We start from the raw sequence: 72,089 nt of genomic DNA, 5'->3' as shown, positions 1-72,089 counted from the left end.
TGCAAGGAAGAGTTAATTTTGATGAAAAAGGCAATTGAAAAGTCTTTGTGTTTGTGGATATAATTAGGCCATATGCTGGTGGGGTGGGGTTTTTTGTGTGTTTTTTTTTTCCAGCAGACTGGCCTTATTTGACCCTTGCCAATCCCGTTCACAGGGCAAAATACAACTCCTTTATGCCCTTGAACTCTGAGATAAAGGCTCCTGCTTGGACTAGTGTCTTTCTTCAAGATTCTTAATGCACATTTAGGCTTTTTCCTCTTTCAAGAACAGTGGTACCTTGGCCCACACCACCCTTCATACTGGGCTCCAAAGTGGACTACAGTTAAAGGACTCTGCCCACTTATACCTGGTGAGACATGTGGTGTCAATGTAGGTAGCAGAAAATATAATATATCTGTGCTCTGACAGTAATTGTTCCTGAGTAATGAAGTGAGGTTCTGGTCTTGTTACTTAAAACCTTGTATGGTGATTCTTTACCATCTTCCAATGTTGGCTTTCATCCTGTGTCATTCAAAATAACTTTAGACTGGCAAAAAGCTCATGGGGGGTGAATCATTTTGTATTATGTTTATGACTTGAGACTTACATTATTATCTGGCCTTCTAGAGTATTTTAACAAGAAAGCATATGGCAAGGTTTGACCTTTATTTTCTTTATAAGATATATTGGTAAAATTGTATCTCATTATAATGGTGTAGTAACTACTTTTCAAGGGGATTTTGCATGCTCTTTTGTTTTTATTGTCTTTATAAATTAGGATATGACTTTGCTTTAATTATATGTTTTTAATTTATGCAGTTTATCTAGGTATCAAATAAAAATGTAACTAATAATATAATTAGGGGTCATCAAATGCTTAGCTACAGCCTTGTGCAGATTATGCTTTTGTAATTTAATTAAAATGTTAGTGCTACACATTCCTCATAGTATCATTTGCTGGAGTATATAATTTCAAGATTTGATCCAGTAATATAAGAAGGCAGGATACTCTGAAGTAAAAAAACATCATAACAATGATGATGTTGGTATTTTATATAGATTTTTTCAAACCCAGAGACTATCCTGAATTCCTTCACCCAATAAGTATTTACTTAGATGATTTGCATCTAATATTCTTTTTAAAGACTTTGGAGTGAAAAACTAGCAATGTAATTAGCAGTAAACACAAAAGCAGCAAACATACTATTGGAAACCATTTTTTAATTTAAAAGAAAGATGTTATATTTTTAAACTCACTGTTGACTCAAATGAGTTAATGTTTTACTTCTAACTATTAAGTTTGAAAATCAGAGAAAGCTTATAATTTTTTCAGAGATGAAGTTATTCAAGTTCATTCTATGTATGTATCTTTCACATTAAAAAAAATGTCAAATATTGGGCATCTTATAATCCATTTAAAAGTTGAAAATATAATTTTTTATTTTGTAAATTGGTTAATTTGTTCATTTCTCTTAAGCTTTTATTAAATAAAAATATAATGTTCTTATATACGTATTATATGTTGTATTAATTTTATTAATTAATAGTAATATTCTTAGTATTTTAGTAATTAATCATAGATATAGAAAAATGGCAGTGTAAATCATAAGAAATAAAGTTTCTTGGAATACTTCAAAACTGAATTCAAAACAATTAAATAGATCTCCAAACGTTAGATGAAAACAAAATATGGAAGGTAGAGACATTCACATTTTTAGAACAAATCAATAAAAGCACTATTACTAATCGTGAAAATCATTGTCTTTAAAAAATGCTCCCTGTAAAAAATAGCCCAATCACTTAGCTAAGGTATTTGTTAGGAAATGAGAAAACATAGATTATTAGGTTTAACTTCATCTTTAATGTTGGAACATTGAGCAAATAATTTTAATCTTTCATACTTAAATTTAGTTGGTACTATATATGTATAGAATTCTCAAGATTATTATAAGACTAATATAATGGTTTTTTAAAAATACTGAGTAACAAATTATTATATAAAGCTATTGGGTTTCTATTATTAATTATTGAATGTTGCTTAAAAATTTCCAAACTAAAATATATCAAATAATAATCACTCTCATTTAACAAATACTAAGAATCTAACTTCTGTTTCGTCCTTTTAGTTTTTGATGAGAATATTTAAAATAACATCAAAAAAGACATATTGTTGTACTTTCTAATACTTTAAATAGACATGCTAATTTTATTCTTAGTGTATTTTATATTCGTAATGTACCAAAGAGATAGAAGGAAAAATAGATAATTTTATAGATGGCATAACTGTCATAGAAAAAAGTTCAAGACTTGTTTAAGTTGGTAAGTTACTATGTCGTATGTGGATTCCTCTGGTATAAAATATAATTTATATTATAATAGCATTAAAGGTTTTATTATAAATTATTTTGTTAGATCTCATTTTGCATAGTTTTAAACCATAATATCTCCACATTTTTAATATGAACAAATTCTATGTATATATATATTCAGAAATATAAACATATATTAATAACTTTTCAAGATTTTTGTTATCTTAGTTAAACTACTCTGAGGGCTACTTTGTGGTAATTTAAAGTCATTATGCAACAAATCAACACACATTGCCACAAGTTCTAGAAAATTAATCCTTAACAGAATCATGCCTTGCTGGTTACAGTCAAAGTTAGAAAAACATACTACAATTTGGTAAGAGTAAATCTATAAGGAAATCTTTGCAGATTAACATTACCTGTTGTTTATTTAAGCAGTCCAAAGCTATTGGCAAAAGTCACTGACATATATATGACAGTAATCTCCAACCATTTCTCAAGAAACTTTTCTTCAACTTAACACAGAAAAGCTCTCCATTATAAAGTCTGAGTAAAATGTCATTGATAACTTAGAATTAACTTAAAAATAGATATACTCAAGGTGCACATAGTCACAAACACACATTTACTCCATTTCAGTCATATTTAAACATTAAAACCTACCTGGTATTCCTGGGACCACCTTAATTTGTCCCCTCTAACAAGTCAAAATCACCTCTGAGTGAGAATACAGTCTTAAAGGGAAGCTATGTGCGTGACTGAGAGTAGACTACTACTCCAGGGTCACAACATAATTTTTAAATAGATGAAGAAATGCACAGTATGATGGTAAGATGAGTGAAATAAATCTTCCTTTATGATTCATTTTGACTCCTCAAATCATTCTCTATTTCTTCTCTTAGCAATCTCAGAGGTGAGAAATGACTCGTCAAATGTGTGTCACAGAGAAGTAAGCCTCATCTTACTTGCAGAACTCATTCACAAAAGTCAAGCAATATTAAAAGAATTACAAATTTATTTTAAACATGCCACTGGTATAGCCCGCCAGGAAGATGATGCCTCTAGCACCATGAGAGAGAGAAGCACCATCTGGAAAAAAAGCAGGACAATTCTACCAGAATATTTGTAAATGCTTATTGGATTTTGCCTTCCACAGAGGTTGGTGTGGATTGGATTGTCCCTTGCAAATGCCTGTTCTTATTTTAAGTCCTTTTCTTGGCATCTACCTCCTTTATTTTTGTCAATTCTATGAGTAAACAATTATGACTAGATGTTACATATATGTGTACAGGGAAAAAAATAGTACTAATGACCTGATTTCATACTGTGGATGTAAAAATCCACCTTTGAATGAATTACTCTTGTCTCTTGCTTTCTTTGCCAATTCTTTAATAGAGCTGTATTTCCTAACTGTATTTAATAAATGGGAATTGTATCCTAAGATTAACCTACAGCTTTGCAAAAAAAAATACTTATTTAAAATATCCAATGTGTCAAATTAATAAAGGTTTGCCAGCCAGTGTGGTTCAGTGGTTAAGCATCAACCCATGAACCAGGAGGTCAAGATTCAATTCTTGGTCAGGGCACAGGCTCATCCCAAGTGGGGAGCGTGTAAAAGGTAGTCAATTAATGAGTCTCTCTTGTCATTGATGTTTCTATCTCTCCCTCTCTCCCTCTCCCATTCTCTCAAAAATAAAAAAATACATTTTTTTAAAAAAGTGAAGGTTTTTTTTTTTTTTTTTTGCTTTTAAACAATTTTATTTGTCCTAAGTTTTGTCACTTTAATTTCCCATAGCACCTTGGCAATGTTGAAAACAAAAATACAAATACAGGATGTACTCATTTTAACATAAATGCATGAGCATGTGTCACATCATTTTTTTAGGGGGTGGGAGGGACAGTTTTGACAACAGGAACAAAATTAATGGACAAAATAGAAGACAGATAACTGGTTCTGACCTCCCCACCTCCCCCCAAAAAGTGAAGGTTTTTAATTAATCCTCACCCGAGGATATTTTCTCCATTGATTTCCAGAGAGTGGAAGGGATGGGGAGAGACAGGAGAAACACCTATGTGAGAGAGACACATCGATTGGCTGGATTGGCTGGGGATAAGCCTGCAACCAAGGTACTGCCCTGCACCAGAATCAAACCCATGACCCTTCAGTCACCAGCTGATGCTCTAACCACTGAACAACTGGCTAGGGCAAAGTGAAGGTTTTTTTGACAAGTTAAATCACAGTGAAATATAAATTCACATAAAATGCCCATTTATTTATCTAAAGATGTTTTGGGGGGAGGAAATAAAAGTGGTGGGAAGTATTCTATTAGTTGGCAGACATTATTAAACTAAAAATTCTTGGTTGAAGTATATAAGTAAACTAGAGGCTTGGTGCACAAAATCTGTGCATGGGTAGGGTCCCTAGGCCTGGCTGGTAATCAGGGAAAATCAGCTGCTGGCCAGGGCCAGGGCCTTCCTTCATCCCCCTGGTGGTCAGCGTACATCATAGTGAATGATTGAACTCCTGGTCAAACTCCCGAGGGGACACTTTGCATAATATAGATACCAAATTTCTAAGATACTCATGAAATGCAAAAACACAGTGTACAAATAAAGCTGATAAGCACCTGATGAATCTTTTTGCTAGTATTCAGACTAAAGTACTTGACAGAATACAAGAAAGGAGAAAATAAAGCAAAGAAAAATATAGTAAATAGAAAATGCAAAATAAAATAGCACAGATAAATATAAATATATCTATCAATAATTATAATAAAAACACAAATGAATTAAAATTCCCTATTAAAAGGTTGAACAAGAGCCTGTTCCACAATTATCTACTGTATAGGTGGGTCAAAAGTAGGTTGACAGTTGTTTGTATGGAAAATAGTAAAATAATCCTATCTAATAAAGAGAGAATATGCTAATTGGCTCTCACGCTGTCGCAAAGATGGTGGCACCCACAGCCAATAAGGAGGGAATATGCTAATTGGTGCCTTGCCCTGAAAGATGGCGGCGCCCACAGCCAATAAAGAGGGAATATGCTAATCGACGGCCCCATCCTCAAAGATGGCAGTGCCCACAGCCAATAAGGAGGGAATATACTAATTGACTGCCCCACCCTCAAAGATGGCAGTGCCCACAGCCAATAAGGAGGGAATATGCTAATTGACTGCCACGTCTTCAAAGTTGGTGGCACCACAGACACAAGATGACTGGCAGGGGAGGGCAGTTGTGGGTGATCAGGCCAGCAAGGTAGGGCAGTTAGGGGTGACCAGGACTATAGGGAAGGCAGTTGGGGGTGACCAAGCCTGCAGGGGAGGGTAGTTAGGGCGACCAGACTTGCAGGGGAGGGTACTTGGGGGCGATCGGGCCAGCAGGGGAGGGCAGTTGGAGGCAATTGGGCCTACAGGAGAGGGCATTAGGTGTCGATCAGGCTGGCAGGGGAGTGGTTAGAGGCAATCAGGCAGGCAGGCAAGCAAGTGGTTGGGAGCCAGCAGTCACAGATTGTGAGAGGGATGTCCGACTGCCGGATTAGGCCCAACCTGCAGTCGGACATCCCCCAAGGGGTCCCAGATTGGAGAGGGTGCAGGCTGGGCTGAGAGACATCCCCCAGTGCATGAATTTAGTGCACCAGGCCTCTAGTTAATAAATAATAAAACAAGAGTTAGCTATGTTTCCCATACTCACAACTGTAAACCTACTTTTACCCCACCCTATATGTATGGCACTATTAGACTTTGCAGGATTTTAAGAGATAGGTGTAGAACTTGTTTCTTCATCCAGTTTACAGTCACCATAGCTACTTATTGTTTGAATCAAACAATGAAATACTGACACCCAAGAAGAGCTTGACAGATAAAAAGAAAATTACAAGTCAAATCACTTTCTTTGATCTCTTCCAATGTTTAGGGAAAAGCCAATACTTAGTCCATATATAAGTCACTTCATATAACTGCCATTTTTGACATGGTTATTTCCTAAATATTGTCACATTTCCCTAAAGAAATGTTCATATTGGTATCTCCAAATGAAAATATTTTTGTTGCCTTTAAAAATTGTTAGGTGTAAAAGATTATGTTAAACACAAGAACACATCTTGCATAGTACTAGGTTTGAATTTATTTTTAAACGACAAACTAAAGAAGATATGTAAAGCAGATAACTCTGCTGGAACCTGGCCCAAAGACCGTGATTTAATGAGATGCCCTCTCGCTTACCCTGAGTTTAGACCAAAAGCAAAACTGACAACTCAGGTGGAGAAGTGGTAAATGAGAAATGAAACTTGGCCTGTGGTGTCATGTTTAAAGCAAAAAATAAAAAGATTCAGAAGAATGGAGGGTAGATGGAAATGGCTACTCTATTTTTTTTTTTAAACATATTTTATTGATTTTTTACAGAGAGGAAGGGAGAGAGATAGAGAGTTAGAAACATCGATGAGAGAGAAACATCGATCAGCTGCCTCCTGCACATCTCCCACTGGGTATGTGCCTGCAACCCAGGTACACGCCCTTGACCGGAATCGAACCTGGGACCCTTCAGTCCGCAGGCCAACGCTCTATCCACTGAGCCAAACCGGTTTTGGCGGCTACTCTATTTTTAATGAAAAAGATGCACATGTACTAACTTGGTATGCATTAATAAAAATAGTTTAAAGTTAGAAAATCAGTAAATAATTGAAAAAAAGTCAATGCAGCACTGCATAACAGATAGTCTTTATGATTTTGAATTGCAATAATTTCACTTCTATAACTCAAACAAAAAATACTGCTGCCCTGGCCAGTTTGGCTCTATGGATAGAGCGTCGGCCTGTGGACAGAGAGGTCCCAGGTTTGATTCCAGTCAGGGGCGCATTTCCAGGTTGCAGGCTGGATCCCCAGTGGGCAGTGTTGGGAAGGCAGCTGATCAGTGGTTCTCTTTCACCATTGACATTTCTATCTCTTTCTCCCCCTCCCTTCCTTTCTGAAAGCAATAAAAATATATATTAAAAAATACTGCCAATAAATAAGAAAATATTTACCATGATAAATAATCAAAGAGGCCAAATTAAAAGAACAAAATATATTTTTTACCTATTAAATTGGTAAAGTTTTAAATATTAAATACTAAGATTGCCCAGGATAGGGTGTGTGGAGTCTGGGGGAGAGCTCATGGACTATTGAGTATAATTTGATTAAGCTTTTTAGAGGGATTTAGAATATTTTATCATAAAATGTAATTATGGTTGAGGTGACAGATGATTTTAAATTTTTATTACTACCTATGTTTTCCAAAAAGAAGATGCATTGCCAAAACCGGTTTGGCTCAGTGGATAGAGCGTCGGCCTGCGGACTGAAAGGTCCCAGGTTCGATTCCGGTCAAGGGCATGTACCTGGGTTGCAGGCACATCCCCAGTAGGAGGTGTGCAGGAGGTGGCTGATCGATGTTTCTCTCTCATCGATGTTTCTAACTCTCTGTCTCTCTCCCTTCCTCTCTGTAAAAAATCAATAAAATATATTTTAAAAAAAGAAGATGCATTAATTTTGTAGTAAGAAAAAAGCTGTACTTTTAAATTAAGTACACAAAATAAAAATAAGAGCTAAAGTAAATTTGTTGTATAACATCAATTCTGAATCATAGGTCCTCTGGTTCTTCATTGTTCATTGTATTTCTGATTTCTGAGTGAGTATAACTCACTCAGAGTAAGGCCTTGAGCCCTTTCTGATTCTTTTGAAGTTGGCCTTCCTATTACCTGTACAGGTACCTGACTCCTTAAGAGTAACATTTTCAGAACTGTTATATATTTAAATTTTTTAAATGGTCATGAGGGGTTGATTACTCCAGCATTCAAACAAGAGCCCAGTCTCCCCATGCTCTCCTGTAGCACAGAAGCTAATGACCCTGCATATGGAGTCATCTGATGGACTAGGGAGAGAGCTCCCTGGCAGAGAGAGGGAGAACTGTGTCTTCGCTGCTGTATGTCTATATCCTTGTTTCAAATCAGGCACACATGGTTGTTGAACTAAACTGAATGTGCTAGAAATATCACACTACTGGCTAAAATGTATATGAAAAATATTTACAAATGTTAAATATTCAAGCCTTGTATTTTATCTTCCTTTGCTTTTACTATGTTGTAACTATGGGGGTCTAGAACCCTATACCATTTACACTTCATTTAGGAACAGTACTCTTGTCACTGTCCTTTAACTTTTTATAAAATTTAAGTATACTTGGTATGTAATATTATCTTAATTTCAGGTGTACAACATAGTGATGCAACACATATATCTTATGATGTGATCACCATAGTAAATCTGGTAATCATCTGTCACCATGCCATGTGAAGTTATCACACTACTAGGGGCCCAGTGCACGAATTCATGCACTAGTGGGGTCCCTCAGCTTGGTCTGTGGGATTGGGCTGAAACCGGCTCCCTGACATCCCCGAGGGGTTCCAGATTGCAAGAGGATGCAGGCCAGGCCAAGGGAACCCACCGGTGCACCATCAGGGCCGGGGAGGGACACAGGAGGTTGGCCAGCTGGGGAGAGACTGTGGGAAGGCTCCAGGGCATGTCCAGCCCATCTCGCTCAGTACTGATCAGCCTGATCCCAGCAGCAAGCTAACCTACCAGTCAGAGCGTCTGCCCCCTGGTAGTCAGTGCACGTCATAGCAACTGGTCAACTGGTTGACTGTCTGCCCCCTGATGGTCAGTGCACATCAGTAGCAAGTGGTTGAGTGGCCTTAGCATATCATTAGCATATTAGGCTTTGATTGGTTGAATGGCCAACCCGTCAACAGGACACTTAGCATATTAGGCTTTTATATTATAGGATATTCCTCTTTGCCTTTTTCACCCATATCCCCATACCTCGCCCCTCTGGCAACCATCAGTTTGATCTCTATTTCATGAGACTGTTTTTGTTTTGTTTTATTTGTTTGTTTTCTTTTGGGATTCTACATATAAGTGAAATTATATGTATTTGTCTTTCTCTGTCTGACTTATTTCACTTAGCATAATACCCTCTAAGTCCATTCTGTTGTAAAAAATGAATTCAGTAAAGTAGCAGGACAAAAAAATTAACATACAGAAATTCATTATGTTTCTATCACTAAAATGAATGATGAGAAGTAGAAATTAAGAAAGCAATCTTGTTTACATTAGCATCGAAAAGAATAAAATACCTAGGAACAAATTTTACCAAGGAGGTGAAAGATTTGTACTCTAAAAACTAAGACACTAAAGAAAGAAATTGAAGAGGATGCAAATAAGTGGAAGGATATGCAGTGCTCAAGGATTGGAAGGAATAATATTGTTTAAATGTCCATACTACCCAAAGCAATCTACAGGTTTAATGCAATGCCAATCCAAATACCAATGACATTCTTCTCAGAATCCTAAAAGTAATCCTAAAACTTACACAGAACCACAAAACATCCCGAATAGCCCCAGAAATCTTAAGAAAGGACAAAATTGGATGTAGCATATGCCTGGATTTCAAACTAGATTACAAAGCAATAGCAATCAAAACAGCATGGTACTGGGCATAAACACAGACACATAAATCAATGGAACAGAATAGAAAGCCCAGAAATAACCCTTGCTTACATGGACAATTAATCTATGACAGAGGATTAAAAAATATACAGTGTCTTCAATAAGTAGGGTTGGAAAAACTAGACAGATACATACTTTAACTTTTTAGGTAATTCTAGCTGTATTAGGATTAGAGAAATAAGTGAAGCAGTAACTTTTACTCGATTCCTATTCAGCTCTTTATCTCTGTGACATTAATTTCCTATTTAAATGGCAGACTTTTCTTAATGTAAATCCAATATGATTTGCATTTTAAAAAATAGTGATTCTCAATTATAAACGTGATAATCAAAACTCTTTCCAGTTATTACCAGACTATTATGTCTTTTCACAAACTGCCAGAAGTCATTTCATCCTTGCTGCTTGACACAGTCGCTGCAGGGAAGAAACATCTGCACAGCATATGTTCCAAGGGACCTGGGGTATATGGCATACTGTTCTTAGTATGTTTGCTCCCCTTCTTAGCGCTATGTGTTCTTACCAGGGCCACCTCCCCGGGAAAGGTTGTTTCCCCAGCTGGGAATGTTTCCCTAGAGTTAGAGATTAATGGGACTAGGGAAGGGAATAAATCAGTAAAACCCCCCAGTGTTACAGAAATACAGTGTACCACTTATGAGGAACTTAGACTAAGACTGTTAGTAATAAATTTAGGACTTGCTAGGCCCACATCCCCAGGGGTCTACCCACTAGAGAAAGTACCAAAGCCTATACCCCTAAACACCCGCCGACGACGCAGGGCAGTCCCAAGGAAGACCACCAGTAATGCTAAAAGGACAACTATCAAACAGTTAAAGAAATACCGCTGCAAACAATGCAGGCAGGCTCCTTATCTAAAAATCTTATGTGAGCTATGCAAGCAGAAAAGACTTAAACTAAATGCCAGGCAGGTAGTTAATCACCATAGCTAAGAACAATCACGCTTAAGCAACATAACCTTTACTTAGGCCATAGAATAGGAAAACCTCCTTCAGTTTTTTCCTTATAGCTTAATAGTAGAGCAATAAGATAGTAATCTTAGAATAGAAATAACAAACTAGCCCTTATAATGAAACACAGAGACTAACCTTTATAGAATGTAGAAACATAGACAATAGACAAGATTGAAATCAGCAGAGCTAAATAGAAATAAGATTTTTAGCAAAGGTCAGGTAAGAAACTGTAAACATAAAAAAGGAAACTGTAAAAGGTCAAAAGAGGACCCAAAACATATCATGATGTAAGTATAGAGGCATGCTTATAGAATCAAATAGTATAAATACAGTGGTAACAGGGCAATAAAGAAGAACCTGACTATGCTGATCATCTGAACGCTGTCTCCGTGTCTTTCATTCTTCGCCGACGCCGTCCACACCTTTGGGAACCGCTGGACCGCTGGGGCTGGACCCCAGCAACAAACTCCAAGCCTATATATTCTACACTTTTGAGAGGAAGTCCAAATAGTATTATGGGTCAAATAATTGATTGGAGATAAACTACATAAAGACTATGAAAAACACTACACCAGTTAAGAGTCTCTTTCTAGCACTGCCTGAGAAGAACACAGCTAACTTAAACACTATATATAAAATGTTTAAATCATTGGTTTGTAATTTTCATTATGATGTAGCTCTACCACTGGCTGGATAGTATAGCAATGTGGCTAAAAACCACAGACCTGAATATGCCATTATTGTCTATGGGGAGTGAAAAAGTTTCTTAACTCTCCTGAAACTATTTCTCTCTGTGAACTGGGGACAGTTATAGCCTAGACCAGTGATGGCGAACCTTTTGAGCTCGGCATGTCAGCATTTTGAAAAACCCTAACTTAATTCTGGTGCCGTGTCACATATAGAAATTTTTTGATATTTGCAACCATAGTAAAACAAAGACTTATATTTTTGATATTTATTTTATATATTTAAATGCCATTTAACAAAGAAAAATCAACCAAAAAAAATGAGTTCGTGTGTCATCTCTGACAAGCTTGTCATAGGTTCGCCATCACTGCCCTAGACAGTGGCAGCTCTATTTAATTGAAGTGGGAGTTTAAGAAATTTGTGCCACATATGAAGAGCTTGATGAATGATAGTTTGGTACATATGAAGAGCTTGATGAATGATAGTTGAGAAACAACTTCATTTTCTAGATGAAAACAATAAGATTCAAAGAAATGAGATTTCACATAATTCTAAATGAACTGAACTAAAGATGAAACTCTGATGCCAATTAAACCCTGGCCTATATAATTCCAAAACTTATGCTTTTTTTTTTTTTTTTTTTTTACTTCACCATATATTTTTTTCCTCTGATACCAAGATTCTTTAATAGCTTGTTAGCATCCTTGATTTACTTCTCTCTCATTTTCTCTCTCTCTCTCTTTCCCAATAATTTCTCAAATTCAAACTATATTTCTTATTTTTTTCCAATGAAAATTTCTCAATATTCAAACTCTTTGCCTATTCATGACTAACAGAAAGAAGATGTTGCTTGAGGGAGGGGAAAGTCCATTTTATTGAAAATACAATTTATTTTCTAAATACAAAATGTTTTCTTGTAACATGTTTTTTTATAACATGACCTCTTAATTGTGACTGTGGTCGGCAAATTACAGCTCGCGAGCCACATGCGGCTTTTGGCCCCTTGAATGTGGCTCTTCCTAAGCCTTAGGAGTACCCTAATTAAGTTAATAACAGTGTACCTACCTATATAGTTTAAGTTTAAAAAATTTGGCTCTCAAAAGAAATTTCAATGGTTGTACTGTTGATATTTGGCTCTGTTGACTAATGAGTTTGCCGACCACTGAATCAGAAATGGTATCTTCTGTATCTTCCTGTGGTCACTAAAAATATTTATCTAGAAAATCAAGTGTATGTTGCATGCAAGAAATTGATTGTTTTTTATTTCATTCCCCTCACACCCAATCCCACATTAAAGGATAGTAGCACCTGTGACAGTGGCCCTCACAGTAAACTTTCTTTTTAAAGAGCATATGTGTACTAAGTAAGAATTATAGTCTCACTTTCTTTGTCCCTCAAAATTTTTCTAGTCACAGATTTCTTAGAATGAACCTATAGCAAGAAGAAAAAGTACATCTAATGCCCAAGCTCACCCTACAGATTGTGTTGGTATTAGAAGGTTAAACTTCCACCACCTTTCTTATGAAATGCTACTTGTTATGACAAAAAGCTGTGCTGTCTGTGTGCAAAAGAGATTCATTAGATTACTTTCAGCCCAGGTGGGTTAGGCTCAGTGGATTGAGCATCGGCCTACAGACTGAAGGGTCCCGGGTTTGATTCCAGTCAGGAACATGTACCTAGGTTGCAGGCTGGATTCCTGGCCCTGGTCAGAAAGCATGCCCGAGGCAACCAATCAATGTGTCTCTCTCTCAGTGATATTTGTCTCTCTCCCTCCCTTCCACTCACTCTAAAAATCAATGGAAAATATCTTTGGGTTAGGATTAACAAACAAACAAACCAAAATAAACAATAAAAATAGATCACTTTTTTAACCATCACATGGGACAGTGTAATAGCCTGGGGTTGGTAACAACAAACCTTGTATTTATTTCCAAAAGGAAGAGGAGATGGAGCAGTTGCCAGCCCCCTAAACTGTCTCTAGAGAGGGCTGCCGGCCTAAAGCAACCCCACAGGGAGAGAGAGGGAATAAAAACGCTTGAAGCCGATACAAGGCATTTTGAAGTATTTCCTGAAGTAATTCTCTTAACGGACCCAATCTATTGAAAATGGATCCTCACTGAGGAGAAACCAGCCAAGGAAAATTACTTTACCACTCTCAAAGCAATGCAGTTTTTGGTGTGGTATAGGTTTAAGTATACAAATCTAAAATGATTCCTTAGTCCCTGAATATGCACTTCTTCCAGAGATTAAAAGGTTGCACCCCCTCCCCCCAAAAAAGGTTCTAAAAGTTTGATATTTGTTATTGTTTGTAATTAAATACACGAGAGGCTGGTTATTCTTTGGATACATTCAGTGTAAATATACTTAACCCATGAGCAAACTCCTACATTCAGAACTGGAGGGAAGTCACCCTACAGCCCTCTCGTAAACCCTCAGTATTGTTTCAGAAGTCCACTGGGGCCAAACTCAGGCAGTTGTAACATAGAGCTATTTCAACCTGAGAATATTATACTGTGTCCTGCTTTATCCGGTATATTTCTTCATTAAAACCTTGTAGTTAGAACTGTACTCTTAATTGAATTTCTACTCCAAAGAATAAGCCAAATTCTCTGCAGCATCTAACCTAGAGTAACAAATATATGGCAAAGTCTTCTAATAGTCACTCCTGCAATCACAGCAGATGTGACTAATCAATCCTTTCCAGTTCTTGGAAACTGCAAAATATGGTAGTGGATGTCTCTGTCAATAAATTCTCTGTTGGCTAAAGGAATTAGCCTTTGCTTTCTTCCTGCTTTAGCCCCTGCAGGCCTCTCAAAATGCTATTAATATATACTGTAAAAGCATTGTCAGGATCTATTGCAATAAATTATTACCACATAATAATAGCTCACTCCCCTGTAATTAACCTTCTGCCAGCTTTACTTGTAAATCATGCTTCTCTTTCTTATCTGCTTCTGTTAATCCTGTAACATCCGTGATGTTAAGAAGTAGTCATAAGTAATTAACATTTATCCTTCAAGTAGGCCAGGCTCTAAATACCCTGACAAACAGTTTGTTTACTTACGGGCTTGTTGTTTACAACCTAAGTCAGAATTCTTCCACTTCTGGGGTTCAGCTGAAGCAGAGAGTGTAACAACTAGGGGACATATCATTTCTTGTCTGCTTTATGCTTCAGGACTAATCAAATCCAATCCAACCCTGGAATAGCAGAGTTGGAAAAAACCAACAAGCCCATCTTTCTGAATGCTGAAGACGGGTGATTTTTAAGATAATGCAAGACACTTAAAACAAACAAACAAAAAACTTGTCATATACAGTTGGTAACACAAACTACGATTAGCTTCAAGGGAGTGTAAGTAATTATATGATGGTTGGCTCATCATTTATTCAACAAATATTAATCATTACCAAGCCAAATATTTGCCAGGCACAGTTATCAGCATTGTTTATAATCTTTCTAAACTTTAGAAGTTGTCTGGAGGGCAACCAGCAGGGCACGACAAATATTAGCCTTAATCAGTCTGAAACACGTAGGATTAGGGTGGGTGGGTCATAGATATGGACAAGTTTGGCATTTCTTATAATCTTATAACATTTTAATCAATGCTGTTGATTTACTCAAATACAGAAGCATGATGTTCTCTAATCCAAACCCTTTGATCTGAGTGATTGCGACAAATGTGAATACATAGACAAAAGTACACATTCTTACTGAAGTCCTACCTATTCCCTTAAACTCTACTTTGGCCAAATAGTTGACTTTTTCTATCCTGTGTATTGGGATAAATCAGTTTCTCTCTTATCAAAGTTTTCTTTTGCACCAACTTTAGCTCTTTTGCTCCCAAAGTCCTTATCTCCACAGCCTCACTTTACCCAGTGTGATGATAATACACCGAATTCTTGCAAACAAGAAAAAAATGTTCATGGAGTCAATGATTAGCGAATAAACAATTTCAAAATGTTATTGATTTGCTTTATTTCTAGAAGATACACATAAGGAAAAAATAATAAAACTTCAGAAGAACCCAAACCCTCCCCCCCCCCCAATAAATTACCACCTCCTTTATAAACAGGTGATTATTTACAAAACTGATTTTAAAAGTAGCTTAGATTTGGGTTTCATTCAGAATTTCTCGGTCACATATTTTGTTTTTCTCCTATTATTTAAGAATCATTTTATTGTACGTATTATTCCAAGTACTTAACACAAAAATAGTGATTTAAAAAAAATGCCATTAGGAAAACAACAGAGCAGAAAACACGGTACCAGTTATCAAAGCCATCACTGAAACACAATTTATCACAGGAACAAAAGGAAACCAGCAATGCAGCATAAGCAAAAAGATCTTTCTAATACTGTTGACTAGCAGGTGACAAATGATTAGGAGAATAGACACACCCTCCCTCTCCCATTATCCAAAATACCATTTATTTACACATAATTATGCAGAATCTTACCTGAAGGGGAAGATCACATGCTACTATACCACTGCTTTTTTTTTTTTTTAACTAAAAATCATACTTTGATTTTTTAAAAATTTAACTGAAATCTAGAAAGCCGAATAAGAGGCAAATTGAATAAAAAAGAAGGAAGCCAGCTGTGTGCCCGTATTGCTGGAAGAAGGGTTTCTAAGGGCTTTCTGTGAAATCTCTTTAGTTACAGATAAGACTGAGGTTAGCCTGAGCATCGCGTGCCATTCTTGAAGGGCCCTCAAAGCTGACTCATTTGCTTTACCATTTCTTGTGAAAATGAGAGGTGGCAGCCATCCCTGGAGCGCAAAGGGTGACTTGGTGACTGATCTCTTTACTAACCTGAGGAAAGCAATTACACGCGAGGTTCAGAACCTCCCTGCTCCCAGCGGCTTGGTAGAAGGAGGTTATTTCTGTCTAAGAAGATGGGTGGCAACTGAAAATGCAAACATGAAGAAAAGAAGAACAAACATCTTTTTCAGAAATATATCAACAGTAACCTACAATCAGGATTATTCTAGTTCTCACCTATGCTGATCCTCTTAACTATATACTGCAAGTTAAAATAGAATTGATTGCTGTTCTATGTTTTAAAAATTTGCTCCCTTTCTAAATCCATCACTTCACTTTTCACTGTCCAGAGAACACTTTATAAATTCAGTTCCTCTAAAACCAATATAATTTTAGTAAAAGGATGGGGTCAAAAGCCACATACTCACCCGAAGGGTTGAGGAATGAGCAATGGAAACCATGAGCAGAGGGATGTAGAAAGTGATAAATGCCCATGGGAAAGTCAGGGTTCCTTTTTTTCCTGGGACAGTGGGCCATGAGTTAGGATGGAGCTGACACTGTTGGGGTCAGACACTATTTATTGTCTTTTCTGTGGATTTGGAAAGGAAATAACTTTTCTTGACTACTTACTGGAGTGGGAGTGGAGAGCAACAGACACTTTTAAAAATATGTTACAAGCATATCTACTTTAATCCTTACAACAACCCAGAAAAATAAATACTGTTATCCCAATTTTAGAGATGAGAAAGTAGAGACACTTGGTTAATGGAGAAGGAGAGTAAACCTGATGGAATCCAGGGAGATTTGCTCCCACTGTCATTGTGGAGTCTAGATATGGCAAAAGCACATCTGTGTCCTTTGGGACAGTCAACATTTTAGTATTACTTCAGTTAATGAAGCATGTCCTCACGTACTATCTCAATTTATCTTCATAAGCACTGATAGAATGCTCTGTTTCAGACTTGTTGTTCAGGTGAGAAAAATTAGTTTCAGGGAGTTCTCAAGATCACTCAGCTGGGAAGTGACTGAGTCATGACCAGAACACAAATCTTGTGCCCTCAATTCTTCTGCTCTTTCGTTTTGGCTCTTGCCTTTCATTTCTGCTCCTCTCCTCTCCTTATGATTCATGGGAAGGCTGTGATGTCCATCAGCTCTCACATCCACCTGAGCCAGAACCACAGCTTTAGCTCATCAGCTTTATAGTCCTGTTAAAACACAAAGGCCCTTGGGAGAGGGAGCTTTAGCTCATCAGCTTTATACTCCTGTTAAAACACAAAGGCCCTTGGGAGAGGGAGCACCTATATCTTTCACTGGTCATATGCACATTAATATCACAAAGGTTCTGAGATTTTTATTTTTAAATAGACTTTATTTTTTAGAGCAGTTTAGGTTCACAGCAAAATTGAGTGGAAGGCACAGCGACTTCCCATATACTCCCCCACCCTACTCCCTCACACACCCTCCTCCATGTTCAACGTCCCCCATCACAGTGGTACATTCACAACAGAATTAATGCATCATTGTCCTCCAAAATCTATAGTTTACATTAGGGTTCACTTTTGGTGTTGTATATGTTATGGGTTGGAACAAATGTATAATGACATGTATCCACCATTATAATGTCATACAGAGCAGTTTCACTGCATTAAGAATCCTCTGTACTCTACCTATTCCTCTCCCCTTTTACCCAAACCCCTGACAACCACTTATCTTCATACTATGAGGTCAGTTTTTGATGGGGGAGTGGGGAAGGGAATGGAAACTAGAATAACAATCAATGTAAACTATAACTAAAAATGATAATAATTAAAAAATGCTAAGGCAAGGAAAAAAGCAAACCAAAAGCACAGAAGATGATGAAATTTAGCACTTGAGGTGGATGGGGTGTTGTTCATGGGGGAACTGAAGAACTAATGAGAAACTAACAACTTTTAAAATGTGTTAGAGAGGCACCTCTTTCTGCCGCACCCTTCCGCACACTTTTGTGAAAACTCAGCTCAGTAGATTTCAAACATTTTTAACAGTGGAAACCTATGTTGCAATAAAAGATTTCACTTATATACACAATACCTTAAGTAATTTATATACATTTATATTAGAAAATTTCGATATTTTAATGAAAGTTATCGTGTTATATACACCTTAGCATCTACCTCAACTGGCAGCATGCAATCTATTTTTATTTCGTTTAATGGATTGAGAAAAATTCAATTTGCAATAATAAATATTCACAAATGGTTCTTTAAAATAACGCACATTACAGTCTACTCCCATTAAAAGGAATGAGAAGTTTTGAAGGGCATGAACAACGTGCTTGCATTCTTTAGTACCAATATGAAAGTTCGACACACACCTAAAATGTACAGTCAGCATTAATATCATTTATATAAAAATATCAGCAAAATATGATGCAGTTCTATGTTCAATTGTTTTTATCCAACTGAGTATTGGTGCCTGAGGAAAGCATTCACCAAAAAGCATTCCTGAGTCTTGCCAGGAACATGACCACATAAGCATTAATAGAGTATGCTTTTAGTTGTGCACATTTATAGGCTTCAAGCTCTAAATCTTTCTCAATCAAGGGCACATCTGTACAAGCAATCTGTGAACAGAGCCAGGGAAAACTCTGGAAGAGAAGACTATTGGAGAGGATAGCCTTGTCAGATATTAAAAGTAATTGAAACTGTTTGTGTGCTGGCATAGATAGATAACCAATGAATGAGAATACAGGGTACAGAAATAGACCCAAATGCATTACAACATATGAATGTGATAAAGTTGAGTGCTTCAGTATTAAAAAAAAATGGATTTGCCATATCTGGGGGGAAAGCCATTTAAAAAGCTGCATCCCTCTCTCCCTACGTCAGAATACAGTGCTGGTGCATTGATGTGCTAGAACTGGTGCGGGCCAGCTGGCAAGAGCCAACTGTGCACATCCTTCCCTAGCTAGCTCTGTGTTTAGTGAAGCCACATTGGCAGCTTGCAACTGGACGTGGTGGGAGGGATTACACTTCAGAAATGGGCAAATGCCGCAAATCAGGGCTTTTGTTTCTGTTTTTGAGAGCCAATTTTCCAGTCACCACTGCTGGTCGGAAAAAATACATAAGAAATGAACCAGGAGATATTATGAGAGTTTTTCTTTTAATAATTTTAGAGGTGGTACAGAGAGCTTTTTATAGAATCCAACATAATCTTAAAATTCAGCTTTCTACAAAAGGTAAAAATTTTCTACTCTGAAAAAAATCATAAATAATATTAAAATAAAAATTTTTAAATGGTGAAACACATGTACATATTTTTCAGAGCTATTTTTCTTATATAAAAACTTCTAGCCGAAACCGGTTTGGCTCAGTGGATAGAGCGTCGGCCTGCGGACTGAAAGGTCCCAGGTTCGATTCCCGTCAAGGGCATGTACCTGGGTTGCGGGCACATCCCCAGCAGGAGATGTGCAGGAGGCAGCTGATCGATGTTTCTCTCACCATCGATGTTTCTAATTCTCTATCTCCCTTCCTCTCTGTAAAAAAAAAATCAATAAAATATATTTTAAAAAAACAAAACAAAAAAACAAAACAAAACAAACTTCTAACAAATTAAAAGGGAAAAGGGAAGCAATTTAGTGTAAAGTTGAGTAAAAGATGTTAATTGATAGAAATATACATATTACTGGCCAATAAATATATGGGGAAAAATGCTCAACCTCATGCATAAAGAAGAAATCCAAATTGAAAAAGAAATATTTTTAAACCTATAAAATAGCAAAAATTTGGAATGAGTTACAAAGTTGAGGTGGATGTAGGGAAGCTCATTCATTTACTGTGGGACATTGTTAAATTAAATTTGACATTATTAAGTGAAATTTAAAATTAATACTCTTTTCAATTCAGGAACTTGTTTTATAGACTTTTATAATCTCACAAAAGTGAGCAGACATGGGTGATTATTGTGGCATTATTTGTAGACGTTATTAATTGCTGCTTAAGAAATTACCCCAAAACTTAAAACTTTAAAGTCATAATAAAGCTTATTATTTCATGCAGTTTCTGTGTTTCAAGGAGTTAGAAAACAGCTTAGCTGAGTGGGTGTGTCCTGAAGCTGCAGTCAAGGTTGTTGGCAGAGGCTGCAGTTGTTTGAAGATCTGACTGGGGCTGAAGTTCCAGTTCCAATGTGACTCACTCAAGTGACAAGTTCCTTATTTCACAGACCTCTCACTCAAGTACACTGTTGTGATCCCATGACATGGTAATTGGCTTCCACCAGAGTGAGTGATCCCAGGGAGAGCAAGGCAGAGACCAATGGTTGTATGACCTAGTCCTGGAAGACATAAACCCATTGCCACAATATTGTCATTTACACAGGTCAGAGCAATGCACAGAGAGAAGGGAATACACAAGGGCATGAATGCCAGGAGAGGCGACTCACTGGAGGCCATCTTTTGAGGCTAGTTACCACAGTTCAGGATAACCACAACAAAAATATCAGTAATCATTGCTAAGGTACTGGTTAAATAAAAGTTTTAACTTACTGAAATGCTATAGAACCATTGAAAAGAAGGAAGCAACCTATATGTGCTGTTATGGGAAAATTCCCCAAATACACAATAAAATATGTGAAACACACATTTATATGTTTATAATAAGATTTCCTTGGTTTTCTTATAAATGTAGGTATAGATGCATAGTTATATATATATATATATATATATATATATATATATATATATATATGAAATTTCTGCAACAATGTATAAAAATCTATCAAATGGGCAATGGAATTGGGGTGATAGTGATTAGGCATATATAAATTATGTTCTATACCTATACTAGTAATGTTTGAAAAAATGTTAGTATGAACATATATTACATTTATAATTTTATAAACTAGTTTAAAATATGCTCCACAGATATTTACAGGACAGTCAGCCAAAGAGGGTATCATTTTAGCCAAGCTCAGACAGACTTTCTCCTCACTCTGCCTTCTGTTCAGGGGAACTGAGTGGTAAGCAGGAGAAACATAAGATAGTTTTCTGAATTGAGGACCGAGTGCTACCAGGTCTCTATAATCTCCAGGTCTCCAGCCTCAGCAAAGCTGGATTAACATAAAACAAGCATTACCCCCAAAGTAGAAATCTGTTGTGATGTGTTTCTTCCTATTCTGAGGCCATGGGATTCTTTGGAGAGTTTGGTAGCTGGGACTATGCAGGAATGGCAGGGTTTGCAGAGAGCAGCCGTCACACGGGGTCACAGAGCCATGGAAAGCCTCTCAGCACTGGTGTCAGTGGAGCTCCAGTGGCTCCCTGCACCAGGAGGGCTGCGGCGTGTGAACACCTGTCTTAGAAGATATTCAGGCACTGCGGCTGCTGGAGTTGAGTCATCAGTCTTGATGGATTGTCTTGAAGAAGATGTGGGTCCAGGAAAGCTCATGCTTAGTTTATCACAAGGCCAGATTTGGGGTTTAAACCCTTGGAAGAAGTCCTTCACTGGGTTAAGGAAGAAGATAGCTGAGAACTGTCTGCAGCAAGAACAAGATAGAATTACAGAGCTTTAAGGAAGCTTTATCAAAATGCCAATAATGCAATGATAATTTTAAAGAGGCAACCAATATTTACTGAGTGTGATTTATTCATTTACTAATTATCTATTTTAGAGATTAAAAAGCTGAGAATTAGAAAAGCTAAGCAATCTTCCCAAGGATATTACATCCTCTTTTTTTTTTTAATCTGTTTTCACAACTATCAGTAATTTAAAAATGTATTTAAAAAAATAAGATTTGAGCCAAAACTGGTTTTGCTCAGTGGATAGGTCGTCGGCCTGTGGACTGAAAGGTCTCAGGTTCGATTCTGGTCAAGGGCATGTACCTGGGTTGCGGGCACATCCCCAGTGGGAAATGTGCAGGAGGCAGCTGATCGATGTTTCTCTCTCATCGATGTTTCTAACTCTCTATCTCTCTCCCTTCCTCTCTGTAAAAAATCAATAAAGTATATATTTTTTAAAAAAATAATAAGATTTGAAACAAATGACAAGTGCTGGAGAGGATGCGGAGAAAAAGGAACCCTCCTTCACTGCTGGTGGGAATGCAGACTGGTGCAGTCATTGTGGAAAACAGTATGGTGTTTCCTCAAAAATTTAAAAATGGAACTGCCATTTGACCCAGTAATACTGCTTCTAAGAATATCTCCCAAGAAAACAGAAACACTAATCATAAAGTATATATGCACCTCTATGTTCATAGCAGCACAATTTACAATAGCTAAGATTTGGAAACAGCTTAAATGCCCATCAACAGATGAGTGGATTAGAAAACTGTGTGGTACATCTACACAATGGAATACTACACTGCTATAAAAAAGAAGGAATTCTTACCATTTGCAGCAGCATGGATGGAACTGGAGAGCATTATGCTAAATGAAATAAGCCAGGCAGTGAAAGAAAAACACCACATGATCCCACTTATTTATGGATAATAAAAAACATTACTACCTGATGAACAAAAAGATAGATACAGAGGCAGAGAAGCATTGGACAGACTGTCAAATTACAGTGGGAAGGGTGGGGAGTGTTGCGGGGGGTAAGATATCAATCATAGCACTTATATGCATGCATATAAGCATAACCAATGGATGCAAGATACTGCAGAGTGGGGGGAAGGGGGAGGGCATGTGCAGGGGGGTAGGGGAGGCCAGGGGAAGGTCAATGGGGGGGAAAAAAAGGAGAAATATGTACTACTATCTGTAATACTTTAAACAATAAAATAAAATTTAAAAAATAAAAAGTAAATTAAAAAATAAGATTTGAATCAAACATTTTAATGGCTCCTGAAGCACTTCTGCCTAGGAGTTCAGAAAAGCACTGCTTTACTGACCCACCACTAGCACCAATGTATGGAATTTACAGACGGGTAAATTTTCATTCCATACACAGCAGAAGCTATCTGATCCTGAAATGAATTTCCTGAGCGGTGGTAAGCTCCTCATCACTGGAAATGTTCAAACAGAATCACAATGACCACCTGTTAGGTATATTGCCATTGCTGCCTTGCTCTCTCTGGGATCACTCACTCTGGTGGAAGCCAGGGTCCGTGTCATGGGGACACAACAGTGTACTTGAGTAAGGGGTCTGTGAGGTAAGAAACTTGTCAGTCACTTGAGTGAGTCAAGTTGGAACTGGATCTTCAGCCCCAGTCAGATCTTCAAACAACTGCAGCCTCTGTCGACAATATATTGAGCAGCATACATTTGGGTTTCTTTCCAAATCTAAGTTCTTATGTTCTTATTAGAATAGAGGTTTCATTTTCTTATTCTTCAGGTTGAACTGAGTTGAAGCCTTTGAATGCAGAAGGCTGGACTAAGTATACTTGCCAACATTGTGGGGGTTTAAGAATAATAACAGTAATAAAAATAAACACTTTAAAAGCACTTAATATTTGCTTGGAACTTTTTTAAGTGCTTTACATATATTAATATAGGTAATCCTTTCTACCACCCTACTGAGGTGTTCTAATACAGGATTCTAACCTCTAAATCTGGTCAAGTCCATGATTTTCCATATCTGTGATATTTATGCTCCATGAAGTCCGACAGTTGCAATTATATGACACTGCAAGTGAAGAAAGGTTTAGCTAAAACACTGCAGATAAATAAATAAACAGACAACGGAAGTGGTTTGTTGCATAATAGGGAGTTTTTATCCATGTTTCTACAGTTAAGTCAGCAAACCACAGGATGATAAGTTAGAAAAAAATCAGTGCCAGAAAAGCCTTTTACATTAACACTCCTTGATTCTGAATTCATTACAAGTCAGCTTAACCTAAAATTTAAAATTTAATCTATAATAATAAAAATGTAATATGCTTATTAGACCAGACATCCTTCCCGATGTCCTTCCAGACGACCTTCCAGACAAAGCCCAGGCTATGAGGGAAGCCCAGGTCCCAGGTGCCAGAGGGAAACTAGAGCCGACAGCTGGGGGAAGGAAAGCCTATTCTTGCATAGATTTCATGCATCGGGCCTCTAGCATAGAAATAAAAGAGGCTCTGGGAGTCACAGTCTTTGGTGCAGATATGGCTGAGTCCAAGAACCACACCATGCACAACCAATCCTGAAAATGGCACAGAAACGGCATCAAGAAACCTCAATCACAAAGATATGAACCTCTTTTTTTTAAAAAGAAGAATTAACTTTTTAATATATTTTATTGATTTTTTACAGAGAGGAAGGGACAGGGATAGAGTTAGAAACATCGATGAGAGAGAAACATCAATCAGCTGCCTCCTGCACACTCCCTACTGGGGATGTGCCTGCAACCAAGGTACATGCCCGTGACCAGAATCGAACCTGGGACCCTTGAGTCCGCAGGCTGATGCTCTATCCACTGAGTCAAACCGATTAGGGCAGGAATTATTTTTTTTTAATATATTTTTTATTGATTTCAGAGAGGAAGGGAGAGAGAGAGATAGAAACATCAATGATGAGAGAGAAACATCCATTGGTTGCCTCTGCACACCCCCTACTGGGGATCTAGCACAACCTGAGCATGTGCCCTGACTGGCAATCCAACCATGACCTCATAGTTCATGTGTCAATGCTCAACCACTGAGCCACGCTGGCCAGGCAATATGAATCTCTTAAGGGGTAGATCCCACGGTCCTGAGGAGCATGTGCTTTGCCAAGAAGCACAAGAAAGGCCAGAAGAAGATGCAGGGCAACAACACCAAGGCCGTGAGTGCATGTGCTGAGGCTATCAAGGACCTCGGAAAGCCCAAGGAGGTCAAGACCAAGATCTCAAAGGGTGGCAGCCACAAGCTCAGTCAACTTGCTTACATCACTGACCCCAAGCGTGGGGTTAGCATTGCCGAGGGTCTCAGGCTCTGCCAGCCAAAGGCCAACGCCAAGGCTCAAACCAAGTTCTGGGTTGCAGCTGCAGCTCTGGCTCAGGCCTAGGCTCAGGCTCCCAAAGGTGCCCAGGCTCCCATGCAGGCTCTACATAAAGGCCTCTCTCTGCCGTGTGAGTGAAGACGGAAGGACTGGTGTGATTCCTGGGATGCTGCCTGCATGGGGCTGGTTTCCTTCTGTGCTATTTGTACAAATAAACCTGAGGCAGGATCTGAAAAAAAAAAAAAAAGAAAAGAAAAAGAAAGAAAAGATAAGGGGAAAAAAACCATTAAAAAATAGCTTTAGTAGAATCAAAGTGCCCCAGCCTTTTTTTTTTTTTTTTTTTTTTTTTTATTCCCCCCCATATCATTAGGATTTGTTTTCACAGAGCAATAAGCACAAGACATTTCCAGGTCCCTTATGGAATGCAAATCATGGTTAGGTGCTGGAGGTTCCTGAGCCGTGGGGCAGTGTTGATTCCTACCAAGCTTTCGAACTCAGTAGTTCAGGGTGCAGCCTTGGAGCCTAGATCCTTGGTTCTGTGGTGCTGAGCAAATGCTTCCTCCATCTACCACTCAGTTTTCCTCACATGTGCAATGGGGGTAATAGTAGCTCTCTTATGGGAGTCATTCAAATGTTGAATAAGTTAACTCATATAATTTTAGAACAGTGCCTGGTACATAGTAAAATTCTGACCAGCATTAGCGATTAATATTCGCTGGTATGAGGAAAATGGAGCATTTAAGTGGTAATCTAAATTTACAAAGAGATAAGTAATGTTATTGGGTGGTATATGAGAATCAGGTGAGAGCTACAGGTACTAAATACGCCCGAGTTCAAAGTGGGGTGAGATGGTTATGGTTGGGAGCGACTGGGGCAGACTCTCAAGGTGAGGAGACGAGCAGGGCCAGGAAACAGTCTTTGGCCCATGTTTGATGTGGGATCCTTTAAAATGCTGTCGCAAGTATGATGTTCTCAGCTACGCTAAGGGGGTCGATGATGTGCACTTGACTACACAGGAAAAAAAGAAGAGGTTTAAACCGTTAAACAATAGGTAGGAAATCAATGGTAAATAAAAGAATTAAAATGCACAGAGGGTAACATGTTATTTCCTTCCCCAATAAAACATATAATATTTTAACATATGGCTTAATACCTGTAACTCAATTGTTTTCCACTTTTCTAGTGAAATTCCTCCATCAGAATACTCAAATTTTCTTAGCTTAAAAAATATTATTGTTGCTGATGTTGATCAGAGAAAGTGAAAAGCAATTTACTGATGCACCTATCTACATAACAGAAACATACATTCACATTTATATTCTCCACAGGGAGGGGAGCAATCTCCACAATGTGCAAATGACTAAATTCTTCTTCCTGACCCGTCGTGTCTGTTCTTCGCCCCAATTTTACAATGAGGTAAGTGAAGAGTAGAGTGTATGTGTCTTTTCCTGGATCACACAGGTGCGACCGGTCTGAGATGTGGGCTCAGATCATGTAGGAACATTCCAAGTGGTTTCAGAACTGAATGGTATGCATTTTAGGGTTCTCCAGTGCCTGGTGAAATAAGGAAAAGGGATGGCAATACGGGCTCATATTTGAGTCTCTGTCTATAACATTTCTTGTGTTGTCACTTATTTGCCTTCTTTTTGTTTTGTTTTTGCTTTCCCTGTTGAAAGTAAGTTAGCGAGTTGCTCCTCACAAACTTCAGAACCCTGCCAGGAAGAGCAACGAATTCCCCAAGCCCCTGACTGTGGTCTGACTCTGTTCTTCAGAGGAGCTAAGAGGTGGAGAAATGGAACAAGATCCCCTCTAGTAGCAGAGACACACTGGACCTCTAGGGCCTGGGAAACTTTTCTCGGGTGTGTCCTATTGCTTCAGCCTCATTAGGGATTAAAGTAAATGGTTAAAGCCACAGCCCTGTGTGCTGGCTTCTTGAGCACCGAGAAAGTGTGAGCTAGGCTAGCAAAGCTACTGTGAACCCCTTTAGAAGAAGGGGTGGTTCATGGTAGACCTGTAACAATGTAAATAAAGGGCTGGAGGGTGGGGCAGGCCCATCTCCCCTGAGCAGGGTTGTTGGAGGAGGAGAGGTTAGAAAGAAACCCAAGATAACCCATGTGCCTATTCATTAGCAGTCATTGGCCTCCAAAAAGGTGAGACTTCCCCCCAATCTTAAAATATGAACTTGTGGCCTCATGGCCACTTTAGAATCTTCAGTGTGAGAAAAAAAGATTAAGAGAAGCTTTGTGGATTAGGGAAAAATGGTAAAGGGGTGTGTTGGGGGTGGGGAGGGAGGGTAAGCAAGTGGAGGGTTAAGGCAAAAAGCAGGTGTGATGGTTAATTGTATGTGTGGAGTTGGCTGTGTCTGGTGCCTAGACATGGAGTTAATAATTATTCTGGATGTTTCTATGAGCGTGGTTTTCAATGATATTAACATATTGCCTTCTCCAATCAGCTAACGGCCTGGTTAGAACAAAAGGCCCATCTCCCCTGAACAAGAGGAAACTCTGCAGCAGGTGGCCTTCACTCGAACTTCTACTGCCATGTGGGCTCTTCCCTAGGTCTCCAGCCTGTCTCAACCTTCGGACTTGAATTGCTGATTTTGGACTTGCCAGCCTCTGTAACTGTGTGAGCTAATTTCTTAATGTAAAGAAACAGACAAACAGAGAACCTATTTGTTCAGTTTCTCTGGAGAACTCTGACTAATACAAGTGAGTTGTAGTATTCAGGCTACAGGGAGGGGACTTGAAGCTGGCAAACAAAAATCAGAGGTAGGGCCCCAAACCAAACTGTGGCTTTATTTGGGAAGCATTTGAGTACTGACCTCACTCTTGATTTTGTCTTCATTTCCCGATATTAGTTTCCCTTTGCTAACTTTTCTTACTTTAATTGAATCATCCCAATATATTGTATGTGTTATTATAAATCACCTTAATTCCTTTTTTAGGATACTTTAAAAATACAAATAAAAAAATAAATAAATAGCATCTCATCATTTGAAGCAATTACATAAGGCTAAATTTAGATTTCCACGTATAAGGAAGGGACATATGAATTATCCAAAGCTAAGAAGAAAATGTTGGGAGGATATACATAATAAGTGACATGGAATTTAAAAAGATGTGTAATAGCCCTAGCTGGTTTGGCTCTATCAAGCATCAACCTGCAGACTGAAGGGTCCCGAGTTCGATTCTGGTCAAGGGCATGTACCTCAGTTGCAGTCTCCTGCCCAGCCTGGGTCCTGGTTGGGGCACGTGCAGGAGGCAACCAATTGATGTGTTTCTCTCACATCTGTATTTCTCTCTCTCTTTCCCTCTCTCTTCAACTCTCTCTTAAAAACAATGGAAAAATATCCTAGGGTGAGGATTTAAAAAATAAAATAAAAATAATGAAAAGATGTGCAATAAAAGTTCAAGTGTGTGTACTAAGAAAAGTATTTTAGCAACAGAACAGAAAATATTAAAGTGAATCCAGAGGATAAAACATCAAACTACAGAATGTAAGCAAGAACCAAAAACTGCACACTAAAAAAAAAAGGTGTTATATAAAAAGGGGAAAGCAGTTTTGTGTTAATATGGCCACATAAATTTTTATGATTATATAATTATATAATTTAAAATGTTTTCTGATAGGAAAAAAATAAGGGGTTCAAGGATAGGAAATATAAGTAATGAAAACATGATGTTATGTTGTCTTTCTACATACAAATGGGACAAAAGTAGGTTTATAGTTGTGAGTATGCGAAACACAGTTTATTGCATTACTATTTACTAGTATTAATGGCATTGTTTTCCATATGGACAACTGTAAACCTATTTTTGCCCTACACTGTATAATTTTCAAAATGTGTATACTTCTAACTCTAAATCTTTTTTTAATTAATAAAAATTCAGGTACAATTTCATGCTATGGTAATAAGAGGAATTAATCCATTTCTGACTTTATCTAAGATTATCACAAGGCACTAAAAAATTATGAGGAACAAACAACAGTGAACTCAGAAAGTTACACCACAAAAGTAGAGTAAGAATGAGAGGACTCCACCCTATCTGCTCACACTAGAGCCTGGCCAGGGTGAAAACCAAGCCATGTAACAACATTGAAGAAGCGTTCTTCAACGTGTAACTCATTTTCCCAGGAAGCGTCTTTCAGTCTTATCTCTCTGCTCACCTGGGTCGTACCTCCACCAATCTGCCCTTGAAACAAAGTCCTAGCAGTGGCAGCACATAGATTGTGTGATCGTCCAGGGAGGAGGCCAGATATCTTCTCCAAGGTTCAGGTTGGCTCATCCTTCCACCAAACTTCCTCTAATTTTGTGGGGACCAACGGGAAAAGTGAGGGGTTGTGGGGTTTTGTTCTTTAATTGTGTAACTTTCCTTTTACTTCCCTATTCTAGTGATGATCAAGCCACACTGAGGTTTTTCAGCCATCGGTAGCAAGTCCTTCAGATTATCACTAAAATATCATTTGAGGAAAACAAAGTAGAGCTATAAAACTGAATTTATTTTTTTTTAGGTTTCTTCACAAGCACAAATATGCTCAAGTTCCTCTACAGCTCATGAGATGCCTTTGTGGTTGCCTTTGTGGGCTGCTATGTTTAGAAGACATAACCCAAGAAACAGTGGTCAAGTCATTAGATGGTCATTGATCTCCATGTAACTTCTAAATTGCCAAACAAGAACTTTGAAGAGGTCACACACATGGGACATCATCCAGCACCCATTCTCTGGAATACCTTCCCCTTGTACTTGATGTGTATGAAGTCTGTGACTAAACAGTTTTAATTTTATGAACAATAATTTTACTTGTTAGCATAGGCAGAAAAAAATACTTGAGTGTCACACATGAAGTTCTATGGACCTTGAAGAATTATTAGAACCTGTTAAATAATTATTTTCTCTGAGCATATCTGATCTCTTCAAGGTAGACCTATTTAGAAGGTAACCTACATTTAATTAATCTTAACAATGAGGTTAAAAACAGGAAGAGGTTTTTAGAAACAGTGATAAAGTAATGGCAACTCATGATAAAAAAGTTAATGTGACAAAATGGAAAATTCTTTCTGATTAAAAAACAACCAATGTGATGGGAAAATGTGCATAATGAAAACAATATTTTGAGATCTTAAGAAAAAGCCCATGACCTTTTTTTTCCAATATTTTATTAATCTAATAAATGCCTACAGTCTTAAAAATTCAAAAAGTAGTAAAGGGTTATAACGAAAACCAGTAATATCTGTCCCATTTTTATCCACCCCCAGTTCTGAGCCCCAAAAACACCATTTAAAAATCTATTAGGTCTACCTTCTGTTTACCTCTGTGTTTCTAAAGAACAAGTTTAATCTATATCTATCTAAGGATATTAACTAGAGGTCTGTCTGTTCTCTCTCTCTCACTTTCTCTCTTTCCTATTTGGAGATTTTTCCTTCAAATATCTGATGATACATTTTTCTAAAGAGGCACTAATAATTGGATTGAAAGTTCTGGGGGCTGAAGTGGATGAGAGGGGAGCAAAGAAAAGAGCTATTCATTTCATGGTGCAGTGGTTCTCAGCCTGTGGGTCGCGACCCCTTTGGGGGTCGAATGACCCTTTCACAGGGGTCGCCTAAGACCATCAGAAAACACATATAATTACATATTGTTTTTGTGATCAATCACTACGCTTTAATTATGTTCAATTTGTAACAATGAAAATACATCCTGCATATCATATATTTACATTACAATTCATAACAGTAGCAAAATTATAGTTATGAAGTAGCAACGAAAATAATTTTATGGCTGGGGGTCACCACAACATGAGGAACTGTATTAAAGGGTCGCGGCATTAGGAAGGTTGAGAACCACTGTCATGATGAAAACACCAAAGCTCTTAACGGTGAAGAATTTGTTTTGTTTTGTTTTTGCCCCTTTTTTCTCTCTCTAGAACTATTCTGGAAAACAGTTTTCTAGAAAATAGTCCTTGCATCTCCTGACCATCCAGAGGACAAATTCCCTTGGAGGAAGGGGATGGGTGATGGTGTAGAGCCCCCATTAAGTAGCGCATTTTCAAGAAACCCCCTATTTTCAGTCCCATCCTGTGCTCTGCCTTTTGAGGTTTTAAACAACAGGGGAAATTCTTAAGATAGAAATTTATGGGGAGGGGATGTGATCAGCATACAAAATTATATATACAGTACATGCTTTCTCATGATTTCAGGCAACTAATTTGCAGTTCAGGAACTCCCTAGGAAGTCAGATGAAGACCCCTGCCTTAGACATTCAACATTATTGGGATTGTAAACATTGCCAACTTCAGAATCTCTCTGTAATAAAGAGAGAAATGAAACATGAGCCATTTGACATTTGACAAGATATAAACATCATATTAAAATTAACAGTGTGAACATTATGCTAAGTGAAATAAGCCACTCAGAGAAAGCACCATATGATTTCACTCATATGTGGAGTTTAATGAACAAACTGAACTATCAAGCAAAATAGAGAGAGACTCAGAGAGAGCAGGCAGACAGCTCTGGGTATGTGTGGAGGGATTGAGCAAAAAGAAACAAAGAGAGAGAGAGAGAACTACTGGTCATGGACAACATGTGGTGATTGGGGGTGGGTAGAGGTGGAAGAGGGCATAGAGTCAATAAATGGTGGTGGAAAAAATAACAGTGCTTGATTAAATATGTAATAACTCTTTCAGATAATCATCCAACAATACCATAATTCAGTGAAAGAGAGATGTCCAACAGTTCTCTTTCATCTTCTTTCCTACTCATTCTCCTTTTTTCTGTCCTTTTCTCTCTCACCCTCTCCGGCTCCTTCCTCCCCCTTTTTCCCGGTTCACTTCTCTTCACTGTTTCTTCCTCCACTCCCACCCTATCCCCCTAAAAAACAAAAACAGAAATCCAGAATTAGCCTTTCTCAAGTAAATGTGCTCCACCTGCCGGTTCTTTAAAGAATTTCACAATTTGAGAAACTTGAGACACCATGTATGCAGTGGAAATAATTTTATTACCTAAATTTTAGTACCAAAGAAGACCTTGCTAATTTAGAGACTAGGATCATTTCTAAAAATCTGAACTTAATGCCTGATTTATCGAATATATTATATATAGCATGTATTATTTCAATATCTTCTACATATAGAAGCACAGCTACTGTAATGTTTTAACCCTTATAATCACACCCAACTTGTCCCTTTTAATTTCCTTTGTTTCTATTCCATTTATTCAATGAGCTGCTTCTTGGCCTCCTTCCCTCACACCTTTTTCCAAGCTCATTTCTCTGGCCCCAGTTCAGTCTTCGACTCTCCTTTATTAACGTGCATGAACCTCATCAGACTACTTCTTCAATTAGCACCTTTTCACAAATAATTGGTAAATATATGTTTCTAGACCTAACTTCTCTCATGAGCCTCAGATTCACATCTCTAAATACTGGCAGCTAGCAGGCATATAAAGCTCGTCAAAACTGCTCTCCTCTTTTTTGTTAAGGGCCTTTAACCTGTTCCAATTATCTATTGCTGTTTAGCAAGCTGCCCCAGCTAGGTGACATAAAACAGCAGCCATTTTATTGTGTTCACAGATTCTGTGAGCTGGGATCTGGTCTCCGCTCCTCATTCTAGAGTGTCAGGGAGAAGACTTGCTGCTCTAGGGAAGATCCCATATCTCCCGCACATTAGCACATTACTGAAAGAGTGGGGGGGAGGAGGTAAAATGAAAAGTGGGTCCTTATTGCTTTCTAGAAATATTCACATTATTCTTGTTGAATAGTATATAAGATCAAATACACCTGAATTAAAACTTTCAGCAGAAGTTATTAAGTTTATATTGATGTAGATATTTAAAATTTTAAATAATTATTATTCTTTGAGGGTATCTACTGAATTATTTTTTCAGTTGAATTACAACTTGAACTATAAGAAACTGATAAGTGGGGTTGCAGTTTTGCATATGATTTCTACAGTTAGAAGGATGTCAAGCAGCAGGCTTGGAACATTCTAAAAGCTTCCGGCTGCCTCACCAAATCAGACAATGGGAACAACTTTGACCAGACCTGAGCATAATCGCTATTAAGACTTTTATTTATAAATGCACTAGAGGCCCAGTGCATGAAGTTTGTGCACTTGGAGAGGGGTGGTTCCTCAGCCCGGATTGCAAGAGGGTGCAGGCCAGGCCGCTGGAACCCACTGGTGTATGATCAGGGCCGGGAGGGACATGGGAGGTTGGTCAGCCAGGGAGGGACATGGGAGGTTGGCCAGCCAGGGAGGGTTCCAGGGCATGTCTGGCCCATCTTGTTCAGTCCTAATCAGCTGGATCCCAGCAGCAAGCTAACCTACCGGTAGAAAGGTCTGCCCCCTGGTGGTCAGTGCACGTCATAGCAAGCAGTTGAGCAGCCTTAGAATATCATTAGCATATTATGCTTTGATTGGTTGACTGGACGACTGGACACTTAGCATATTAGGCTTTTATTACATAGGACTAGAGGCCCAGTGCACAAAAATTTGTGCACTCGGGGCGGGGGGGTCCCTCAGCCCAGCCTGTGCCCTCTCGCAGTCTGGGACCCCTTAGGGGATGACCACCTGCTGGCTTAGGCCTGCTCCCCGGGGGATTGGGTCTAAGCTGGCAATCAGACATCCCTCTGGCAGCCCGGCAGCCCTCGGGGGATGTCCACTTGCCAGCAGGGAGCAGACCTAAGCTGCAGTCGGACATCCTTAGTGCTGCTGAGGAGGCAGGAGAGGCTCCCACCACCACCGCTGTACTGGCAGCCATCAGCCTGGCTTGTGGCTGAGCAGAGCTCCCCCATGTGGGAGCGCACTGACCACCAGGGGGCAGCTCCTGCATTGAGCGTCTGCCCCCTGGTGGTCAGTGTGTGTCATAGTGACCAGTCATTCCCAGTCTTTCTGCTGTTAGGGTCAGTTTGCATATTACCCTTTTATTATATAAGATAGAGGCATGGGTGGGGGCTGGCTGGTTTGCCCTGAATGGTGTCCCGGATCAGGGTGGGGGTCCCGCTTGGGTGCCTGGCCAGCCTGGATGAGGGGCTGAGGGCCGTTTTCAGGCTGGCCACACCCCCTTCAGGGTGGGGGTCCCCACTGGGGTGCCTGGCCAGTCTGGGTGAGGGGCTGAGGGCCATTTTCAGGCTGGCCTGCGACCGAAGCTCCCAGCCTCTCCTTATTTTTTTAATCTTTTTTATTCTGGGATTTATTTACCTTCTATAGTTGAAACTCTGTTGCCTTCACTGGCGCTCCCAGCTCTGAGGCCGCAGCTGGCTGAAAGCAGGTATCTGGAGTTTGTTTGGCTTCTATAATTGAAACTTTGTTGCCATCCTGCTCACTCCAACTCTGAGGCCGCGGCTGGCTGAAAGCAGGTATCTGGGGTTTGTTTAGCTTCCATAATTGAAACTTTGCTGCTTTTGGAGCTGTTGCTTTCAGAGCTCAGAGCCGGGCCACGGCAGGCGGGGAACCTTGGCTTCCTCCATCACTGGAGCAACCAAGCCTCATGTTCGCTTCAGCTGCGTGGCTGATGGCCGCCATCTTTGTTGGAAGTTAATTTGCATATCTCGCTGATTAGCCAATGGGAAGCGTAGCAGAGGTATGGTTAATTGCCCTTTTTGTCTTTTATTAGATAGGATTATTCACTTGCTGTTAATAGAGGCATTCAACTGGTACAATCTTATTTGTAAACTTTGATACCTCCCCAACCATTTCATAAGTAAATGAGTCCATGACAGAGCTAATGTTGCAACTGTAAATGACTACAAAGCCAAATGACTGTATTTGTGTCAACTCCCTGAAACTCATTAAACTCACTGAAACCATGATGCATTAGATTATGCCAAGTTTTATGTTCAAACCTGTTTTGATGAATGGGAATTAATTGGTGAAGGATTCTTTAAAATACTTATGAATGAGTTAACTTTTAGAATCAAAACAAAGAACATTGATTGGAAGATGGAATGCAATTCAATTATCTTGCTCTGCTAGCCTATGCTATTTTGTACCTGATATTAAACCACCTGTAGAAATAGGTCTATAAGGTTTTATATTGTATGACCTATGCTTTGGTTTCAGATAACAATACTAAATTCAGGATTTATTCAAGACATTTGTAAATGTTTATGCTTCACCAACTTAATTGTGACAATTTAGGTTTATTACGAAATTGAAACTTTGTTTCTTTGGGAAGGAGCAAATTTAATTAATACTTGTGGCAGGGATATACAATAGTGGTGGCAGTGAACAGAGGAAGGAAACCAAGAAGCATTTCAAAGGTAGAATCAACAGGATTTTATTGGGACAACGAGGGAGAGAAAGAGGCCAGTCGCTTCTGTGGTTTTGGGTGTGAAAGGCTTTGTGTTGGTTTCTAAGGTGACCACAAATTCCTTGACACTCCTGCCATTGAGTTAAGTAAGGCCTAGTCCCTTCCCCTTGAATGTGGAGCTGGCTTAGTGACTCACTTAACTAGTGGAATGTGGAGAGTGACACTACCTAACCTCTGGGGTTGGATCAGAAAGCAACCATGCATACCTCACCTGGTGAAATTTGAGTCTAAGCTGAGCCAGCCTTCGAGTGGTTTAGCCCGGGCACTGATGTGTGACTAAAAAACCTGCAGATGATTCCAGCCATTTTTTTTTTAATATGTATTTTATTGATTTTTCACAGAGAGGAAGGGAGAGGGATAGAGAGTTAGAAACATCGATGAGAGAGAAACATCGATCAGCTGCCTCCTGCACACTCCCTACTGGGTGTGTGCCCGCAACCCAGGTACATGCCCTTGGCCGGAATCGAACCCGGGACCCTTGAGTCCACAGGCTGACGCTCTATTTACTGAGCCAAACCGGTTAGGGCTCCAGCCTTGAATGTAACAACAAAAGACACATGGAAGGATAAGCAGTCATAAGAAAACACATTTCTTGACCTTCTAATCGGGTGCTCGTTAGCATGCAGTTTTCTAATTCAAACATTGAGTTCAATGGGTGGGAAGGCGGAGCATACTGATAGAAAGTAGTGATTAGAAATTTGTTCCAAAGCATGTACATCCTCCCCCAAAATTTCCATCCCTTCTGACCACTAACAGACATATGAAAGAGCAGCACTCAGGTGCTCAGGCCATTTGGGAGTACACCTGGGCCTCTAGTAGATTCAGGATAGACATCAATACAAACTTGAAAAAGAAATTTACTTTGAGTAACAGCAGAATGATCTTTTTTTCCAGTAGTTATGCAATTATGTTTCCCCCCCATCTCATCTGTAAGAGAAATACATCAAAGGGTATGGAAAACTGATATGCACAGAAAATTTTTGAAATTTTATCTTAGTCCAATGACGAGACACCAACAGTCCTCAACACAAGTAAAAATGCTAGCAGATCTATATGATAAAAGGACTTTTCATTGTAAAAGGTAAACTGAGGTTTATTTGAACATGCCTGTATTAGGGGTCTTTAAATTTAATCAGCTTTGTTGAAGTATAAATTATATACACAATAAAATTCTATGATTTTCAGTGTGAAGTTCAGTAAGTTTTGATAAGTGTATACAATTTGGTAACCACTGTCACAATCAATACATGGAACATTTCCATCACCTCAAAATATTCATTTGTTTCCTTTCACAATCCATTTCCCAGCTCCATCCCCAGCCCCAGCCCTTAGCAACCACTGATCTGCTTTCTGTTGTTAGAGTTTTGACTTTTTTAGTGATGGAGAATTAACAACCACAGGTAATCACTGAATTGTAACACGTAGAGATTAAGAAAATTTCAATGTTGTTATACAGTGAGTGCTCTTTGTGTCTGGCTTCTTTCACTTGGCATTATGCTTTTTAAATATTCATCCATGTTGTTGCATTTATCAAGCCATGCCTTCTCATTACTAAGTAGTATTTTAACATATGGCTATAACACACTTTCTTTATCCACTCACCTGCTGAAGAGCATTTGTGTTATTTCTATTCCTGGCTATTGTGAATAAAGCTGCTATGAGAATTTGAGTGCAAAAGTCATATTTAGGGAAGTTCAAATATTTAGGTGAGGAACTATGGTGTTAGAACTAAGAAATATTTGTCTTCCCTGTGTATATTATCCTGAAAAAAAAGTGAAAAATACAGACATTTGTAAACCATATTCCATATTAAAATTTAATCAGTAGATCCGTTGTAAGACAATTAAAGATTTCATACATTTCCCAGCCCTAAAGAGTCACACACAATCACATACATTCAACATGTTCCAAGATAATGCTTAATAGTGTGTAGGAAGATAATATTCCTTACAAACTTCAATATATTATGAATTAAAAAAACACATTCATATTATTATGTGAACAAAGAAGCCACTTTAAGAATTTTGTGAACTTATCTTAAAAGCAAATATGAGTTACAGAATCTCTCATTTAAAGAGAACAATTTCAACTAGTCCATCTTACAAGAAAAAATATTTATAAAATGCCTACATGCTTCTCACACTCATAACATTTATGCTTACTTTAATTAAAGAAGGAAAATGTTTCTCACTAAATGAGAAACATTTCCTATATTCATAACATCCCCAGGATTTTTTTTTAGTTTAAATTTCCATATAGAACTGTCTGGAATAGAAAATTCTAAATATCAGAATGTATGGTTATAAGCTTTCACATTCAAAAGTGCAGATAACAAATTCTAGTTCTACAAAAATAAAAATGACAACCTAGATGTCCCTTTTTGAAATAACAGTGATGGAGAGTTAACAACCACAGGTAATCACTGAATTGTAACACATGTAGAGATTAAGAAAATTTCAAGTGTTCCTAAATATCTATCATTATATAAAAATGAGCATTTTACAATATTACAATTTCTACAGCAAGATACAGACATACATATATTATGACTAAAGAAACTTCAGTAACGACAAAGCAAAACTTTTACCTTCATTTCAAGTTGCTTTCAAAAATTACTGATAAACTCAATCTCATTGAATTAATGAAAATAAATTTATCCCACAACAGATTTTTGTGGCAGAAACTACAATTTTAAAGAAATATAAGAAATAAAAATAACATGAGAAGTTCTCCTGATACAAACTATACTATTTAGATTCCCTTAACTCAATACAGGAAACCCAATGTCATATTTTGTAAACTAGTCTTATAAAATGATTCTAAAAGTATAAATGAGATTTATATCAACCAATGGACTTGTGGTCACCTTCTCTGAAGCATCCCATCACTGACAGCATCCAACGGAAACCTATGGGGCCAGGGAGGCAGGCTCCAGTGAAGACTGGGGCTCAAGACATAGGTGACTAACTGCCACAGGGTGGCAACGGTGCCGGCCAGCAGAGTGGGGGCACACGTGGGGCACATGCTCTGTGTCCCCAGACCCCAGGGCGGCTGCTTCGCCTCTGTCAATGCACCCAATCCCTTGGATGGCGAAGAACTTCCAGAATTTCTGCTTCTTTGGAGTTCGCTGAGGGTGAATGCATGTACTCCCATCTGTGTACACCCAAAACAGAAGCAAAAAATGTAATAATAAAAAAGTAATAAACAACACTTATACCTGTTTACTTAAGATAAATGAAAAATAAAGTTCTAAAACAGTAAAAAATGTCTTATACCTCTTTGTCTCCACTGTGCCTAATATGCCTTTCACCCACCAGGCTTTTTAAAAATACTTGTTGCTAAAGAAATAAAGTTTCTTAATTCCTGAGCACACTTTGGCTAATATCCCAGAAGGAAAATACACTTTTACTATAAATTAGGGTTTTGTAAAGTTCTAACCTGAGATGACCCATGGGCAAACTATTTTTAGCTTCATACTTAAACATTTATTTTGTGTTATTTTCTATTTATGGCAACAATATTGGCATGACTTTTTAAATAGATTCTCTCTCAGAAAAAACATGAGTATCAAATTAAAGTAAATAATACATCAGATAATATAAAGGGCCACATAATAAATACTTTAGGCTTTGTGGGGCCACATATGGTCTCTTTCATATTTTTTGCTTTTAATAAATCCTTTTAAAAATGTAAAATCCTTTCTTAGCTCAAGGTCTGTACAAAAGCACACCTTTTGGTGGACTTGGATTTATCCTGCAGTCTTAAGTTTACAGACCCCCTGCATAGATTATAAGAAGCTAAAAGTGACCTATTGTGTTAATGCTACTCAAGTGAGCAAGGCGGTGATTTCTAATCCGCCCACATCTGCTTGGAATATGCATTATACTTAGGGGCCAGAGCGATCAGGCTGACCACCAGGGGCCTAATGGTCATGTTTACTTTTCACTCACTTCTCATCTCTCCAGTGGCAGGAATACCTAACAGTGATGTGCGCGATCTTCTAACCAAGGACGGAAGATCCCTAAACAATAGTTAGACAAAGACAGAGCCAATGCCTTTGTGAAGGCATGACAACCACAGAGGGTACTGCTCTCACAAGGCTAGATCAGAACAGCAGAATGAGGCAAGGCAGATCAATGGCATACAGTAGTTCAATTCTTATTCAGACATTTAAATTCATGGAGAAAAAAGATTCTAACTCTTGTAAAACAAACAATGGTAACTGTTTTCTTTCTGATCTTTTCTATTTCAGTGTTGACACACATCATTCTCATTTTCTTAAAAGCAACAAAGTCGGTTGTAGATCTCTATTAACCTAATAGCACCAATGTGAATATATCCGTCTGTAAAATTCCCCACACAGGCTCAATTCACCTCTAAGAAGCTAGCTCACCACAGCAGCATGGAAAACACAGAGAGAATGCTGTGCACCTCGTACTTTCAAACAAGCTTAATACTTCCTATGGGAGAGTAAGACATTTCCTCACACGTGCAATCATTTTTAATAAAATTAAGTTTTAGAAGTTGATATGTTCTTCCTGGAAAACTACCCAGGCAAGGATAATCCGGCCCTTGGACATCATCACCCCCGTCCTCCTGCTCCCTCTCCTTTCCCTTCTCTCACACACAAAGCTGTATCACTCACCCTGATACCCCTTAAAATATCCAATTTGATTTTCCTTAATGATTTGACTCTGATTTTTTAATAAAAGCAGCAAAGTCAAAACCAGTGATGTCTCTGGGTAAGAGATCTGTAGTGTTAACGTTCATGTTTGGTGGGGGCTGGAGGCTCGGGGTAGGGGGGTAATTATTATGACGAGTTATTCTTACCGAGCAGTCAGAGGTAAAGACATCAAGATGCTTTCGATCCTGGATCCCGGAGTGAAGAGGCCAAACTTTGTACCCCGATCATACAGCAGGTTAAATTCCACATACCTGACATATGGACATCAAACAACATTAAGGGTCAGCTGAGTAAAATCTTTCTTAGCCCATGATGAATACTTAAAGGGGGGACTTCTTCCTGCCCACCCTCCCAATCAGCTGGAACTGACACAAGTCTACAGTCAGTTGAGTTTTCTCCATCTGGACAGACATAAATAAAAGGGTATTCTATCCAACAAACAATAGGACATAGATTCAGCCCCAACACAGAGCCGTTATAAAACAAGGAGGTTGTTTTCTAATAAATAAAAAGAATGAACACAAGGCTGAGAACCTGAAGGCACAAGAATCATGAAAAAGAAATGGCATGACTCCTTCTGGGCCTCCCCCACAGTCTGAGATAGTTCAGAGCCAAAGACTTCATTTCACTGCCTATACCTCACAAGTACTAAGACAGGGCAGCAAACCTGTAATTAAAAGGCCAAATGCAGGTAACAGCAATCTATTAACATTTACTCATATATTCTAGATCTTCCCTTTTACTGAAGTAGTTAATAGCATTAACAAGCAGTGATATAAATCAGCCTTCCTGCGGATTCATGGCAATCATAATAAAAGGCAGTGGTTGAGTTGCAGTGCTCAATTTTATTTGCTTAGAAAAATACCCTTAGCATCAATGAAAACTTGGTTTAGTACATTAGTTTTCCATTAACGGCCAGAGTCAGATGTAAACTCTGTCTAGCTTAAAAATATAATTGCCTTTAACATCATGGGATCCTTTGTAAAAGGGTCTCTTCTCCCCAATTTAAAAAAATAAGCTCTACTACCCAAAATAATTTAGAATGATCCATAAATCTGAAAATGTCAATAAGTAGTACCCCTTTCAGATCATTTCTCAACTTGTCAGAAACTACTCTCCTAGCCTAAACTTCCTCAGATGCTCCTTTTTATCCATTTGTTACTCTCTTTAATCACACACGGAAGAAAATTTCTTCTAGAATCCTGGAGTAGTTCAATTTTTAGAATGTGCTTTTGTGTGTGCAAACTTGCCAAAGCTTCTGAGAAAAATTAAAATAAACTATACCCATGAATCCCTTTCTAGTCCTCACCATTTATTATTGATTCCATTTTGCATACTAATAACTATTTAATACCTTATGCCTGTTTCAAAATATAATTTAAGTGAATCTTCTTAACTTCTTCCTAAGAATTTCAGTCTCTCAGCCCTTTTCCACCCCTGCCTGATATTACCTTTCTGAAACATTATTTAAGGAATGACTGGTTCTCTAATTTGTATTGATGTCTTTGTCAAAAACCGTGTAAGGAGCTCCCTAAATGAGCTTTTTGGAGGATCCCCTACTGTTTCCTTTCTTGAGTGAATGATGTCCCTATCCCTACATTAGCCTCTCTGACTCCCACCAGCCTCCGCTTACATCTGTTCTTTCTATACATTACTCTTCTCCGAGGTGCCTGGGAACTATGGACTTGAACCATTCCTTCAATCTAACTGATGCCTGAATCATCTTATCCTGTTTCCCTTTCTCAAAATACAACAAAACAGCAGTAAGTTAAAGATGGTTAGTTTCTGTTCTCCTGTGGCGGGGGGGGGGGGCTCTAAGACTTGAAGTTTAAGGTCTGATGAGAGAATAGTAGTAACTGAGGACAAGAGACTAAATGAGTTTGCAAATAAGACTGTACAGTCAAAAGGGAAGCAGTCTCACTGCAGGGGAAACTCATTCTGGGCGGAGGTGGGGAGGAGTGACCCCTGAAGGAGACAGATAGGGCTGTAAATGCATTGTAAGCAAGTGAAGACATGCTGATAACTGCAGAAGAGCGAGGGTTATCTTTCGCCCCAGAGTTTACTGCCACCTGAAGCCCAGAGATAAGGGTGGTAGAAGGAGGCTCTCCTTGCAGAAGAGTCACCTACCACACCTCAGAAAATTCATCTAACACCCCCCACTTCTAACTCAAAACACATGAGTGTCTGCATATCAAATCTTACGCAAAACTAGACCATGTACTTTCCATAGCATTTTGCTTTTTCTTTTTAAATTATCCTCTTAGGTATACCTTCCCCACTGAACTGTGAGTTGTTTTTATAGGTCCATGCTATGCTCACCTTTGTAGTCAGCACAGAGACTAGTCATAGGGGCACATAAGTGTCAAGTGAAAAAAGAAAGAAGTAAAGGCGTATTTGAGAGATCATAGGAAAACAAAAACATGTCCCAAAACAGATGCATTGTGTAAGCAATTTCTAAGAAGAAAAGTTAATCAACTCTCACTTTCCCATGTTTATCAATGGAGACCAGACAGCACAGGTGGTCATAAAGAAGGATAAACACAGACATACATCTTTAGACCTGGAATGTTATTTAAGGTGACCTTTTCTGGGCACTAGTGTTACCTCCTTAAGTGCCCAAAACTTCATATGCTTGATACAGAATGAACACAAGTGAGAAAATCCATTTTACAGCCATGGACCAGCAGTATATATGCAATTAAGATGGCAATGAGAAACTCCTGCAAGCCGGAATAGTGGATTCTTTGGAGCTGAGTCACAAGTATACGCCCCCGTCCCCCCAGATGAAGATAATCTCAGGATGATCACCCAAATTCGCTCACCAAGCTCAATGAATGCACAGAGCAGGGTGCTAAGGTGAGTATCATGGTAAGAAACACAAACCTGCTTCAACCACTTCCTTCATGAATGGGAAAGGCTGCAAGTTTTGAAGTCATGATAACCTGGCTCCACATCTGGGATCTTTATTTACCAGCTGTGTAATCTTGGGCAAGGAACTTGCCTTTCTGAGAATTAGTTTATCATCTATAAAATGATAATGATTACACCAAAATCACAAGTTTGTGGAGAAAAATAGATGCAAACTGCCTCATATATGGATTGGCACATAGTAATGACTCCATAATTAGTAAATATTGTCATTAAGTATAAATAATTTCTAAAATGATTATTTTCATTAAAACAACGTCCAAGAAACCTTAATGACGAATGAAAAAAGGTGTGATTCCAAATTTACAAAGCAGCAAAAACATTAAATGGTACCCATTGTTGCCATAAGGCTGGAGGGTACTGCTTGAAACCTAAGTAAAAGAAATCGGCTGAATTAAATTCATCAAGTACTTACTACATGCCTACTACGAATCCCTTATGTAGGCTAATGAAATGCACTTTGCTCTTTCTAAAATACTATATTATACAACGTTGTTTTATTCATTTACTATTCATCTGGTTATGAAAAGAAATTAGGGTGAGTACTAATACAACTCTGAAAAAGTATCTGCCCCAGATAGCACACCACCCACGGTTACTACAGCTGCTCCACCCCTCTCCCCAGTTACACAATGAGCCGGTTTATTCTCCTTTCAGTCACTCACCGTCCCCTCCTGAGCTGCTGCCACAGCTTCTCCTGAGGGGTGAATGAGTCATCACGGTGCTTCTTCACAAGAGGAATATAAGCAGGAACGACAGCCTGGGCACAGCTCTGCACAAACTGAAACACCTCCTCCTTGGATGGAGAGTCAAGGTCATCAAAAAAGATACCCCCGATGCCCCTGCGCTCCCCACGATGGGCGATATAAAAGTAATCGTCACACCTGGAAAACAGAGCAAGGCCAAGTCAGGGATCAGAGGGAAACAACAAAGGCATGCACGTCAATGTGAGTGTTTCCACTCAGAGCACCATCCTTGACTAAGGCCAGCAGTGTCCTCACTCTTTGTCCAACTACGCAAATGAAAAAGGGCTTTAGATGGATCTCCTGCAGTTAGCACCAATGCAGAATTTGCTTTTACTTTTATCTGCAGAGTAGGCAATTTAATACATGTCTATCTAAAGCATATACACTCTTAAGACCTTTAGTGAAAGAGAAACAAACAGCCCAGGTTTAATACTGTATATCTTGAAACGAGTGGCGTCGCTGCCTCAGAAGCAACTTATACTTAGATCCATTGCATACCTAGCAAACACCCTGGGTCTCCTCACAACTCTTGTTTGTTTGTTTTTTCTTTAGAGTTTCTTTCACAAAGTGTCCAATTCCACCTTTCTCCTTGCCACAAATCTCTGGTACATTTCCATCTGTCCCTAACAGTTCTCCAGCCCTTCCTATGCCCTCATATATCGCCATGGCAACAGAGAGACAATTCTCACCTGGGATGAAAATTTAATTTCCCACCAGAGGATTAAAAAGCCTTGGATTTGCAAACATAAATCACCTTAAAGTTTACATTCGAAATCATTTGGAATCAAAGAATATACTGCTACCCAGTTTTTATTGCAGACATTCAAATATTCCTAAGTCAATAACTTATGAAAACCACTTAAAACTGGTATCCCAATTCTAGGGGGCAATGAAATAGTTCAACCTTCATCAGCTAAAAAAAGGTATTTAGTGAGGAACAGAATATACTTTAGGTATCATGACCTACCATTTTTTAAATTTAGGGTAGAGATCTGGGCCGTGCCGGTCACAAGCCTCCTTTAGAGTTCTGTGAAAATGGATGGCATCCTCTTGGTTCAAGTACGTGGGAGTAAGGTCACTTCCCCCACCAAACCACCAATGCTTGTTACCTACCAAATCAAGACATGTAAATGTGACTTGGACTCTGGACTTTGAGATGCATCACGTTACCCACTGTATTAGCAAACTTAATTTATCAGCTAACTTTATTAAGCATGAAACGGGTGACAATCAAAAACACTGAACTGGGCCCTGGCTGGGTTGTGTCATCTTGATATGCCAAGATTGTGGGTTCGATCCCCAGTCAGGGCACATACAGGAATCAATCAATGGATGTATAAATACATGGAACAACAAATCAATGTCTCTCCACCCCCCACCTTCCTCTCTCTCTCAAAAAAAATAAAGAAAGAAAGAAATAAATCAAACCAACTGAAATTAGCTCTAAATGGCCTGTAAGGCCTGGGCAGGAAAGAAGAAAGAAACTAAAAAGTGAGAGTAGAACTAGGCAGGGAAATGACATACAGGGCAGGGAATGCTCAAACACCACAGGTGGACCAGGCAGTGGATTTTAACTCTGGCTACCTATTAAAATCACATGAGAAGCTTAAAATGCCTCTGTTGGTCACAATTTAAAAAAAATAAAAATAAAAGCAAATATCTGTCCCAGGCATCTATAGCTTATTTAAAAACAAAACAAAACACACACACAAAAAAACAGGAGATTCTTATGCTGCCTATATTAAATACCATCTCCCCTTCCCCCCAGAAAGGGTAAAAATACCTGCTGAGGGAGACAACTCAAATAGTTTGAGAGTAACTATTTCATGTGCTTAGTTAGGCCTATAGGTTGTCAGTACCAGTTGCCAATTTTTTAAACATAAGCAACTTCAAAATGAAAAGTTAAATACATTGACTTTAAATGCCATCACCTACAGAGACATCAAGAGGAGTAGCGTGGCACTGCACAGGCGCTCTGACAGGTGTAAGAGCTGGCTCAGCTAACGGGATTCCTAGGCTGGAATCACACGTGCATACTGAGGCAGGATCAAGTGCATCCCATCCTACAGTGCACTGGTGACCAGCAAAGTTATGCATGTGGAAGATATTTTCCAAAAGCAAGTTCTCAATTTCAACTTAATCTTGCACACGAGGTTTTCCTTTGGGTGGGTTTATATTTGCAAAGAACCCTGTGTGCACTTTAAGTTCAGGTTCATTCAATTGTTCCTTCTGTGTAGGAGGAAATATGGAGCAATCAGAGTTGAGCCAATCCCATTTTCATGTCCAGTGCATAATCCATTGCACTTGCTAAGGAATAAGCCATCATATGCCTCCTGAGAAATCTAGTTAAAATTGTATTTATTCTCTCTCGCTGTTAGATGTTATGTCCTCTAACCTGCTTTAAAATACACATTTGGCACAGTAGTACTTTCCATAGCTCCAGACATACATACCATCGGCTTCTTCTACTTCAAAGTATCTGTAGTTGAAATGGATGGTAGGAGCATGAGGATTCTTGGGGTGGATAACGGAGCTCACACCCATAGCAGAAAATGACAATTTACCTGGAAAGTAAGACACACAGTGAGCTGCTCTCAATCACTTGGCTTGATACAAAGTACCTCCAACATGGTTTCTGGATCAGTTTTCAAAAGCTGCTTTTTAATTTGTTTCTTAAAATATAATTTAAAAAAAGTAATTGTGAACATGCTTATGGGACATATGCACCCAAATGGCTTTTTACAGAAGCAATATTTATTTTACAAATAAAACCTGTGGGGAAGAACAGCTTGCAGCAACTACTAAAGGCAACTGAGAGTGGCTTACCATCTTTGCTCTTCAGATTTTTTCCTCTATTTCTCATTTGCTTTGCTGCTTCCTCAGAAAGATGTCCATGAACGACAGAAATGCTCACCCCAGCCTTTTCAAAAACATGCCCATCTTGAAGTACACAGCTGATGCCCCCACCTCCTGTTTATAGAAATGTAAAATGAGCAAAGAATGAAAAACAGAAAATAAAGTACAAAATTAAAAAAAAAACACCCTTGAATGAGATGATGGGACTGGGACTTATTCTCCTCCTCTATTTTCAATATCTATATATTTATAATTTCCAGGTGCAATAAAATTAGATAATTAGCTTAGCTTTATGACATTTGCTACTGATAGTAGGCAAATATTATCTCTTCAAATCACATAATTGAATATTTCTTCTACATTTTTATGCCGTCATCTAAAACAAACCACTGGGCACTGGCCGGTTGCTTGGTGGTTAGAGCATTGGGCTACGGACTGAAGGGTCTCCGGTTGGATTCCAGTCAAGGGCATTTAGCTCAGTTGCAGGCTCCATCCCTGACCCAAGGGCACATGGGGGAGGCAACCAATCGATGTGTCTCTCTCACATCCATGTTTCTCTCTCTCTCCCCCCCGCCCCTCACTTCCACTCTCGAAAAATCAATGGGAGAAATAACCTTGGGTGAGGATTAACAAAAAAAACAAATAAATAAAGTGAAATAAATTAAATCACCGGAACATTTCCCTTTCAAATACTACTGCTTTGGTTATGATATATGAGAGAAAACTAAGGTTAAAAACAGGAATGGATATATTTGAAAACTTTTATTATTACTGAATTTAAGAGCTCCATATTGTTTCAATTGTTTTTTTCTTAGTGTTTGTCTTTTCGTTTTGTTTACAGGCAACTAAAAAACAGTAGATATTGGATCACTTGGGGATTTGGAACTCTAAATTGAGTGAGACCCAGTACATTTACATATATGAGCTTTACTATTAGTAGCCGGTCTGTTTGTTTGTTAAAACACTAGAGTTACTACAAGAGTAGCTGTCATAAAGATTCATGTTTAGCTTGTTTTATTTCTAAGATTCTTTGAGCTGGATAGGACATAAGATGACCCAGTACAACTGTATATTACAAATAAGAAAACTGAGGCACAGAAATGTAAAACACCTTCTCCAAGAACACATTTGTTTCCTGCTTTCTATGTATCAGACAATAAAAGTTAAGTACCTTCAAGAAGGTCACACAGCTAGTTTAGTACTTGAGGTTTTGTGTCCTGGTTCAATGGCTTTCGCTTGAAAACATTACAAGATGGAAAACACTATGAAAACCAGGTTTAACTTCACTCAATATAAATGTGGCAGGATCACAGCCCCAAACCAGCTGATAAGAAGTTGCTGTAGAAAAGCCAGAAATCCTTCAAGTTTATGATCAAGGTGTGTGTGTGGGGGGGAGGGAGGGGGGTTGGGGGAGGGGGGGTTCAAGCCTGGTGCATTTTGTAGAACTACTGACAAACCAATCAAATAGTTCTTGTGCAACTTGGGTGAGTGACACCACACAATGACACCCTTAGCTGGAGGAGTCTGGCTGGCACGTAGCAAAGAGAAGCCAAGTTTCTCTTTCCATTTCCAAAGGAGGGGAAGGTATAAACACACCAAGAAAAAGAGATGAAATATGGGGAAATCTATGCGCAATGGCAAATTTGGACATCCACGCTTGTTGGCTAAAATAACCCTAAGACCTCTACGAAAAAACGCCATTCAAAGATTGCAAAGATTTTGAAATGCCGAGTGCTAGCGTGACAGCACATCTGGTTCCACACCTGCAAGAAGAGGGCTGAAGGCCCTTTCGGTGCCAATCTTTGTAACGGCGTCCCTTTTTATCTGGCAGGTCCCCCTTTCCTACTCTCACACCCTCGTCCGAGTCATTTCACGGCCGCAAACTAAAGCCCGACCCCTTCTGCCCGGCTTCACCTCCCGTTCGGCGCCGACCTCCTCACCTTCCTTCCTCTCCCACCGGTCCACGGAGAAGCCGGCGCCCCCATCCACCTGGGCCAGGGCCTGGCACACCTGCGCCTGGGTCTCCAGGATCAGCAGCTCCATCTTGGTCTTCATGTCGCCCGGCCTCCTTCGCAGCTCGCGCAGGTCGGTCACGGGCGAGGCCATGAAGCCCCTGCAGCGGCGGGCCAGCTCGTCCTCCTCCTCCCCCGGGCTCCCCGCCGAGGGGCTCCGCGCCCCCGAGCTCTTGGGCACCATCTCCGCCCGCGCCACGTGCCCAAAGGCGGCGGCGGCGAGCCCCGCCAGCCCCGCCAGCGCCGCGGCCAGCCCGGTCCCACGCCGGGGGCCGCCCCCCGCCGTCGCGCCGAGCCCCAGCCCGCGGCTCTGCCCCGCGCCGGCGGTGCCAGGGGGCCGGCAGAGGCATCCGGCCCGGCCGCGCCAGGACCCGGCACGGAGCTCCGCGCAGCCGCCCCGCGCCGCGCGCCAGCAGGGGCCCGCGCTCAGCCGGCCCAGGGGGAAGGCCATGCTCCCGCGCTGTCCCCCAGGGCAGTGCCGCGTCCCCGCGATCGGCCCCGAAGCTCCGCGGGAATCTCGGGCTGACCCACCGGGCTGGGAGGGCACCGGGAACTTTTGGCGAAGAAAAGCAACTACCCCGCCTGGCTCCCAGGCTGCGGGTGGGCCGCGAGGGATTCTGGGAGCTGTAGTCCAGGCTCCTATGCCGCCTGCAAGGGTGAGGCCAGGAGATAAGGCGACAACTTTCTCCAGAAGGGAGTGTAGGAGGGGAGGAGAGCTGGGTGCCCGAGCACAGTGGGAGCATAGGCAGAGCGAAAAGAGGCGTTCTTGTAAAGTAGGTACAGCCCTAGTATGCTGTTCCGTCAACCAGAGGGAGAAGAGGAATTGGGCCAGACACCAGGAGTGACTCAGGCAAAAATAAGGCCAGAGACCCTCTCTTCCTAAACGACCCCTGACCTACATTTTCAAACAGGGTTGCAAACCCTAGCTCCATTATCTATACAAGGCCCCTTCCTGCCTGGTTCTAGTCCCATAGAGCTTGTGGAGCTTGTAGGACTGGGTGGAACCTTGGGAAACTCCTTGCCTTAGGGCAGGTTTTTAAAGGAAGTGGGGAAAAGCTAGTGAAAGGCTCCCAAGAAATACTCGGAAAATACTTGCTGGGATCACTTAATATCACAGTCCTGTGGTAGGCAGTTAGACAGGAGCAGAGCAAGAAGGGTTGGCCAGGTGTAGAAGGATACCAGGAAAGCCCCAGGTGCCTGGCAAAGGACAATTGTAGGGTGGGACCTCACTCCTCCTGGGTAACCTTTCATCCCTTGCATATTGCTATATTGCTGGTCATGGGTGTTGTACCTTTCCCCCCCACCCCCACCCCCACTTCTTTTCTCCCTAGAAATAACTCCACACCCAGAAAAGCAGCTAAATCAGACAAGTGACAACCTATGACTGACCTCAGGACCAGTTGCATTAGATAATGACCCCCTGCCCAGGCTCAGACCAGTCATTCAGGCCTGGTCTGAAAAGGCCTAGAATATTCTATTGAAATCTTCCCCTGGGACCACCCCTAAAAATCTCCACACTTCCCCTGGGATGGTCCCCTACAACTATCCACTCTTAGGATGGAGACCCAGCTGGCTCTTCCTCCCAGAGTATGCCCATGTCTCCCCTCATATTTCCCCCTCCACTTCTACTCAGGCATCTCACCTTTACCTTCCTCACTTCCAAGCTCCAAGGGCCCTTACACCATTAACTATGCCCAGTTCTTCTATGAATTACTTTTACTTCTGTGATTTTCAAAATAAAGGTTCTCTTATATTTTGAGTCTTGGCTCTGAATTTTTTCCTTGCCAGTGAAAGGGCGAGGACTACGCCCTCCATCTTGCCCCAGGGTAAGGGCTATGCCCTCCATCTTACTTTGGCCATGTGCTCGGCAAGGCTTCTTCCCGGAAGCCAAGCCTCTGCTAGCCACACCCAGGACTTTTTTAAACTAACCAATGACAATCAAGGGAAGCCGCCATAGATATGACCACATCCTGTGTAACAAGACACCGACTTGCGCCTGGCCAATCGGCAGGGCCCACAGTCCTTTCTCCTCCCCTTTACCCCAACCCCCTATAAAACCTCTCTCCACACAGAGTTTTCTCTCTCGGCCACTGGGCTTACCGTTGCATCGGTGAGTGTGGTCGGGGAGCCGAACTAGTTCGAAATGAAGGACTCTTTGCTTTTGCATCGGACTGGTTGGCTCCCTGGTGGGCCCTTGGGAATCTTGAAATCTGGGCACAACACCAGAACTCAAGTACCGAGGTGCCTGAACCCAGGTCAGGTCTGACCCCACGGGGTCTAACACCAGTTGCCTTTCCTAACATGGCCAATAGTTATATGATTAAAGTCTTTCCAGGCCTTGCTCCTACAGTGCCCACTTGATTATTTTAGATATAGGAAAAGCAAAGTGACTGTTTTACTAGACCCACATAAAATTCATGACCTGGTGTGTTTGGGTGATCAAGGAATAGGAGATTTAAAACATTTTTCATCATCCAACAGTTGTAGGATGCTGCCAACTATTTCTCAGGGTTAGTACTCCCAACAACTCCTGTAAACTAAGCAGGACAAATATTCACATTTCCTCAACCTCCCACCCTAAACACATACATACACATACTTTTAAAAATGAGAAAAGCAGCTAACGTAGACTTGATGGACAGATTTTTTTGTTCCTATTACCATATCACAGTTCCATGTTGTCTGGACATAGGAGTGTAAGAATGATTGTCACGGGCTAATGTGTCCCTTAAGTCCCCAGGATGATTTTAATTTCTAGTAGCAGATAATTTAAACTCTGGTGGTGGTTTCTCCAGGTTGCTCTTAGTGGCTAGATGCAGTGATGGAACTTTCATGGCTATGCCCAGCCCAATGGTTCAAGGTGGCATAGTTTATTCATCTACAACTGTGTCTGGCAGCTCTGACATGGGGACTCGATGTAGGTGGGTGAGCACACCTGACTCTTTAGCAGGTTAATGAAAGGTAAAGGCCTGGATTGAGAAGGGAATAAACTACTTTGGGGAAGTTTTTTTGTTTGTCTGTTTGTTTGTTTTTTGCCATAGTGTGGCTTCCTGGAAGGCTGAGTTGGGGGGTGGGGGAAGGAAAGATAAGAAATATCATTCTAGGGAGTGTTGTGTGCCTGCTCTAGATGCCTGTGGTGAGGTTTGACTGGGCCTAGTGATAACATGCATCTCATCAAGAAGAAACCTCTCTGGCACATATGAAAAAAAAAATTTTTAATTGATTTTAGAGAGAGAGAAGGGAGAGAAGGAAAGAGACAAACAGATTTGTTGTTCCACTTATTTATGCATTCATTGGTTGCTTCTTGCATGTACCCCGACAAGGGATGGAACCTGCAACCTTGTTGTATTGTTATGATACTCTAACCAACTGAGCTACCCAGCCAGGCCATCTCTGGCCCATTTTAAAGAACCCCCTTTTTTATTGCTCTGATTCTGAGACTACCCAGAAAGGTACTAAAGGTAAGCAGGCACAGGCCATGTTGAATGCTTGTCCAGTCAGACAGGCTCATCCTGAGCCAGTTGGGTACTAGTTTCCAGATTCCCATCCCTCTCCATCCTTAGCCTCTAGGCAAAGAGCCTCTCTCATTTCCTCCCCTGACTTCCAGCACTCTCCCTACCTTCACCTTATAATGTTATTCTTAAGAAATACCTTAACAGCCTGGATAGTGTGAATTTAAATCACACTCCCTGGGAGTTCAAATGTCCACAAAAGGGATACTTGTATTTAAGCCTGATTTGTCAGTAGATGGCATGTTCGCATTTACACTTGAGATAGATCACTCTGTAAGCAGGGGATGGAATATGAGGGGTGAGGCTGAAAGCAGATGGATAGGGGAGCTCAGGTAAATCAGTGCTGCTCCTTTACCATCCTAAGGATTACAATGATTCACATTAGTGACTCTAATAACAATTTGAACCTTTGACATTCTTTCTTCGAAGGAGCTCAAAATAGAATCAAGTTTATAATAAAACACTCTGCCCCTCCCTTCCCCCCCCATCCACCCTGATTTATACACAGCGCATAGTATACGGTACCCAGCAGGCACGCTCTCTAGGTGTTGAGGCAGCAGGTCCTGCCAGGAGGACCCCTGTGAGCTATGCAGTCACCAAGGGAAAACTGGACTGCTCTCCACAGCACCAAAAGCTGAGAAGGGGCACATTCTACTTCTCGCCTGGTGACCATCCTCTAGATGTTGGGGTAGATTTACAGGAACCCTGGCAACTTTGAGTTGTGACCTAAGAGATAGTGTAAATGTCAGTTCTGCTCTATCAGGTCCTCAGCCAGAATGGGAGGAGCTGCTACGGGAGTGGAATGGGGTGGTCGGGGAGGAAGGGAGAGCTAAGTTTATACCTTACTCTTTGGTTCTGAACAGAATTAACCAACACTGCTCTGCACATCAAATTAGCAGGGTCAATAGTGCCAGGGAAAATAGTTACATGAGTTTTTTCTCTAGTACCTGAGGAGCGATTGTGAATGATTTCATGAGAAAGGAATTTATCACCCAGATCCTCTCTGTCAGAATCAGTTCCTATGAGTGCACGTGTATTACCCACAGATTAGTCTCCTAGAAACCTGTCTGTTTCTAAGTCTCTAAACACAGCAAAATGTAAAACAGTCCTTTCCTCTGTGAGAGTAGTTAAGCTTGAAGAATCATAGTGTATTAATATCTTAGACTATTTGAGATAGAAAAACCTGATCCAATGGTTTTCAAATTTGTTCTAGCATCAGATCACTTCTAATGAAATCATGTGAAGAAGTCCAATTAATATGTGAACAGAAAGCAGAGCTGCCCCTATTTAAGAAGTCTCTGGCTGAGGAATGCCTCTGCTGTTTGTCATGCCTCCAACACCCTATCATGTGAATTAATCCTATGAACCCCTAGGATCTAGAGGAGCAAAGTCTGAAGATAGGAATTAAAACAATTCTTCCATTTTACAGGTGACACAGATGTGTCCAATAGTTAATAATTATTTGAGTAGAGTGTAAATCCAATAGGAGGATTCATAGAAATAAAATTAAAGGCTACAATTCAAGTTCATGGTAGAGAATGGAGTTGGGAAAGGGTTTTCCTAATGGTTTCTTTGGAGTTGGATCAATGAGTCAAAAAAGAACAAGACAAATTGGAATGTGTGAAGGGTGAGAAGAGTGTTTCACTTAGATCCAGAGATAGATTTCAATAGAAATGGATGCAAACTTTGCAATTTTGAAGTCTCTGGCTGGGAATCTATTCAATGTAGCAAGGTGGCTGTCTGTGTAGAGAGGTCATAGGAAGCTTTGAATCACAGCACTGCATTGAGGGGGAGACCTTCATCACTCCCAGCTATTAATCACCATCCTCAGCATAATCAAATATCCTTTAAAATAAAGGTCTTTACAAGTTAAACACACAGGAGCTTTTCAACCTCTGGACACCAACTGTGCAGATCAGTAGTTTAGACAAACAATACTTGGCAATTTCCTGATTCACAGGAGAAACTTTATCCAGCTCCAACCTTTCTTAATTTTTTTTTCTGCACTCCAAATCAACTCAAAACTTATTTGTTCTAGAAAATGTCTACTGTCTTGACTCAGTTCATTATTGTGTTTAGCAACTTCTACTCTTGAGGTATCTTACTGAACTTCACCTGTAGAGTACAGATAAGAAGAAAGATTTCTCAACTGTTTTTAAATGAATAAGAGGAAACAAGATGTCAGCTGTTTAGCACAGTGCATGATACATAGCAATTATTTTAAAACTATTAGCTTCTCTTCTGGCATAGATCTCTGATAGATCATGGTAAATTCATAAGAATTTGAAAGATGTTAAATTTCACTTTTTTAAAAGAATTCTCTCTAATTTCTTGGCTCAATTATATTTTATTTCTTCCCTCCCCTTCTTTTTATTCCTAAATTAGTATGATCAACTTTCATTAATATGGTAGTTAACTCTAAGATAAGAATAAACATGGAGAATAAATAGATACTCATATTCAATACCATAGTTTGCCTTTAGTTATGAGATTTTTAGAATTACTTTCCCTTAGACATCCTTTAAAGGTCTTTACAAGTTAAATACACAGGGACTTTTCAAAACGCATTCTTTATTTATCTCTAGATGGTTACGGAACATTTTTTTTGTGTTTTTAGATAATAAATGTTATAACACTGGCAAAGGGTAAATATCTCTGCAGATAAACATATGGTCAATAGAGACCAGGTGAAATCAATCCATTTTCACACTCAATACCCAGCTTCGTGTTCCCAGCAGTCCAGGGATGCTGACCAAGAAATGTATTGTTTAGAAGTTCTGTGTCTATTGGTGGTGGTAGTGGTAGTGGTGGTGGTAGTGAGATGATGATGATGATGAATGTGTTTAAAGGCAATGTAGAAAAGTCTATGCAATGATCTGCTCTCATTTTAAGAAAAATAATTATAGTATAATTGCATATAATTAAGACACTAACGTCTCTTTTAAGAAATCACACTTTTCCTTTGGTTAGAAAACGGCCAGGTTGTTTTTTGTGGGTGAGGGGAATATTAAAAAGTATTATTTCTGCTTTTTCATTGAAGCATGCATTTAAATTAAGGATTACAAATTAATATTTGTCCATTGAAGTAATGGAAGTGGCCATTATTGAAGTTAAATACAAGTTTTTGGCAGTTGTGATTATGTCTCCAGAGAAATGATGCAGTCTAAAAAACTGATGTATTCTTTTTTTTAAAATTCTTTTTGGCTTTTAAAGTAACATTTATTTTTTAAAAGTTAACGTGAATATATAGGAAACTGAAAAACACAAAGAACAAAGCCATCCTTAATCACAAGCAGTTTACAGTCTTACGTGTTCTTCTAAGTGATCTACACAACTAAGCTTCCATTTTTGTGTAATTAAGATGGTACAGTTATGTATCATGCTTTCTCACACATCATGAATGTTTACCATTTCAAAGTCTCAAAGCTATGAGTATTTTTAAAATATTTTTTTAAAGAATTTTTAAAATTGATTTCAGAAAGGAAGGAAGAGGGAGAGAGAGATAGAACCATCAATGATGAGAGAGAATCATGGATCGACTGCCTCCTGCGCGCTCCCTACTGGGGATTGACCCTGCAACCTGGGCATTTGCCCTGACCAGGAATTGAACTATGACCTCCTGGTTCATAGGTCAACACTCAACCACTGAGCCACGCCAGCTGGGCAAAGCTATGAGTATTTTGATAACCAAGAATACCCCACACCAACTCAACCTCAAAGAAAATGTAATCCTGCCTTTCTTGATGACAAAAATTTCATAAAGGACAAAAATAGCAACAGATCTCTAGATAAAAGATATTCATAAAGTTACAATGAAAATACTGCGTTCCCTTAATGTTCCATTAAGAATGAGACCCAAAGCAAGAGTACACAAAGTATAATGCTTTTAAGAGAATTATGGTTTAAACTTTAAAATATTAGCAAGGAGGCACGTTTTGACTGAACTACTTAACAACATATTCCTATAGCACAGCCTAAAGAGATGCTTGCACATCAGTGGTTATCACCACAATGTGAATATGAACACACACTCTGCTCATGAACAAGTTCTGATGTCCATTTTTGAAATGGTTCAACAACTCCATGTCCAAGATGCCTTTTTTTTCTCCTAACAATTATAACAAAAAGATATTTACAAATTGGTTAATTCACTAGCTCTACTTTTTATTAGACATTGTCACCTCAGGACACCTAAAAAGTTCCAGTGTTGCAAAATAAAGAACCTTGTCCACAATAAGCACAGGAACTTAAAAAAAATCCATATAGACCTATAGTTATAACCTAAAACTTTCTTCTAGGTATGGAGATATTATCAAAGAACCCTTCCCTTCACCCTTCCTCTTCTCCCTCCTCCAACATTTCAGTGACTAAGTACAGAACACCTGGCTCCAAGAGGTGGCTTAACAAGACACTCCCAGAAGACAGTCCCTCCTAAAAACTAACAAGAGGGCTTTTATAAAGGGATTATTTTACTATCTCTACTTTTAATATACTTCGGACATTAAGACTTGTTTATCCTTGAATACACAGAAATATTAACTACTGATGTATTCTTATTCCTTCTGCATTTGAATTCGTATGAGGTATATTTATGCATATATCAATTTTCATATCAAGTCACAATATCTGCAATTGCCATATCCTACGGCTGATTGAAAGTAGATGATTTATAATATCCCAAGGATACATTAAGTTTATGTACAGTGATCTTTTATTCAGTCACAAAAACTGTATTCCTTTTGAAAGGTATAATCTTCCATACTCTTACTAGAATTGTATGTAATGAAGATTCAGCTTGTAGGGGACTATTGAGGAGAAAATATAGGCATAGCTAGAGGATGAAAGTACAAATTGCAAATATCTTGATTGTACACAGGATTATTTGCTATTCATCAAATTTTATATTTTGTTTACTATATTTTCAAATTTTCTCAATATAAGAGATTCCATACATATAACTAAATGTGTATTTTTTAAATTTGTTTCTCCTCTTGAAAATTGAGGGCTTTAACAATCCCCTTCTGAAATGAAGAGATTTTACATAAGGGGGTCTCTGGTATTGAAGCTAAAGTAGGAGAGAGCCAGAGTCATTTTTAGGAGCTACAGTTTGCGAAAAATGTCCACATCTCATACCCCAGATCACTGACACATTGGGTAAAATGAAAAAAGGGGAATTAAGGTGAAGATGGAGTCAAGGTTAGTAATCTGCTGACTCTACAATAGAGAGATTATCCCAAATTATAAGGATGGACAAGTAATTACAAGGGCACTTAAATGTGGAGCATGGAAGAAAAAAGAAAAATATCGAAGAGACATGATGTGGGAGAGATGAAACAGAACTCCCCCCCGCCCCCGAAATCTCTTTGTTGATTCTTTTTCTATTAGCATAAAATATGCTTAGTTCATTTGTACAAATACTGATGATTTATTTTTATATGCACAATGCTATACTGGGTTGTGAATAAGAAATGAAGGAATACAGAAAGCAAAGAAGTGCTGCCTAAAGAGTAAGCCCAGGTTATAAAAAGTATAGATCATTGTACCCGATGTAGGTATAACTGTGAATGGTGTTTGATATACTAGTATATGAGTTTTTTGGTGTCTAAACTCATGCAAGTGTGTACTATTAAAATTTTATGAGATAGAGTTAATCAAGAATAGATAGGTAAAATTAAAATGATGATGGCAATGTTAATTTTATTATGTGAATAAATAACGATGTTGGGAGGTCTATTTTTTTCTAAAATATGAAATGTTTCCTTTTCTTTCCCTCTAAGATGCTCACTTTCTACTTATGTTACCATTAAAAATTGCTTTTTGTTCCAAGTTGGGATTGGACTCTCAGCTCACACATTCCTACTTCTCCTCCACTCCTGGATTTCAGGCCTAAGGCCATCCACCTGACCTGACCCTCTCTCTGGGCCCTGGTCCACAAAAGGTGCTCCTCACCATATTGTTCTTGTGTCTCCAGACCTCTGTGAGTCACTGAACTTTCAGAATGTCTTCAAATGTTAGGTACTTTTCTACATGAACAAGGTGATGAGGGGCCTCTCCATCTGCAACACCTGCCTCCTGAGCATGCTCCAGGCCATCATACTCAGGTCCAGCACCTCCTGGTTGGCCAGGTTTAAACAGAAATCCGCCAGTTCCATCTTCCATTCCTTCTTCTTCTGTGAGTTCTCAGTTTGTCTTTTGTAGAACCTTATCTCCTACACTGTGGTTTCCAATCTGCCGAATACCATAAATACTTCTCCCTTTCCCTTACAAGCTATCATCCAGAGCCTGTTTCCCATGCTGCCACTACTTAGAGATGCCTCCTTTTCAGGAATTATTCAGCATCAGAGGCAGTCCCAGCACCTTCACACCACCAGCCCCTTCCTACAGAGCTCCCCAGAGAAAAGGGCCTCCAGACCTTCCTGTTACATAAAGTTTCTTTATGGTCAAGTACTGGGTGGACTTCATCATTACATCTTCTTCAACCCTAATACGGGCATATGTTTCAGTTGTCCTGGTTGTTCAACCTTTGGTGGTCAATTTTTATTGCCACTGTCAATTTGTTGGTGCAGATCAGATCTCATAAAAGTACAATAAATATGATGCAAAATATTCGACAGAAGTATCATATGTTAACAAATTATTAATGAAAATACTTTTCTCAAATACAGTTCTTTTGTCATCAGGTCAATAATTCATAGAACAGAGAATTTGATATTTGATTTAATTAAAATGTGTAGATTTATACTTTTATTATATCTCAATACTTTTGAAACCAATGATGCCAAGAACTTGGCATATTCTTTATTTTTTTAAAGAAACAAAACTGCTTTATTAAGGCAACTGCTTATGATGAGTATAGGATTGATGACATTGAAAATTTTATCTAATTATAAAAACAAATTTGATTCTTGATAAACCTGCTTGCCTGGCATATTCTTTAGACAACACACACCATGATTGAGTAGTCCTGTATTTTTACCTGTTTCTTATCTTTCATTCCGATTCTCAGAACTTCATATAAGAAAATGTTTGTTAATTTTTTAGGCATACTCTTAATAAGCTTTTATTGTTAATACAATGTTTCAGTGTGATTTTTAAAAATTACTTTGGGTACGCTTATTGAAAATCAAATGATAATATATGTGTAGATTTATTTCTAAACTCTATGCTGGTGCACTATATGTTCATATTTATGACAACTCAAAACTGTCTTGATTAAATTTAGAGTGAGTCTTGAAATCAGGTTTTTTTCTTATAAAAATTGTCCTTTTCATTTCCAGATATTTATATATCCCTTTATATATGACTCCCTTTACCCATTTCTCTGATCATTCACCTCCTTCACCTGCTTCCTGCTCTGGCCACCTCCACTCTGTTTTCTGTATCTATAAGCTTGTTTTTGTCTATTGTTTTGCTTTTTAGCTTCCACATATAATAATGAACATACAATATTTGTTTTAGTTTGTTGGACTTATTTCACTTAGCACATGCCCTTGCGATCCATCCATGTTTTCCTAAATGGCAAAATTTTATTTGTTTTTATGGTTGAATAATATTCCACTGTATATGCATGTATATAAATACACAATTGCTTTATCCATTCATCCACTGATGGATACTTAGGTTATTTCCACATATGGGCTATTATTAATAACCCCCAACACACATGAAAGTTTATGCTTCCTGATCATTTATTTTACATTTTTAGTCTCGTCATATACTTGCCTTCCATATTTTTGTTTGCCCATTAAATGTTTGACCATTTACTTGTTCCTTCATAGTGAATGGATATCTATTGATGACCTGCTACTTCCTCTTCTATGCTAAATGTTGGCAACTCCACAGCACAACACAAGTGCCTTCAAGGAGCTCATGAACTGAGAGAGAAGGCACAGATAAGCAAGCAGTTACAAAGGTGTGGAAAGAATGTCTATAACCATGGAGCACAAAGGTGGGGATACCAAACCCAGACTGAAAAGTCAGGAAACATGCTTCAGAGGAAAGGAAAGCTGCACTGAGCCTGGAAGTAGGGGCTGCAGGATATGTGTGTAGGCACAGTGGTTTCTGTAGATGCCATCTCTCATTTAGTCACCAGAATAACTTGTGCCCTTAGCTTTTAAAGCCCATCAGTTTGCTATTTTGATCAATTACTTCATTTATTCACTCTTTCATCTGTAAACATTTAAGAATGCACTCAGTGCCCCTGATTGTGTTAAATGCTATCTTTTCTTTTAAAGATTCATGACATGGAATTCCTGGCTTTCTCCCTCTCCATGATTTATAGAAACTTAAAATCTGCTTTTCTAAAGTGCAAAGTACTCATCTGGCTCTGCCCATTGTTTCTTCCTCGACAATCAACAACTCTCAATGTTTAAGTTTCTTTTCCTTTTAAGTTGTTCAGTCAATATAATTTATTGGGTGCTTTCCATGGGCAAGTCACTCTACTAAATGCTCAGGGACATATAAAGATGACTAAGGCTTAGGCCCATTTCCCATGAGGCTTTTAAACTAATGAGGAATATATGTGCACAATACAGGGGATAAAAAAAACCCTCTAAAGATATTTTAAAGATAAACATTTCTTGTTTAGAATTAAGTCCAGAAGAGAACCCTTTTCTTTCCTTAATCATTAGGGAGATGACAAGGTGAAGTAACACTGTAAGGACATTAAGTTTGTATTACATTTCAATAAAATTTTAAGCAATTATATAAATACTAGAGGCCTGATGCACGAAATCCATGCTGTAGGCCTTCCTTTCCCCGGCTGCTGGCACCAGCTTCCTTCTCACCCAGGACCCGGGCTTCTTCCAGAAGGTAGTCCGGAAGGACGTCCAGTCTAATTAGCATATTACACTTTTATTATTATAGTTTTTTAAAAAGCTGTCTTTGTATTTTCCGCACATTCCAGGGGAGGAGGTATATAAATTAGTCAGAGACTGTCCCATAATTCAAAAGTCAATTCATTAGGCTATCAAAAGTTAATAGTGGTATTATGAATCAAATTAAATTTAAAATATATATTGGAACTACCCATGGGCTGTCACTTTCTATATTATATATTTCTGTAATTTTGTAATCGTTTATAATGATCAAGCATTGCATTTATAATAAGAAAAAAATGTTCATAATACATGTGGAGATTGCATTGTGCTAATTTTCTAGAAAGGTAGCTGTCAGGCTTCTTTATCAAAATGAAAATATGTTATAATTATAAAAGTTCAAAAAATATGAAAAATAGAAAAAAATCACCTGTAAAGCTATCATATTAATACAACTATTACTGATGTTCCGAATGTATTTCTTTTTTTGTATATTGTGAGGTTGATTTTAAATGATTATATAGCAATATTCCTCAATAATATTTAACCCTCAAGAAGAAGAGCATTTTCTTCATATGTATCCAATTCTGTGTTTTGGCCCAGATGGAATGGTAGAATCATGGGATGTTTACATGAAAAGATAATATCTTTTCCTAAGACCTTAAGTTGATCTAGCCAGAAATATTCAAACTTTTATATCTTCCAGTAAGTAAAATCTTTATGTTCTTGATTTATTCTCCTGTAGATGGGGTCACATTAACAGTAAGTAATAATCCAGATTTCATTGGTACTTGTCCCTACCTGCTCACATAGGACCCTAATCTCCTGAAAGGTTTCCCCAAATTCTATTGGGAGTTCAAGTGAGGTTTTACACATACTATGAACAAAACCAGTTAACTATTAGTCAGCTACCATTATCTTTCCCATCCCCCTGCTGTACCCTTCATAGGCTAGATATTGCTGAGTGCCCTGGCACTGCTGCCTCCCCCGGGTGCTGCCATGGGGGTCCTGGGAGCTCTGGCATGCCAAGCACTGCAGTGGGCTGTGGAGAAGCAGCAGGGATGGTCCCCTTCTCTCCTATGAGGGGGTCCTCAGTAGTGCCATTTGTGTTCCACATCTTACCAAATTTTTATTGAAGTAGCTTTTTAGGACTATACGTAAACCCTTATTACTCAAAATGTGGTCCCTGGACCAGCAACATTTGGCAGATTTGTTAGAAATGCGGGATCTCAGGCCCCATGAATCAGAATCTGCTGCTTAATAAGAGCAACAAGTGATTTATATACAAATTTCAGTTTAGAAGCATCTGCTTAAAGTGCCTTCTGGGACCAAGGAGTTAATTCAATTAGGGACCCGGACAGGGTTGAGTCAAGAAGCAAAACTGACAAATAGTAGGACCTTTTTTTTTTTTTTTTTTTAATCCTCATTCGAGGATATTTTTTTCCATTGATTTTTAGAGAGAGTGGAAGAGAGGAAAAGACAGAGAGAAACATCAATGTGAAAGAAACACATCGATTGCTTGCTTCCTGCATGCACCCCGACCAGGGCCCAGGCCAGAGGGGAGCCTGCAACCAAGGTAAGTGCCCTTGATCAGAATCAAACCTGGGACCCTTGGTTCGCAGGCCAATGCTCCATCCACTGAGCAAAACTGGCTAGGGCTAGTAGACCTTTTTGTAATGACCTCTTCCCTTTGATGATGTTATTTATTCCTGTGACTGCACCAAAGTGAGAATGCTTGGCTCCTTCTCTCAGGATACCTGTCCCTCAGGAAACTCCCAGGCTCCTCACTCCCTCCCAGTGGTCGGCAAACTGCGGCTCATGAGCCACATGCGGCTCTTTGGCCCCTTGAGTGTGGCTCTTCCACAAAATACCACGTGTGGGCACGCATGTACAGTGTGACTGAAACTTCGTGGCCCATGTGCAGAAGTTGGTATTTTGTGGAAGAGCCACACTCAACGGGCCAAAGAGCCGCATGTGGCTCACAAGGCACAATTTGCTGACCACTGCTAGACTCGCAGTGGTTCTTAACCTTCTGCCCCTTTAAATACTGTCCCGCATGTTGTGACCCAACCATAAAATTATTTTCGTTGCTACTTCATAACTATAATGTTGCTACTGTTATGAATCGTAATGTAAATGTCTGATATGCAGGATGGTCTTAGGCGAGAAATAGACTTGGTGACCTGCCACTTTTATGTCAGTTGCACCAGACATGGCTTAGGCGAGATCTATGCACCCACCAGACCATGGGAAATCACATTGCTGCTCACGTAAGCTATACTTTCATGTAACAAGTTTTGAGTTCACATCTAGTATTTAAAAATTCTTTCATTATGAGCAATAGGACTACCAAGATAAGTAAAACAATCTCTACCCTAAAAGGACGCTAATGAAGTGATAAATGTTGAGGCAGGTCAGAACTCCTGGGAGACCATTTGAGGAAGGAGCCAAAAGCTTCCCCAATGCAGCAGTCTTACTGCAGTGATGAGAAACCATTACTGTGTCTAATCCCTACAGCCTGTGTGTGCCAGCTCTCCAGGTGGAACGCCCTTCTTCCATTTCTCTCTCCCTACATTCTTACCCACCTTCCAAGGCCAGTTTCAACTGCCGATTTATCAGTGAAATCTGCCGGAATCCCCTCAGCTACATGTGCTTTGCCACTTCAGAACCTCCATCATATCCTGTCTTAAGGTCAGTTATGTGCAGTGCAGCTTTATGGAGTGGTGGTGGTGGGGGTTATGTCCCTTATAGGCAAATAATGCATTTTAGCCAGTCTTCTTAGATTCCCCATAGGACCTAGCATAATGTGCCATAAATTGTTTTTAAAGAAAAGAATATATTAAAGCTAATGCATCAGCTCTGCTACTACTTCTCTATTCAGGACGTAGATCAGCCTTTTCAAAGCATAGAGAAAACGTGAGAGAAAGTACTCTACACTGGCTGGGCTATTTAAGTGAATTAACTTTTCTCCCACACCTTTTTTTAGGTGAGAATGGTTCTTTCATGCAGAAACAATGTCCTCATTCACAGATGAGTAGCTGTTAATCACAGCTGGGTGGAATTTTATCTAGCTTTCAGCTGTATGAAAGGGACTATCTGCCTACTAGTATTTAGGAAGTCCATAGCTTGCTGGGTAGCACTGTGTATGCCTGGTTTTCTCTAACGCTGTGATGGCATTCAAGGAACCTGTCTCTGAAGAGTGTAGGGTTGCTACTAATTATGTGGCATCTTTTGAGCTGCACATCAGTGATGCTTATTTATCTATGGTTAGTATGATTTTTTGAGCCACTGGGAGGAAGGTTTCAGCTTAGATATATCCTATGTCTCTTTAGGAATGGTGGTTATGGCCATATTTGTGTTGTGATGATAGATGAAACAGCAACCTAGTGCCCAGGATTTTGCTGCCTTGTGGCTAATGATTTAGAACTGTGACTGCAAACTATGGGCTATGATGGGAGAATCACGGTTCTTTCCAGTGTGTTAACCAAACCATATGGGCATCAGACACTGGTAGTAGACTGAATAAGTAATTTTTCACCCATATTTAATTTAGAGGTAATGTAGATGTGTTAGGATTGGTGAAATAGATTGATTTTAAAATGACATTTAATTTATTCCGGACTTTTGCTGTGTTTAAACAATTATTGGATATAAGTGCTAGCATGTGGGGTTTACAAATCTGGTCATTAAAGAGGCCATAATATCCAAAGGTTAGGCCCAAGCATATTAAAATCTGGATGGCTTTTCTTTGAGGTAGTTTGGGTTTGAAAGATAGCTGGGGTCTTCTGGAAGTCAAAGGACAAACCAAGGACCCTAGTCTGAACAAAGAGGGCTTGAGTGTGTGTAAGATTTCCAACATTAAAAATTAGCTTGTCTCACCTCTAGTTTCTCCTCATTCTCACCTCTGTCCCAGGCCTATTCTTATCCTTTAGACTCAGTAGAACCTATTTTTTCTGGATTCTTTGAAGACCAAGCTGAATTGAAAAGGGTACATGGAAAGCAATTCCTAAAATATCTAGTAGGACGTGGAAATACCGTCTGTCTTCCTGTGATTAAGGTGACTATGTAATTTGTCATAATGATTTTAATGGTGCCTCTGCTGGGTCTAGAGAACTAAATTAGTTGTTGCCTAACTTGTTGGGTTACCCATATTACACACGGGATTATAGTAACCAACTTTGAGGGCAAGCATTTGTGTTCTTTATAACCTCTTCATATCATTTTGAGTAAATTGCAGCCACTAAATGATTGCTTAGGTTTTCCCAATGAGCCACAGCTAGTGTGGTCTCTGGACCAGAGCATCAGCATCACCTGGGAAATCATCAGAAATGCAAATTCATAGACAAACTGGATCAGATTCTCTAGGGGTGGGGCCCAAGGAGCTGTAGTTTAACAAGATCTCCAGGTGACTCTAATGCTCGGGCAGATTGAGAAGCACACCTATAATGGCCTCTTCCTAGAACAGTTACCATCCTCTATCAGATCATTAGACTATCTCAGATGCACACCCAGGTATTTGAAATGGCTACATCTTCCATGTAATGAAGCCAACTTTTTTTTTTTTTTCTGGGATGGACACTTAAAAGAAATCATCTAAACTTTAATGGGGGCATGACATCTAGAAACATGCCTACTTATGTGAGGGGTTCTGTTAACTCCAGTTTTATAAGGAGAATTAGTAAATGTCTGATAGTTATGGAATTAAACCACTATCATGGAATTTTCAAACTAATGGAATAGTGCATGTAGCTGTGCTAGTGGCACCCATGCTTTGTATATAAGCACATTAAAATTACATGGGGAGCTTTTAAAATCCTGATGCTGAGCTTGCACTCCTACCATTTCAGTCATTGCATTATGTCTGCAGTTGAAATCCAGACATCAGGATTTAAGATGCTAGTTTGATTCCATTGTGCCACAAAGTTTAGAAAGTATTGGGTTATACTACAAACCTAGACATAATTCGACCCAGGAAGTCTAATGTAAGAAAGCTGTGCCCCAGGTGACTTCCCTGTTTCTCTCCTAAAGCGGCCTGAGATAGATAACTGGCAAACCGGCATAAAAGCTCTGGAATATGCTTTGGAATTGGAGAACCAGTTAAGCCAGCTCCTGATAGACCTGAAGACCACAGCTTCTGCCGACAATGACAGTCATGTAAGTAGTAGCTGATTTTGAAAGTACTATCATAGTTCACTTCTGAATTATGACTTGCTTCTTGGAAGAGGGCCCAAGGCTCTGGTCATCCAACACATGCTTGTTTCCCCCCAAGGAGGTATATGAACCTTCTTCTGGGAGTAGATTGGAGGTGGGAGGAGTAGGTGCCCTGGTAGGAAGGAATGCAACTCAACACAAGATGGAGAGGGCTTCCCAGGAAAAGTGTGCTCTGGATAATTAAACAAAATGACTTTCGCTGTTGGCTTTTAAATCTAGAAAAGTCCTTAAATGTTAATAGGTACCAGAATCACCTGGAGGGGTTACTCAAACAACCTGCCCTACCCCACAGAGCTTCTGATTCAATGGCTTTCATGTGGTGCCTGAGAATTTGCATTTCTAACAAGTTTTCAGGTTATGCTGCTGCCTGCTGGCCAGGGGCCACACTTTGAGAACCATTGTCCCTGATGGTCCCTGCAAAAGTGAATGCTAATGGTGACTTATTATCCTGCAGTCTTCCTGGTTAATGGTGAACACTCCACCTTGTGGTGGTAACTTCTTTCTCACTAACCCCATAGCATCTCAGGAAATCAAAGTGAGGAAAATTCCCTTGTGCAAAAGTTATCAACCCTAGATGCATATTGGACTGGCTTAGTTGCTCTGAAGAGATAGATACAAATGCCTGAGCCTTATGGCCACTTACATCTAAATCTGTGGGAATTGGGTCTAGACATCTACTTAAATCTCCATGTGATTAAAAAAAAACAGGGTGAGAAACCACTGCAGTACTAGTTTTTTTTTAGGTTAATCTGTACTTTTGATGAGATGCCATAACACTCATACTCATTGAAAGTGGGTATTTGTACTCACTGGAGGTCTTGAGTGTCTTAGATCAGTGCCCATTAAACTTCTATGTGCATATGAACTCCCTCTCCTTTCTTAAAATGCAGGTTCTGATTTAGTAGGTCTGGAGTGGGACTTGATATTCTCTTTTTCTGACAAGCTCCCAGGGCTGCAGGTCAATGAGCTACAATTTGTGAAGCAAGATTTTTGATTGCCTCCTGTTGCAGACGAGGTTCTAAAGCAGCGGTTCTCAACATGTGGGTTGCGACCCCTTTGGTGGTCGAACGACCCTTTCACTGGGGTCGCCTAAGACCATCCTGCATATCAGATATTTACATTAGGATTCATAACAGTTGTAACATTACAGTTATGAAGTAGCAACGAAAATAATTTTACAGTTGGGTCACAACATGAGGAACTGTATTTAAAGGGCCAGAAGGTTGAGAACCACTGTAAAAGGTTTTCCTCTGTTTATTTCTGTAGTTCTTACACTTCATGGGAAAGTACCTGGATAAACAGAAGAGGAACACAACCTACCTGCAACGCCAGCTTGCATATTATAGAAATGAAGAAAACCAGGCTCAGGCGGAAGCCTGATTGGAAAAGCCTGATGATAAAAAGCCTGTCGAGTAAATAGATCCAACATCCGAGGGCAACAGAGCAAGTCTTCCCATTGTAGTTGTTCCCAAAATCAGCTATTTAAGGATCTTAATCTCCTTCACTGCTTTCCTTCATTGGTGCATGTACAATTAAACCTGTTTTTGCATTATAATTATGTGTAAAGAGATTGTTGTTGAAGCACAAAAATGGGTTAATTCAATCAGTGTTAAGTTTGGTGAAAGCTTCCTAAGGACAATAGGTGCATTAGACTTAAAAAAAAAAAAAAAAAAAAAAAAAAGCCTTCTCCTTCTCCCATGATCCCAACAACACTCAGATGCAGGGTCAAGATTTGGGAATTTCAAACAGACCAAGTAGATATAGTATAAATTAAGTAGGAAAACCTTAGGTCTCACTACTGTTTTTTTCCTCTTCAACTTGTATACTATGTATTTAAATTTTACAAAAATAGTAGGATTTTCTTCAAATCAATGTAAAGCTAGACTTGAAAACAAGAGTTCTTGGTCTAGAAATGTTTACTCAACTGGAAATATTTAAGGGAATAAGCGTCTGCAACCCAGGTGCCCTTTCATAACCTGTGGTATGCATAGGGACCAGGAAGGTACACAGGCAATTAAGACAGCAAACAACTGTGTGGATGTGCCTACCCTACCTACTGAGGGCAAACTAGCAACTATTGGGGTGGTTGCTGATTTCAGGAGCAAGCAATGAGCATGCAAGCTGGGGTGGTTAGTACCATATGGGAACAAACGGGGCTCTATAGGATTGTGTCATGGCCACAAAACTTGTTAGATCCATGGCCTTAAGTAAGTTTTTACCTTACTCATTGACTCAGTTTATTCATTTTTAAAGTAGGGTTAATAGTATTTAGTTTATAAAGTTAATGAGAGAATTAAGTAAATTAGTATGTAAAAGTATCTAGAACAGTACATTTTCGGATTATATATTAGTTAATTTAGATAATAGTGCCACCTCATAAACTTGAGGAAAGCTAATACATAATGACATTAGATATACCTTGGGGAAAATTCCAGTTAACAGATGGGTTGAATATTGAAATAGACACAGCTGATCAAACAAGTGATATTGAAGTAAGCTAAAACATTCTCAGCCAAAGGAATAGCAAGTGATATTTTAAATTTTAAGATATGGAGTTCCAATGAAAGATGTAATTTAGAGCTCCAGGAGAGAAGAGAAGTTGAGAAAAAAATCCATTGTAGAAAAATTTTAGAGTATCAAGGTTGAAAACTCACTGTAAAAGACACCACTTACAAAGAAAGAAAACTGTCATATTACTAACAGCTTTCTCATCAATATTAGATGCAAAGACAAAAACGGGAAAAACTTCAAAATTCTGAGGGGAAAAATTAAGTTAGGCAGAATAGACCTATTTGAACATGCAAATATGAAGCTCACAAAAGCTTTAACCCAAAGAAGACCTTCACTGTGAACAACCGTTGTTTGTTTTAATAAAATACAAGGGCCTGGGCTTCTACGTGCAGGCCCAAAGTAGCCGACCTGATATGAAGAAGCCTCCTCTGGTACAGTCACTCCGGTGGGGAAGGGCATGTCCAGGCTATAGTTACAACAGAGTGAACTTCTTTACTTCCACATCTTTACCACAACTCAACCTTCTTGAAAATGACTGCCATGGTGAGCTTGTTACCACTGGAAAATTACCAGTTCACCATGTATTCTTGAATAAATTCCCTTTTATGATTACTATTAGTTTATACTTAATTTTATACATATGGGTGACTATCATAGACATTAAAATCATGAGTAAGACAAGATTGCTTTATCCTCAACACCACTTCGTGTTTTTCTGACAGTTTTTAAGCAGAATATTTGAGACTCAGCACAATTGACATTTTTGAGCCAGATGGGTCTGTCGCGGGAAGTTGTCCTGCATTGTAAGATGTCTAGCAGCACGCCTGGCATCTGCCTACTAGATAGCACCTCCTCCAGTTGCAACAGTCAAAACTGTTTCCAGACTTGCCAAATGTCTGTTGAGAGGCAAAATCGCCATGCTTCAGAACGACTATGCTAGACAATGCAGTAGAAAAGTTAAAGGAAAAGAAGATGTATCTATTTGAAAAAGACTTATTAATGTGATATGATTATAACTAGAACTGAAAAGCTATATAACTTACAAGAAAGTTTAATTTTGTTGCTGGATACAGGATAAATATCTACCAATGGACCTTTCCCATAAACAAAAACATTTTAAAAAAACATAACTTGTTCATAATATACAAATAAATAAAAAATTTATGAAGAATTCTAACAAAACTAACTTAGGACCTATATGAAATAAAATAAAGCGCCTCCTGAAAGAGATAAAAATCTTTAAATAATGACTAAAGTAAAGTAAGACTAAACATGAAAATTGTGACATCTCTCAAATGAATGTGTAGGACTAAAGCAATTTGGTTATAATCCCAACAGGATTTTGAAGGTGTGGACAACTTTATACTAAAGAATTTCTCTAATCATGGGGGAAACATGGGAACATACATAAAAATTACTTAACACTATTAGTCATTGTGAAACAAATACAAACCACATGCGATACCACCACTACACATTCAGGAGAATGACTGAAATTAAAATAACTGTCAGCACCATATGCTCATAAGGTGGTAAAACAACAAAAGCTCCCACACACTGTGGATGAGAATGTAAATTGGTACAACCACTTTGGAAAAAGGTATGATATTTTTTTCATAAAAGTAGGCATATACCTACATCATGAATTTTGGGAGAACACAGTTCAGCCCACCACAAATGATGTTGACTAAATTTGGGGGGAGAAAAGAGGAGGAAGTTTCAAGCTAATTCAGTAGGAACCAATAGGTGTTGTCTGAAAAAAGAGAGTTCTAAGAATTGTATAAAAGTCTAATTATAAAGGCAGTCATTAGAGTAAAATTATGACTGATTTTTAAAATAACCCCAATAGTGAAAGTATAAATAAATATAATGCTCATATTCACATTTTATTTTGTAACCCTTAAGTTAGGCTTTGATTTAGTCCTAGTTCAGCTGTTAAGCAACGTTTACCCCAGTCTTTTTGCTGAAGTTTCCCTTATCTTTTGGTTGAGTGAAGTTTGTTCTCTGGGGCATTCTTTAGTAAGGCCTGACATGGATAATATTCTGAGTCCTTGAATTTGGAGAAAATTTTTTCCTCTTTATTTTATTTTTTAAAATTTATCTTTATTGTTGAAAGTATTACATATGTCCCCTCTTGTTTTTGTTGTTGTTGTGTTTTTCCCCATTGACTCCCTCCTCTCTTTCTCTTAGCATAATACTATCCGAGTCCATCCATGCTGCACAAATTATAAGTTTCTTCTTTTTCACTGCTGCATAGAATTCCAGTGTGTAAATGTACCACAGATTTTTATCCACTCATCTGCTGATCGGCACTTAGGCTGTTTCCAAATCTCAGCTATTATAAATTCTGCTGTTATAGACATAGGGGTGCATAATTCTTTCTGATTGGTGTTTCAGGTTTTTTAGGATATAGTCCTAGAAGTGGGATCACTGGGTCAAATGGCATTTCCATTTTGAATTTTTTGAGGAAACTCCATACTGCTTTCCACAGTGGCTGCACTAGTCTGCATTCCCAGCAGTGTACTAGGATTCTCTTTTCTGTCATCTTCTTTTTAAAAAAATAATTCTTTATTGTTGAAAATATTACATATGCTCCCCTTCCCCTCCCCCACCCTGTTAACACCCTCCAGCTCACCCTCCTCCCCTCCCCTAGGCCCTCACCATCCCATTGCCTGTGTTCATGGGCCATGCATCTATGAATATGATTAGTGATTTTGAGCATTTTTTTATATATCTCTTGGCCTTCCATATGTCCACTTTGGAGGAGTTTCTATTCAGGTTCTTTTCCCATTTTTAAAATTGGATTGTAAAGTTGTATGAGTTTCTCATATATTTTGGAAATTAAGCCTTTATCAGTTGTATTGTTGGCAAATAAAGCCTCCCATGAAGTGGACTCCTTTTTATTTTGTAGATGGTTCCTTTTGCTGTGCAGAAGCCTTTTATTTTGATGTAGTCCCATTTGTTTATTTTCTCCTTAGTTTCCTTTGCCCTAGGACAGAGGTGGGCAATCTTTTTGTGAGTGCATGACAAAACCAGCAAAATCTCTGACTCAAAATTCTTCTGCATGCCAACCCTAATTTTTTGAGGACATGTTACACCTACTTGATATCTCTTAAGGTGCACGTATGTGAAGAACCTTGAAGAAATAATAAAATTCATTCGAGCGACAAAAACACAGTATGATGATGAAAAATACATTTATTTTTTAATGTATACATGTACACTGATAGTCCGACAGAAAACTTTATGACTCCGTTTGATATTATCAGTGGGACTTTTGCTGCTGCATCACTGATGACAGATTTTACATCAGGTTTTTATTTCGTGACCTTCAGAGATATGCACAAGCTACTACTTTCATCCGTCAGGCTACTCCTATTATGAGACTTAACAAAA

General features: G+C 39.2%; 3 protein-coding genes across 4 annotated transcripts in view; 2 read left to right on the top strand and 1 right to left on the bottom strand.

The window, feature by feature from the left end:
* Window positions 1-1,379, top strand: part of GPR15 (G protein-coupled receptor 15) — a 2,672-nt gene extending 1,293 nt beyond the window's left edge. The window contains exon 1 of the mRNA XM_036347687.1: window positions 1-1,379. This exon is cut by the window's left edge and continues 1,293 nt beyond it. The gene's annotated coding sequence lies outside the window, so the exon portion shown is untranslated.
* Window positions 1,380-37,210: 35,831 nt separating this feature from the next.
* Window positions 37,211-49,235, bottom strand: CPOX (coproporphyrinogen oxidase). The gene is made up of 7 exons (XM_036349348.1): window positions 48,572-49,235; window positions 46,602-46,745; window positions 46,229-46,339; window positions 44,743-44,884; window positions 43,695-43,913; window positions 40,248-40,352; window positions 37,211-38,570 (listed from the first exon to the last, which is right to left on the bottom strand). The coding sequence occupies exons 1-7, from the start codon at window positions 49,092-49,094 to the stop codon at window positions 38,483-38,485; spliced, it is 1,332 nt and encodes a 443-aa protein (XP_036205241.1). The 5' UTR covers window positions 49,095-49,235; the 3' UTR covers window positions 37,211-38,482.
* A 14,259-nt stretch (window positions 49,236-63,494) lies between these two features.
* LOC118677668 (ferritin, heavy subunit-like) lies at window positions 63,495-67,655 on the top strand. Of its 2 annotated transcripts, XM_036352955.1 has the most exons (4): window positions 64,142-64,237; window positions 64,885-65,028; window positions 66,000-66,125; window positions 67,449-67,655. In XM_036352955.1, the coding sequence occupies exons 1-4, from the start codon at window positions 64,142-64,144 to the stop codon at window positions 67,560-67,562; spliced, it is 480 nt and encodes a 159-aa protein (XP_036208848.1). In that variant the 3' UTR covers window positions 67,563-67,655. The 2 variants fall into 2 exon arrangements, 1 of the variants encoding a protein (XP_036208848.1); XR_004974465.1 differs by lacking the exons at window positions 64,142-64,237; window positions 66,000-66,125; window positions 67,449-67,655 and adding an exon at window positions 63,495-63,662 and having other exon boundaries at window positions 64,885-64,968.
* The last annotated feature ends 4,434 nt before the right edge of the window (window positions 67,656-72,089 follow it).

This window comes from Myotis myotis, unplaced genomic scaffold (assembly GCF_014108235.1).
Source record: "Myotis myotis isolate mMyoMyo1 unplaced genomic scaffold, mMyoMyo1.p scaffold_m19_p_2, whole genome shotgun sequence".
Lineage (NCBI taxonomy): Eukaryota > Metazoa > Chordata > Mammalia > Chiroptera > Vespertilionidae > Myotis > Myotis myotis.
This window is presented reverse-complemented; position numbering and strand designations above follow the sequence as displayed.

Bases quoted from the DNA above. Each gene is read 5' to 3' on its own strand.
- CPOX (XM_036349348.1), bottom strand. From the start codon at position 49,094: ATGGCCTTCCCCCTGGGCCGGCTGAGCGCGGGCCCCTGCTGGCGCGCG. The intron at 46,340-46,601 runs GTAAGCCACTCT...CTTACTTTCCAG, and splicing joins AAATCTGAAGAGCAAAGATG to GTAAATTGTCATTTTCTGCT. The intron at 44,885-46,228 runs GTATGTATGTCT...TTGATTTGGTAG, and splicing joins TGAAGTAGAAGAAGCCGATG to GTAACAAGCATTGGTGGTTT.
- LOC118677668 (XM_036352955.1), top strand. From the start codon at position 64,142: ATGGCATTCAAGGAACCTGTCTCTGAAGAGTGTAGGGTTGCTACTAAT. The intron at 64,238-64,884 runs GTTAGTATGATT...CCTCTGTCCCAG, and splicing joins GTGATGCTTATTTATCTATG to GCCTATTCTTATCCTTTAGA. The intron at 65,029-65,999 runs GTGACTATGTAA...TCTCTCCTAAAG, and splicing joins TCTGTCTTCCTGTGATTAAG to CGGCCTGAGATAGATAACTG.